Below are 71,279 nucleotides of genomic sequence, written 5' to 3' on the forward strand. Positions count from 1 at the left end.
CCACCTGGGTGGCAGTGACAATGGCAATGATGACAGAACCTCTATAGGATTTACCAGGCTGGGCTCTGTACTGAACATTTGACACCTGTTTTAACACACTCAGCCCTCACAACAACTCTTACCAGGAAGGTAAAATTACCTAGTCCCATTTAACAGAAGTAAGGCCCAGAGAGGTCAGGTAACTTGTCCAGGGTCACTCAGCAAGTCTAAGATAGAATGGAATTCAAATCCAGGCAGACTGGCTCCGAAGCCTGTTTTTATCCAGTCCTCGAAGCTGCCTCTGCAACAGTCTCGATGGGAGAGACATTCTCGGGTCATTGGTCACACTTCCAGGCCGAGATTTGTTATATCCTGGCCTGTGAGCTCCCTGGAGGCAAGAACCAGCCTTTGGCTGCTCAATAAAGACACAGCTTGTTGACCAGGGAAACCACAGATACCTCCATTTGGCCTGCCTGTCAGTTGGTGTGGTTCTGGCAGGGGGACAGACGAACAGGCCAGGGGCCAGGCGCCGGGGAGGGGTCGGCAGCGAGGCCAGAAAGGCAGAGTGGCACCGCAGCCTGAGTTCGGTCCCAGCATCCTGGACGGGAGCCACGGCTGGCTGTCATCCTCCCTCCACCCCCCACACTCTCCTGAGCACCCTGAAGATTCCAGCGTGTAATCAGGCACCTCATGTGACTAGACAAGCCCCTGCAGGTATGAAACTGGTTGTGGGGGGGGGGAAATGTGCCTGGGAACACACGCCCTCACAGGCATGAACTTCTGCCCCCTCCCCTCCCAGCCGCCCCACTCAGTTGTTGCCCAGCTGTTGTTTTCTGTCTGAGGTCAGGATCCTTTCCTCTCATGTGCTGTGGTTTGGGGCCAGGCCAGTTAGAGATGGAGAGTATGAAGCTGCTTGGGAGCAAAGGAGGTGCGGTGTGGGCAGGGCGGGCCCTCAGCCCTGCCCCGGGGCACAGCCTAAACAGGCCTCCACCCTCGAGAGGGCCCAAACCCTCAAGGGGGCTCCCAGGTCCAGCGCCTCTCTGCCCACCTGGAGCCCCCAGCAGTCAGCTCCAGAAGCTGCCATTCACCAGATGGCCAACAGCTGGCCTTGCTGAGCGGCTGCCAGAGGTGGCTGGCGAGGCTGCCGGCTGGGTCCCCTGGGCAGAGGTCGCCCCATCAGAGCGGTCTCGGGGGCTGGCGTCTGGGGAGGAGGGTCAGGCCGGGCCGGGGCATCGTGCCCCAAAAGTCGTCGTCCTCCTCCCCCTCCCCCCGCGCAGCGTTTCTTCCCTCCCCACCTCAGTGGGGTGGTGTTTTCATAACAGGAAGATAAAATCAATATGCCACAGCGTGGATGTCAGTGCGCTCCGAGCTGGCCTCCGATAGCTCCATTGTCTCGGGCCTCGGCTGGGCTCTGTGCCGGCAGCACTCCCGGTTATTAATGGGAAGCAGGGCTGAAAGGGAGTTTTGAAAATCACGGGGACAAAGGCACAGCACACCTGGAGCGCGACTGTCCGACACCACCGCCCCCTCACAATGGCTGGGGCCAGGGCTCCCCAGCTTTAACTTCTCCGGCAACTTTTATGAAAGTAGGAAAGAAAAGACTAGACGCTTGGGTGCGAGTACACACACACACACCCCCCAGCATGCACCGGCCCTGAGACAGCTCCTGGGAGGCAGCGCTGAATGGCTGGCAGAGTGGTAGAGGCAGAGGAGGCCTGCAGAGCCTCTGCTCACCCGGGAGATAGGATGGCAACGAATGGGCTTCCTGCCACCGGCCTGGGCCCCGTCCCTCATCCCCGAGGGGCTGTGAGCCGTGTGAGGGGGACCAGCCTGGCAAGAGCCTGGCGACATTTCCATTTCAGCATCGCGGCTGCTCACCCAGCCCACTTTCTGCTGTGGCTCTGAGGCTGCGCCGCCTCAGGAAGAGCAGGCGTGACCTGGACCTAATGCCCCTGAAGCCTGGGTCCCCAAGGAGGGTCCCGCCTTGGACCTGCTCCCACGGACTCGGTGTGCCTCCTCATCGTCAACTGTAAGGCGGGTGACAAAACACTGATGTCACAGGGTTGTCCGAGGCTTGGGGGAGACATGGGATGTGGGCATTCTCAGTAGTAACGCTGCTTAATCAGTAGCAGATTTATGGCCTTTTAGGACTGACTGCTGGTCAGTGTCATCTTGCAAACCCGAGTTGCCGGTGCCCCCAGGGGGACCTGCCTGATGTACAATCACCTATTGAGGGAACCTGTATTGCCAACTGGAATTTCATTGTCATTTCACTCACTAAATGCCTTTCATCAACATGGCAGAGGACAGCACGTGGCCTCAGCATCTGCTTGTCTTTCTACCCGTTAGTCTCTGAGAAAAGCTTTATGGAAAATAAAAGCATGTGAACTTTAACTTAAATAGTTGCCTGGAGCTGGCCTGGGGCTGCAGGGGCAGCAGGCCCCCTCTGCCCAGCTTCTGCTGAGAGGATGCCAGGTCTTACCTTGGTGGTGACCGCAGAGGCAGAGCTGGCCACGAGGCTGGTGATGGCCTCGCCGCTGCCGGTGGTGCAGGGCGCGGGGGCCGTGGCAGGCGTGGGCAGCCGGGAGGGTACCACGGGCAGTGGCAGGAGGCCTGGCCGGGCGCTGAGGCTGCTGGCTGTGCTGCCACCGGCCCCGGCGGTGGCACTGCAGATGCTGGTGGTCCCATGCGTCCCGTTGGCACTCCACTCGCGGCGGTCCCAGCCCACCCGGTAATCTCTTTCGAAGCGGCTGTGGTGCCTGGACATCTCGGTGGGCCGCGGCTGCTCCTCACGGGGAAACAGAGGCCGGACCTGCTGGCACAGAGCGGAGAGGAGGGATTTAGATGAACGGCAGCCCTGCTAGGATGCGGAGGGGCACAGCAATGGCCATCAGCCTCTATTAACCACCTTCTCCATGTGCAAAAAAGGGCTTTCAAACATCAGATTATTTCATAGTCACAGCAAGCCCACAAAGCATGGATCATTAGCCCCATCTCAGACAAGGAATAAATGATTTTCCCAGGATCACATGGCCAAAGTGTAGTCAACAAGATCTGAACCTGGGCAGCACCGCTTTCTGTTCCGCAGCATCACATTGCCCCGGATGATGGCATGTGTGCCTTTTAATGACCACCAGGACTGTATCCTTCCGTCCCCACCGGGAAACCTGCGGACTCCTCAGGCCATGTTAGAAGAGCCATGTCTGTCGACTCACTTTGTGGAGGACAAGGCCCTTGACACTGATCTCATTTAATCCTCGGAGCAGCCTGAGAGCTGGCAAGGTCGTCCCCACCTTACGGACCAGGAAGCTCATGGAGAATAAGTGACTCCCTCGAGGTCAGAGAACTAGAAAGTGAGAAAGTGGCCAGGCTCTCTGGCCTCCGGACCACAGCTCGATGTAGGACTCAAGTCTGAGAAGGTGTTAAGCCTCCAGGAGTGAAGCGTTCTCTTTCATAACTACGGTTCCGTGGCTGGCACCAGCGTCCGCCGTGCTCCCTGGCCTCTGTGAACCAGACCGTCTCCCACGCCAACTTGCCTGAATATCTGAACACGAGGCCCTCAGTGTTGTCATGGAGACCTAGACGCACTAGATACTCTGAGGGTCTTTCTGCATCATCATTCGCTCAGCACAACAATGACTTGCCTGGCTCCCTGCCAGCTAGCCTCAGTCAGAAAGGATGTAAGATGCAGGAGAGGGGGCCTCATTCGGGCAGGCCTCAGGCAGGCAGAGGCAGAGGGGAGGATTCAGGCCGTGCCAGGGCACTGACAGGCCGCTTGGGGTGCGGTCTGCCTGCGCCTCCCACCCCCAGCCCTGTCCCCCTGGCTCAGGTGCAGTGTGGTTCTCTTTGACTCTCTCTCATTCTTTGTCCACTTTCGGTCTGGGGAGTGACCTCCTGGGGGCAGGGATGGCTCCTGGCTCACTTTCCTATCCTGCCGGTGCTGCTCAGCCAAGTAGGGGGCCCTGGAATGGCTGGCTAGTTAGCGGACAGACCACTTTATTTTTAAAATTTCTATCAAGCATGATCCTACTCTGGACTTCGCACATCCAGACCTAGTTGCCAACTTGTAGTGCTGGAGCCTGGGCCAACCCAACCCAGGTTGTGGCTGGCGGGGGGCCCTGGCAGGCACTGTCCCCTCCCTTGGCACTGTCCCCTCTGCTGGGCATGTGGAGCAGACGTGAGCCTGAGCGCGGCCTGGGTTAAGCCTCAGGCCACCCGAGGCAGGGCTGAGTGTCTTAAGTTGGACGATGCGCTCACTGTCTATTTCATCATCATGCTTCACGGCTTACACGATGCCACAGGAATTATTTTTTAATCTATTCAATATTAATTTCATAAAAATAGAAACGAGTCCCCCTTTGATCACCCTCACCAACTCTGCCAACCGAGGTTCTCGGGAGCGTTATCTACGCTGGGCTCTGGTCGCCTCCCTTCCTGCTGCTCACGCTGTAACCTGCTCCCATGGGGCTCTTGCTCCGGCCACTCCTCGGGGGTCGTCCTCACCGAGGTCAAGGGCAAGCAGCTCCATCCAGCCAATGGGGCGTTTACGCCCCGGGGCTTCCTGGACTTCGCCCGCTTGGCGAGTCGTTCTCCGTCTGGAAAGCACGTCTCTGCCGTTTGGGGAACAGCATGCTCTCACTTTTCCTCCCCCCTCCGCTGCTCCTTCTCAGCCAGCCCTGCAGGCTCCCCTCTCTCAGCTCTTCCCTGAGGGGCACTGGGGCCTCTCTTTTCTCATGCTACCTGCTTCCTGGATGACCTCATTCAGCCTTCACCTCTTTACAGACGATGCCCAAGGCCACCTTTCCAGCTTCCTCCTTCTCCTTGCACCACACCCACCATCTTTCTGCCCAAAGGCACCTAAATGTCCTACCTCCCTAAATCAACAGGAGGTTCTTTTGCCCAAACACGCATGCTCAGGAATTCCTTCCCTCACAGAAGGCCACCCACGGGTCCCCACCTCCCGCGATCTTCCACAGTGGGGCTTGGCATCTGTGGCTCTAGCTGTTTCCCCAGTCTGCTGTCCCTCCATCTGCACGGCCACCCCAAATCTCATCTCCCATGTGGATGATCTCAACCGGGCCCGTGTCCCCAGCCTTGTCCTTCTCGTCCATCCCCTACCTGCTGCCCTTATGGCTTTTCAAAGCGCAAACCTGCTCACCCTCCTCCTCTCCTGCTTAAAACCTAACTTTCAGAATGTGGTCTGGAATCCTCAAGGTGGCCCAGAGGACACCTGAGAATCTGGACTGGCTCACTTTTCCAGCATCACCCTTCACTCTGTCCACCACAGAGGCAATGCCCGGCCCTTCCAGACACGTTGGAGTTTCTGAAGGCATCATGCCCTCTCTCAGCTTAGGGGAGAGCCCACCTTGCTTCTTTGCCAGAATTGGCTTCCCCCTTCCCTGGCCAAGGCCTGTGTGTCTATTAGGACTCAGCTCAGGCCCCGACTCTTCTAGGAGGTTGCAGTGACCACCCAGGTGGGGTGAGAGGCCCTCTTTTGTCCCCCTGAACATCGGCGCCCACCCTCACCCCAGCATCAGTGGGTGGCTGTGGTGCATTTGCTACCTTGTGAATAAACTCCAGGCTTATTGTCTCTGTAATCCCAGCACCTGGCCCAGTGTCTGGCCTGGAAGGGGATCAGGCATGGTTGTCAAATGAATAAACAAATGTTTATTTCTTCTTAAGTGCTCCATGTCTCAGGAAGGGATAAATATATTTGTGTGAAGAGAGGACCTTGGACACAAAAACTGTTGAGTCTTCCAGCTGGAAATTCCATGTAGGCACCGACCGAAAGGTCCTGTCTTCCTTGGAAATCAGACCTGGAGTCTTCGAGGACGGCTCTGAAAGGAGAGCCTGCATGTCCAGGGTCCAGGGGACCCCATAGCTTAGACTTGCCTCCTGAGATTCACCTGCCAAGCCAGGGCTCTGGCAAAGTACTAGTGCTCGGGGTGATGCTTCCCTGGGTTGGATCCTGAGTGGGGCAGAGATAAAGTTCCAAGTTCACCACACCGTGTCGTCTTTCTGTGCGCCCAGAAGGACCCTTCCAGCCTCCCTTGTAGTCAGGCAGACAGAATGAGTGGGGCGCTGAGGAAGCCCACTTCTAGAACCGGCCCTTTAAAAACATCTCACACGACCCCGTGGTTTCCTCTGCTTGCCGTGGCAACCACAGACCACATCTCCCTGCTGGTGCAGCTACATGGAAGAGGACTGCTTCCCCCCACCCTCCACCCCAGTGTTGGACTAGGCACAATTGGGACATAAAGCTTGATCGTGTTAAGGCACTGAGATTGGCAGTTTAATTGCTGCCTAAGTCTGGCTTAGCCTGATACCCTAAATCAGGCTTTACGCTCCTTCAGGACAGCACGACCTCACTACATACAAAGAATCATCTCCTTCCAGCTGGTGAGGATGGAGATGAGGAGGGCTGGCCTCCAGTGGCCAGCAGCCCTGCGCCCCTGAGAAGTGCCCAGAGGTGGCAGAGCTTGGGATCAGGTCCCAGGGGCCTCCTTGGCCCCAGCGACACCTCTGATGCCAATCACACCTCTCAGCTGGCAGCCTCGGGGGCCACCCGCTGGACCACGCGGTGGCTCCATCTTCCTCACAGCCCTGGTACACGGAAGAAAAGCTGGCGCAGCAGCTGCACCTCCGGTGGTCCCCACCCCGCTGCTCCTCTCTTCAAGTGTCCCGAAAATGCCAGAGAGGAGATGGAGACTCAGGCAGCTGGAGGCCACACGATCTGGTCTCAGCCTCATTAAATGTATTCAAAACAAAGGTCAACTATTTGCCTGCCAGGTTTGGGTCTGACTTCGTTCCTCAGTGTAATTTCCCCTTTCAACCGGAATGAAAGGAGCACGCTGCCCAGTGTACCCTGGTGAGATGGCAGAATGCCAGCGCCAGAGGTGGCAACGTCAGTATTTCCCACTGGGCTACAATCTGTGTGTCAAAAGGCCCCGTGTGCCCACCCGTGCATCCTGGGTGGTTGTGGGGGAGGCTGCAGGAAGCGCTCACTGGGGCGGGAGGAGGCCCCCAACGCACGAGGCGTCTCAGACGAGACTGGTCCAGCAATTACAGACAAAACATGCAAAATGCTTCCTTGTCAGGCGCGCACCTTTCCCTGGCAGGCTGCCGGTGAACTGGCAGAGCCTGGCAAAGGGCCCGTCACCGAGAGAAGAGGGAGTCTGGCTGCAGCCGCGCCTGAGAGGGGTGGGGGGCTTGCACCTGGCTGGGCTTAATGTGTGGCCGGCACCTTTTAAGTTACATGCACGTGTGCGGAGAAAAAGATCCAGGGTCTAGAAAATCTGATATTCATGGGTAGAGGCAGGGCAGGCTGAGGCCCAGGGTAGAGACCTTCCGGTGCAGGTCCTGGGTTCAACCGGAAAAGTCTCCCTGAGGCAGGAGTTTTACGTGTGTCTGTCCCCTTGGTTCTGCCAGCTCAGAGCCCTCCACGGCCACTCCAGGATGCAACCTGGGACCCTGGGGCAGTGGAAAGAGAGCCAGGTGGGGGTCAAGAGGGCTGAGTTTGAACCTCAGCCCCACCCCTTTCCAGCCCCAGGAGCTCAGGGATGCCTCAGGTTACTCACCTGGAAAGCAAGACTGACAGCTCTACCTATGCCCATGGCCACGGCGAAGACCAAGTGTAAAGCCCACGACCCCCTGGCTCACCGTGAAGGGCCCTATCCCCGGGCAAGGATCAGATCTGAAAGTTGCAGGGTGGAAAGGGGTGGGCCCGCAAGTCCAAGGCCAAAAGGAACCAGGCAGGTTTCTGGCATGAGGATGAAGGAGGCTGCGAGCTGTGAAGCTGGGTGGGTCCGGGTCTGACGGACTCCCTGAGACCCCCTGGACCGGGTGGCTGGGGCCTTGCAGGGTGCTCTGTCACCCAGGGCCACTGGGAGAGCCCACCTTGGGGTGGGAGGAAGGACATCCTCGGCTGAACGTCTGTGACCGAACGGATCTCCCACCACAAACCCCACAGGCTGCCCTGATGGACCGGCTCTTTCTGCAGCTCGGGGGCGCCGTAACGGACCCGGTCCAGGGCCTGAGGATGGCCTGGAGGAGGGGCACCAGTGGCCCCCAGCTCAGCCCTGCTGCCTGGGCTGTGTCTCTGTAATTCGGTCTCATATACTTGCTCGATACCAGACCAGCAGCCCTGCTCACAGACCTGCCTCAGCGCGAAGAATTCACGAGCAAACAATGAAACATTGCCAATGTCATAGTCTTTTTCTTTGTGTTGTCCCCATGGGGCTGGGGCACAGGGGCCACTGTCCAGCAGCCCACGGCACTGGCTCCTGAGAGTCCGGTGCTCTCAGACCGGCACGCTCTGCACCCCTTAACTCGTCTTAGGATGGCTGTGCTAGGGACACGCTCCGAGTCACCTGCTATTGCTACGCCTTGTGTGCACATGCTGTACCCGGGATCACAGGTGACTAACGACACTTTCCTCCGTCCTATCATTAAGGCGTGCGGAGGAGGGGGCGCTGGCTGTGAGGACCGCAGGCGTGATTAATCCACAGGTCGGTGGGGAGCCCGTGCTGCCTCCAGACAGGGGGCTGAGGAATGAGCCACGGCCCGTCCGGACCAATCGGAAAATGTATGATTGCCTCGTTTGGGGGAGACGTGCTGCCAAGTCAGTTGGAACAGCCTGTGCCCATCCTTCTTATGTTCGCTTCCCTCTCTGCATCTTCTAGCCTTTCTTTTGGAGCAAAATAATAAACAGCAGCCAGAACACCACCATCTTGGCAAATGCAACACAAAGGAATTCTCTGGGTGCTTCTGGAGGAGTTGGCTTGGCCCTGATTTGGCACAGACATCAGCAGGAGCTGGGGATGCCCCCTCGGAAATGCCTCCCTGTTTCTAGGGCTGCCTCTGCTCCCGCCGACCCCCGTCCCCACTCAGACCCCACTGACTCAGAAGACCTGATTCTGGCTGAGGCTGGGGTGCACCTGCTCCAGCCCCTCCCACGGGAGGCCTTCTCCGACCAGCCTTCTCTGCTTTGAGCTCACAGAGGCATGTCCACAACCCAGCGATGGGCTGGAATCTTCTGCCCTTCATGTGAGTGCTGCTCCTGCAAGGGTGTGCTCCCTAAAGACAGGACCCCCCCCCCATTTTCTCCTTGGAGCTGACTGAGCTCCATGGAACTCTCCAGGGTCAGGGCTGAGGAAATGCTCCCAGATCAAAGTGGCAAACCCTCTCCAGCTCACAACACACCCTGCGGTGAGAGAGGTACCCAGGGTGAAAAAAGCAAGGAAGCCACACCAGTTCTGGCCCCAAAAGCAAGGCCTCCCCTTTGCCCAGTCCGGGCCCTGCTCCCAGGGGTGAGGAGCTCCTTGGGGGAGCAGGTGTTCAGCATCTCCAAGTGGATACAAAATGTGCGGAGAGTGGGGGCCACATGTAGGTGTCCACCTGGACCCAGGGCCCAGTTTCTAATCCTTCGGATCAGCTCAGAAGCCCAGGAAGCTCTAGAATATTCGTAGACTATTGCCAGCCTCTCCCTGTTCTCTGCCAGAGGAATGGCCTAGGTGTGGTTTCATTGTTAGTTTCTTTCCTTAAATACCAAGGCCCCAGAGTACTGAACACAGCCACTGCCGTCACATTTTGCCCCTATTCTGAAAGGGCCTTCTCGTCCACCTGCCTTGTCCAGCCAAGGGGGGACCACGGTCCTCCTGCGAATACCCCCCACCCCCAGCCACCATGGGTCGCTCACTCAGCAGGGCAAGTGTGAAGACTGCCCAGCCCAGACCCCAGGCTGGGGTGGCTCATCTCAGGCCTGCTGTTTAGCTGCTGGCTGTTTCCACCAAGACCTGCTGCAGCTCCAGGGTCTAGACCTAACCAAGCAGCCTCTACCAGGCCCTCCAGGCTGGGGGGAGAGCGGAATCAGGAATGCGGCCGCTCGGGTTAGAAACCAGGGCAGTGAGGTCTGACTGCTGCTTCGGGTCCCCAGGTGGCATCCATCTCTGGAACAGAGGCCTGAGGGTGTCACCTTGACCTTTAAAGACAGGGACCCTGCTTTCTCCATTGCCAGCCAAGGCCGCATGTATTTCCCAGGTCTCGGCTCTGGCAGAACCCCTGCATTAAAGGTCCAGCAGTGGTCACGGCAACCACAGCATGGCATTCTAGGGCCACAGGCTGACCCTTCACGAGGGTCATCGGAAGCACCTCTTTTCCTTCTCACAGCATCCTGAGGGTGTAGGCAGGCATGTGTTGGCATTGGCTTTGAAAAGTGGGGAAAACGAAGAGAGGAGGACGAAGATGAGGGCTGGCACAGTGGCCTAAGCGCCCCTGACCCGAGCGCAGGCTGCGGGTTTGCAGTGTTGGCACCACCTGGGGGTTTGTTAGGATGCAGAGTCCCAGGCTCTGCCCCAGCATGACCGAGTTGGAATCTGCATTTTCACAAGACCTCCCCCCCCCCCCCGCCGCCCCGGGAGGGCTTGAATGCAGGTAGAGCCCGAGACACGCTGGTCCAAGATGCGCAGGACCAGGACCAGAGTCCGCCCTAGGACCGAGGCTGATGCTCCCCCAGGGCTCACGGCTGCACTGTGGTCCTCAGATGGTCCTGGGGGGCAGAGGTATTTACGAGAAAAGCCATATTCCATAATTACAGGCCCTAACACATGACCTAAAAAGACAAATGTTTCAAAATGCTTTTCCGATGATAGGTTTCTAGAAAAATGCCACTGATTCCTTTCCTGGGCACAATTTCTCACGCAAAAAGCAATCTCCCTGTTTCAGAAAGGTGGTATCCAGCGTCTGTGTTAGAGGAACGATATTAAAAGAACAAGCCTCCCATTTCCTTCTCATGTGCACCTTTGCTTTGAGACATTCTGGCTGTGGGTTTTGATGCAGTAATTTTTTTTTTTTTTTCCCCAAAAAGGCACACATGATGCAGAGACTTTTCTCATGGGACTAATTGACTAGGCATTTGTGCTATTGCTACTGGTGTAAATCATTATAATGGTGATAATGAAAAATAAAAAAGATATTGGAAATGACAGTTGGCAGCATAATGTCAGCATCAACTGAGGGAAAAGGGGAGGCGTGTATAAATTAGGGGCTCGTAAACATCAGGATCGATGAGGCTGTGATGGCAGGCCGGGTACGGTTTGATGGCATAGAGGACAATTATCCAGAGTTATCATTACGAGTCACCATCTTTGCTTCTTCTGACTCCTCGTTCTCGGGGGCTCCATGGAGAATGGAAACCCTGAAATCTGGAGCCTGCTTTCCCTCGGTTCTATAAACACATGGTTGCAGAACTGGGAGCTAGACTTAGCAGTTACCTCCCTTCTCGAAGCAGGCCTCCCGCTCTCACGCAGGCTGCCTCTGGCACGCCTGATTATTCCGAATGCGGCAGAATTGACTAATTCAACGAGCTCTTTCTTCACAGCGAATGGTGTTCATCAGTGACCCAAGCTGATGGATGAATCCTACTCGGTGCCTGGAGCCAGACCCCGCAGCAAGAGTTGCAAAGAAGAAAGACGAATATGGGCGCTCTATCTGGCTGCCAAAAATGCTCTTGCAATTTGCTTTCTTCTCGACAAGAGTCTATTCAAAAGTCTATTTGGAAACATTAGGGAACGGCCGTCACATGGCCAGCGGATCATACTGCCTGTGACAGGATATTATCTTCTTTGGGAGAGACTCGGCTGCTTTTTTATTTCACTGAGTAAGTAGTGTCTGGGCTGATGGCGGCAGCAGTGCTCCGAGGGCTGGGGACATTAAAATCCCTGTCCAGAGTGAATGCAGAGCCAACAGGCACTTTAGCAGCAGGGTCTGTGGAAGCAGTACCGGCGTTGGTGTGAGCCTGTTGCTCTCTTCTTTCCATCTTGGGGCTCCCGCTTACCCAGAGCTCCTCCGCAGGAAATCGGGAGCAGCCGGCTTTCCCTTCTCAGCTCCACTTTCACGAGTCAGGACCTCATACCTCCGTTTCCCTCCCCAGCAACCCCTAGGCCTGCCCCTTGATTCGTACTGACTTTGCTCTTTTCTTGTCAAATCATATCAAATCTACTGACCACCTCTTGCCCCATCAGGCCCTGCTCTTTGCAAGATCCTGGAAGCAGGCACGGAGGGGCAGGGTTCCTGCTCTGGGGGAAAGCAGAGCTTTCAAGAGGGAAGCACATAGTGAGGATGCAGAAAAGAGAGAGCATGCCTGGGCTCAGGGGAGGGAGGAGCTGGTTGGGGCTGGAGGAGGCAGGGCATGTCAGGGTGGCCCTGCTGCCTGGGGCTTCATCGATTTCAGAGAACAGACCACATTGGAGCTCAGACAGCGTGAGGGCGGGCACGTGGGAGTTGAGATAAATGTCAAGGACGGAGCCCCAGCTTTGCCTGCCACGCGTGCAGCCTGCTGAGCTCACCCTAGACACGGGCTGTGACACTCTCTCTGCAACAGAGACAGGTCCTTAAAGGGCCTTTGCTTCGGCTCCCTCGGGCTTCCTCCACCATCAGCAGGGGCGGGAAAGAGTGTCTGGGGCCACTTGGGAGAGGCTTTTGTCCCCTGGTCCTGGCCACTGACCCCTTGTTTCCGCCACTCTCCCGCTGACCTCTCTCCCAAGAGCCTAGCTTGTCTCGGACCACAGCGCCTCCTCCACCTTTGTTTTGGGAGCAGCTGCTCCATCTTGATGTACTCGCTTCAGAGTCTCACTGTCTTTCATCTACGTCTGTATTTTTAATTTAATTAAAAAACCCCCCACAACACCCAGACCAGAGGGCAGCCTGTTGCGAGGTTTTGTGTTTTATCACCACCCAAGCATGCAAACGAGGCAGCCTCTGTTGACAAGTTCACATCTCCAGTGCAGAGCTGGCTGTTTGAACAGCTTGTGCGCAGTAATTGAAACATAGATTTTTGTTGCCTTTCTGTTTATTTTTAGATTAACCAAGCAGGGACACTTGGCTTCTAGGCTGCCACTTCCACCCCGTTGGGCAGCCTGGGGGCTGCTGGCCCCAGGCCCACCAGCAGCAAGGACCACCATGTGCCCTCTGGGCTCCCCCAGGTCTTGGGTTTGTCCTTTGTCAAACTCTGGGTCTGACCTTCACTGTGACCCCAGGGCTCAAGAAGGGAGGCTGATGAATGCAGGCTGTCCGCTGGCTGTTCCCTTAACCCCCATGTCCCTGGAGACTGTACCCCCCACAATACTGGGCTCTCATAGCCACTCTGGGGTCAGTGGCCCTCTTGGACTACAGTATCACCCAAGGCACAGAGTGTCAGGGCAGAGAAGGAACTAGAATCCAGACCGGCCGTCCCCGGGCATGGGGGCTCCAACACAGGAAAGGTCACAGGACTCAAAGAAGAGTCTCTCAGGATTTGTTTTCTATTTGGGCCATTAAAAAAATTATGATAGCATCCCCCAGGATAGGTGAGCTAGCCTACGACGATAAACAGCCCCAATCTCAGTGGATTAACGACGTCGTGTGCTTTTTAGGCCACCTGCTCACTGCTGGCCATTTGGGGGCCCTACTCCAGGTCATCCTTCTTCAGAATGCAGGCTGAGAGAGTTCCCCTCCCCGGGGCTCTGCTGCCCACGTTGGCAAAGAGAAAGAGGGCTTGGGAATCACATACGCACTGGCTCTTAAAGCCATCCCCTGGAAGGGACATATGTCCTTTCTGCTCTCATGTCATCGGCCAAGGAAGCCACGTGGAACTAACTTCAGGCAGGTGGAGAGTGTGACCCTGTCACGTGCCCAGAAGAAGAAGTGGTTTTGGGGAAAAGAGAGTGAGAGAAGAGAGAGAGAGAGAGAGAGAGTGCACGCGCGTGCAGACTGTCCGGGCTGGGCTGGGCTCTCCTTGGAACCTGGCAGCATGCGTGAATTCCTGCATCTCACCATCAGCTACATTCATTTGGTGCGCAAGGATTTTTATCTCCCTGCCCCCCAAGGCACACAGAGTCTGCCCCTCCCTGTCCCAGGGCCCATCCCTGCTGGGCGTATGTAGTGCAGTGATGTCACTGGACAGAACTGTCCCAAGGGCTGCGGTGTGAGTGGAAAGGACACGACAGGTACGAGGGTCCTGGACCCCTCTCTCCTCCTGGGGGTGTACCTCCACCGCTGCATGGCTCGAGGCCTTACTCTGTGTCACCTCTTCCTGGAAGCCTTCCCAGACCGCTTAGATGGGGCATAGCTGCCCCAAGCCTCCTGTGCACTCAGCGCAGCTCTGCTTTTATTACAGATCCTATGAAATGATAGCCGCGTACCAGGTTTATGAAACAGGCTGAACTCAGTGGGATATCAGTAGCAAACAGATTTATTTTTCTCCCACGACTTCCCTTCATATCTATCCTATCTGACCCAAACAGCTTTATTTTGGGGTCACTTTTAGGCACTGCTTCTATTCTTATTCCTGTTGCTAATTAATGCTACTTCTCCTCCTGAGAGCTGACGCTTACCCAGCGTTTACAGTGTGCCTGGCACTGTCGTCAGGGCTGCCCACACGTCAGTTCTCCAAATCCTCAGAAGTACCTGTGAGAAGGTACTTTCTCTAAACCGAAGCACGGAGCGAGGGTCGAGTAATTTATACGTTCAGGTAGCCTCGGTGGTCACACACCTAGTCATTGGCGAGCACAGCTCCCAAACTATCTCATCCTCGGCGTCTCCAAAGCCAAGACCAGTCTTTGGGGGAACTTTGAGCTCCTATCCAGTTCAAAGCTTCTCCCGCCAGCCTAGCCCCTGATGATCCAGGCTCCTCATCCTATAACTGGGAGGGGGGGGGTATGTACAGGGCTGTGGGTGTGTGTGTCACACTCTCCAGGTGCTGTCTCCTTGCTACTCACTAACTGCGGCTCTGGCTTCCCCAGAGTGGTCAGGAGGGAGCCTGGGAAGACAGAGGTGTGACTGGAGCACCTCAAGCCTGCAAGGTGGCCTCTGGGTGGCAGAGACCCAGTGGGCGTTGTTGTGGGTTCTTGGCCAGAGCCACCTGGATGGCCCAGCTGTGTTCAGTGTGCCCCCCAAGGAGCTCTGAGGCTCACCCCCTGCCAGGCTGCTTCGCAGGTGGGCTCTCCTAAGGCGGTTCAATTTCCTGGTTCAGGGTCCACTCTGGCAGCAGGACCATGACGTGACCTTGACTGGCCAACTCCGGTCTCACAGAGTCAGGCCCAGTGCTGGCGTCTTGTCACATCCTCCTAAAGTTTCCCGTCTCAGGGTGGCATCGGGGCGGGGGAGGAGAGGCTTGAGTTGATAGCCGATGGGGGTGCATCCCCAGGAGGGGAGGGAGAAGCCTCTGCACTCCTTCCTAGGACAGCGCCCTTCTCAGGAAGGATCTTCCCTGTAGTCCTCGCAGGGCTGTTCTCACTGCTGGGCAGCGGGAACTGGAGCGGGGTTCTGGGGCTGCCTCGGTCTCCTTTTAGTGTGGGGACCCTGAGCACCTTCCATACTCAGCCTTGTGCCTCATCTGAGACTCCAAGACGACCGGAACCGTCAGGTCTAACATCCTTCTCCAGCTCAGCGCTCTCCAAAAGGAAGCCTTCTGTGATGACTCCAGGTTACTCCGCTGCTCACCCTTGGGCCCCACTCCTTTCTAGCTCTTGTTCTGCAGGCTCCCACGTTCCTGGCCTATAACAAGCTCTGAAAGCATTTAGCATTGGCCATTCCCCATGGGCTGCTTGGGTGGAGACCCCATATACCCTCATCGGTCACTTCCTGTGCCCCCTGTCATGTCTGTGCAGACCCCAGCTGCACAGGACTCAGTCCCAGGGTCCACCGAGGGCCAGGGAGTGGGCATCCGGAGGACAACTGGGGATGACAGGGTTGGGACCACTAAGCGGGTGCTGCAGAGCTGTCCTCGGGCCAGATCTCAGCTGCAGCCGCCCCGGGAGAGGGAGTGAGACGACCATCTGTTCTCGGCGCCGCCCAGCCCAGTCTGCAGGCACAAGCAGTCCATTTACAGGGGGCCAGCCTACAGTGGCACCCAGAGCAGGGCTGACACCCCGCTGTCTGGCGTTCAACCAAGAAGGCTGCAGAGGTCTGGGCTTGGATGAGGAGGGAGGGGGAGGAGACCCTGCCTAAGGTGGGGGGCCTCTGGTGTCAGTTACCAGCCTGGCACCATCAGGATGGACTCCTGGGGCCAGAATAGAAGCAGCTCAGAATTGCTCAAGCCAGAGAAAAGGACCGACCTGGCACCCATTCCCTGGCTCCCAGAAAATGACCTGCCCCTAGGAGCAGCGTGTTCACCCCGCAGCCTCCAGGGCTGCCTGCCTATAGGATCTCAGAGACACAGATGCCCACTCCCCTGTGCTTGCATGGGCTCCCCCACTACCCCCCTGAGCCCCCGTCCTCCCTCTTCTGGACAACGGCCTCCTCCATCTCTTGTCCTCATTCAGCAAATTGTCCACACAGCAGCCAGAGTGCTCCTGATAAAACTCAGGTCAGACCATCTTTCTCTTCTGCTCAGGCCCTGGCGATGGCCCGCATCTCACCCTGAGAAAAAGCCAAACCCTTACAAGTGCCATGGAGCCTGGGGCCCACTTTCCCTCTTACTTTATCTGCTCCTTGCTCCCCAATAGCTCTGCTCTAGCACACCAGCCTCCTGACTGCTCTTCCAGCACCTCAGGCCCCTCCTACCCTGGGGACTTGGCACAAGCACACTCGCCCCACTTTTCCCTCAGCCAGCGCTCTGCCGTCCTATGGGTCTCTTCTTAAATGGTACCTTCTCAGTGAGACTTTCTCTAACCATCTTATTTCAACACGCCAAGCTCTTTCCCTGTATTTATTTATTTATTTATTTATTAGGGATGAACCTGCAGCATATGGAAGTTCCCAGGCTAGGGGTCAAATCAAAGCTGCCACTGCTAGCCTATGCCACAGCCACGGCAATGCCAGATGCTTAACCCATGGAGGGAAGCCGGGGATTGAACCCTCATCTTCATGGATACTCCGTCAGGTTCTTAGCCTGCTGAGCCACAAAAGGAACTCTTCCCTGATTTATGTTTTGAGAGCTCTTATTGTTTTCTTTTAGCTGCGTGATTGACTTAGATTTCTGTCTCCTCCACACTGGAATGCACGTCCTACAAAGGCAATGCCTTATATCGATTCATTAGATGCACATAACAATCAGCTCTTATGATGGCTAGCTCCATTTTTCAGATGAAGAAGCAGAGGCACAGACAAGCCAAGCAACCTGCCCAACGTGACTGAGCCAGGAAGTGGCAGAGCCAGGATACAAACCCAGTCAATGCAGCTCTCAGCCACCATGCCCCCACCCCCTGCCCCCACAACTGCCAGTTCTAGTCACTGCTGGATCTTGGCTCAGACATCACCTGGCCTTTTTAGGTGCTTAGTACGGAATGAATGAGTGAATGAGTGAGTGAGTGAATGTTGCAATGCCATGTCAGTGTGGCTCCCACAGGCAGAGAGGTCCCAGAGGCAGGACCCCCACGGTCCCCTCCTGTACTGCCCCACCCACTGGGCTGCTCACACCTGATGGGGGGCTTTGTTGGTCAAGGTCAGTGTGAAGGGAATTAACTGCCCCGAGTCTTAAGGTGGTTCCGCCTGCCTGTGGGCCACGGGGAAGGGACGTGTCAGGCTGGTTGGACAAATCCTCTCCCTTAGAACACTGGGTTCGAGACCTACACGTGGCACAGCCTGGCTCCCTGCTGTCCCCTGTGCAGTGTCCTCCACAGGGCCTTGGACAGACTGCCATTCGGTGGCGGGGTGGGGGCGGTGGGGGCTGGGGGTCACATCACGAGGGCAGGGTGGGTAGACTTGATGGGCTTCTAGCCCCAGGCATCCTATTCATAACACATCAGCTCCAGGAGCACTTGGGGGGAACAGCCAGCGCTCTCCCAGGAGCAGCCACATCCATGATGCAATTCCTTCGAGGGAAATTACTCAGGCAGCCATTTATTAAAACACAACTGCTCCCGAGGAGGCCTTTCGGCGGTGGAAATACCAAATGGCTTTGAAGCTCCAGCCGTCCCTGAAACCGAGGAAGCAGGCTTCTAGGCACTATCTGACTTTTAATCTGCCTGCTCTTTCCCCATCTGGAAGGTCTAATGAAATGTTACACTGCGAGGAAACAAGGAAATAAGTAGCTTCAGAGGTGAGGGACACGTCTTTAATTTCTTGCCTTGGTCTGCTATTTGCATAAACCTCTAGGGAATAACTGGTAGAGGAAAGAAGAAAAATAACAATATCTCGGCGTCTCCAGGGCCACGGCATCTTATGTTTAACCCTCTCAGGCAGGGCAGCCCGGGGAGGAACGTCTTATTGTTTCTCTGGCAGAGGCCCTGGCACTCCCCATGTCTGTGTTCCCCTCTTTCTTGGGTTCCATGGTGGGATGACACCCCCCCCCCATGTGATTCAGTCTGGGGCCGTCGAGGGATGTGGGTTCCCCCAGCCTTGCATTGCTACGAGCCGGGCTGCCTTCTTCTTATCTCGTCCCCTTGGCCTGCATCGGGCCAAGCAGAGCTTTAACTAGGAGTGTTAACTAGACCTGGTTCCTCCTGGCAGGGGTCCCCAGATAGAGGGCCAGGCAGCGGCTCTGAGCCTACCTTCCAGGTTCAGCTCCCAATCCCGAGGCTGAGCCCTGGAGGAGCCAGGCAGGAGACTGTCCCTGCCAGATGGTTCCAAGCCTGCCTCCACCCTGGGGAGAGAAGGCAGGAAGGAAAGAGGCTGGACGCTGGCTTCCCGGGGACCGTCTTCTTCCAGATGCCCAATCAGCCCTGTGCACAGCACGCGCTTTGTAGCAAAGGTCAACTCCAGACAGCAAGACTCGGCAAATCTCCAAATAGCCAAAGCCTGGGAGCAAGCTGCCCCACCAGAGCACAGGTTCCACACAGGAACAGAACGAGATCAGGTCAGGAGGTGCTGTGTGTGTGTGTCGGGGGGGCGCCTCCCCTGCAGACCTGGTGACAGCTGATGGACCCTGTCCTCTGTGACCTGGGAGCGAGCCTGGGTGTGCGCACCTCCAGACGGGGGGCTTTACTGAGCCTGAAATATGTCCTCTGGATGCCTAGAGAATGTCTGTCACCTAATGAACACTGGTACAGACAAAGATGCTATTGAAGAAAGGACGGGAAAGGGGCTAACTAACAAGGGAAGAAAGGCGATTGCAGAATTCGGAGAGGCTATCTTAAACCAGGGATTAAAGGGATGGAAATTAAAACAGAGCAAAACCAAACACCGCCGGGCTCCTTAACGCTGCTTCCCAAAGCCACCGGCATGGCGACATTGTTGACAACGCCGGCCCACACCCCAACAACTCCCAGGAGTGCTAATTACTGCCCAGGATTAATTCTTCAGCTTACTAGACAGTTCCTGCAGCCGTGCCAGAAGCAAGGCTTCTGGATGGAAGACACACCTACTGTTTCCCGGGAGCTGGACTTTGGGCCAAAATCCACACATCCTTTTGCGCCAGAAGAAGCAGCGGCTCTGCTGTCTGCTGGGAGAACCAATTATGTGGATTTTTTGGCTTGGACTTTCTTAAAAAAACACATTGTATAGGAAAAACTCAGTTTTTTTTTTTTTTCTTTTTCCCCCTTTCCAGGTAGAAGGACATCCATTTCTTTCTCACCGTGGGTCTTTATCCTGTGAGTCTTTTACTTCTACACAGAACACTCACTCCTGATACTTCTGGCCACCAAATATGTGGTAAGCAAGCCTCCAACAGCTGCCCAGTGTCCTACAATTCAACTCGGTTCTGACACTGTCTGCCTGGAGAGAGCGTCAGGTCCCGCAGGTCAAGGGCTCAGTCCTGCAAGACTGATCCCCCCTATCCCCTGTGCAGTCACCAATTGCAAGCCTAGGTTGTCACCTGTGCTGCTGACCGACCTCCTCCCAGGTTAGATTAACTTGCCAGAGCAGCCCACACACCTCAGAGAAGCACTTACATTCACCCGTTTACTAAAGATCTGATAAAGGCTAGAGATGAACAGCCAGAGGAAGAGATACACAGGGCGAGGGTTCTGGTGGGCAGGAGTCTCTGTCCTCAAGGAGTTGGGTACATCCGCCACCTGTGTGGATGTGTTTGCCCACCTGGGAGCTCCCCAAACCCTGTATTATTGGGCTTTTAAGGAAGCTTCATCGCGTACACAAGGTCAACTACTAACTCTGTCTTCAGTCCCTTACCTTCCTCAAAAGAATAAGGGGTGGGGCTGAAAATTCCAAGCTTCTAATCAAAGCTTGGCATTTCTAGGGACCAGCCGCCCTGCCTCTCTAAAACAAAAGACACTCTGGAGTTCCCGCGTGGGACAGTGGGTTAAGGATCTGGCTTTGCCACAGCTGTGGCATAGGTTGCAGCTCTGGCTTGGATTTGATCCCTGGCCCGGGAGCTTCCATATCCTTTGGGTGAGGTTGAAGAGGCAGAAGAAAAAAAAAAAAAAGATAAAAAAAAAAAAGAATAGAAAAGAAAAAAAAAAGACACTCTTATCACCCAGGAAATTACAAGGGTTTCAGGAGCCCTGTGTCAGGAACAGAGGTCAATGACCAGTATTAGATCAAGAGATGCTTCTAGTGTTCTTATCTCTTAGGAAATTATAAGGGTTTCAGGAGCTCTGTGCCAAGAATTGGGGGGCAGAGACCAACATCTATTTTCGATTATCTCCTGTATGTTTTCAATTGTGAGGGGCTTGAGTAAGAATGGTGAATGCACAGCGTCTGAGACCAGGAATCTGGCGACAGTTGCTGTCTCAGACACGGGAAGAACTCTGCGTGGCTGGTCAGCTCCTGTCTTCCTGTCCCTCTAAATCAAAAGATGCACAGAGCTGCTGCCAGACTTACAGCTGGCCAGCCAGCCCTGGCCGGCACCCAGCATTCTCCCAGGGGCTGTGAGCGGTGCAGAGATGCCTAAAGGAGCTCCCATCTGGTGGAGCTGGACCAAGCCCCACGGGGATTTTAGACCAGGAGACGGGGAGGGATGCTTCTGCTGAGTCTGAGTGTGAACCCTTGGGTTCTGGGGCCTGGTTCTCTCCTCTTGCCTTCCCTACAGCGTTAGCTAAGCACACATGTACCCATCCTTCTGTCCATCCATGCATCCCTGCACTCATCCACCCCTCCCTCCCTTGATTCATTGATTGATCCATGAACGCATCGACCATTTGTTGAGCATTCGCCAGGCATCAGGGAGATTACCGTTGAAGGGAGAAGGTGAGAGGGTTTCTGAGCAGAGCTCATAGTGAAATCTGTTACTGTCTGATATCCATTCCTGCCTTCAGGTAATAAGAGATTTCCCACGTGGAGCCATTAGATATGGAGGGTGCTCTGACCCTCCACCAGGGCGAGCAAGTGCCCGGGGCCGGGCAAATCAGTGCATTCTCTCCCTTGGCATAACTACAGATTCAGGGTTCCTGGCCCCAACAGACCCACACCTCTTAGATCTGATATATGAAGTCAGAAATCAAGGGTCCCTCTTCCTTTGGGATCATGGACGGTAGGGACGTCGTGAGCTGGAATAGCTCCTGGTCACCGTCTCATCCTGGGGAGGAGGCAGAGCGTGGAGCCAGCCACACACAGGAGCAGAGATGGGAGGCTGACAAGAGCTCTGGTCATATATGAACTCCTGGGTCTAGCTACGGCGGAAGCTGCTGCTGCAACTTTCAGTTCTAAGAGCTGACACATTCCCTTTTTCACTTAAATGAGTTTGAGTTGGATGCCTGTCTGCTGCAGTCAAGAGTTCTAATATGTTCTTATATACTCGCAGAAGAACCAAGCTCTGTGCTGCTTATGATGAGGCCTGGGATGTAGGGAAACTTCTTTGTGACACTTGGGAGGATTCAGAGAAAAGGAGAGGGAAAGAAAGATGCTCAAGGTGGAAGAACAGTGTGGACCAGCCCTGAGAGAATTTTCTGCAATGATGGAAATGTTTACTCCCTGTGATCCAATATGGTAGTCACTAGCCACATGTGGCTGTTGAACTGAATTTGTTTTTCTTTTTGTCTTTTTGCCTTTTCTAGGGTCGCTCCCGCAGCATGTGGAGGTTCCCAGGCTAGGGGTCGAATTGGAGCTGTAGCTGCTGGCTCACACTGCAGCCACAGCAATGCAGGATTCGAGCTGCATCTGCAACCTATACCACAGCTCATGGCAACACCAGGTCCTTAACCCACTGAGCAAGGCCAGGGATCGAACCCACAACTTCATGGTTCCTAGTTAGATTCGTTTCCGCTGCGCCACGACGGGAACTCCTGTTGAACTGAATTTTAACTTTCATTTAATTTAAAGCATGTATCTGGCTAAGTGGTTACTGTACTGGGCGGTGTGGGTATGGACAAAGGCCTCCGAAGGGCAAGTGTGAGGAAGAGGGAGGCGTCTGTAGGATGGGAGGCCTGTGTGAGGGAGATGGATGGGAGGTTGGAAAACTGGACACAGGGAGGCAGCTGGTCCAGGGGAGGATGGATGAGGGGCTGAGCGGCGGCAGAGGAGACAGGAAGGAAAAGGTACAAGGGGGCAAGACACCAGGGCCAACTCCCAGGACGGGGGTGGGGGTGGGGGTGGGCGTGAGACCGTTCCCTGAAATGAGGACTGAAGAAGAGGATGGGGCTTTGGAGGGTCTGGGATCTGTGGAATCCGGAGCGGGAGGACATCGGGCCGTTTAATTGGAAGTTGGAGGCTGGTGACATGAAGTTTTTGGAGTCATGAGGGTTTAGGGAGGAATTGGTCAAACTGCAGAAAGAGAAAAGCATAGCAAGGCCAGACCTCTTAATGGAATATGCCCAATCAGAGGTCAGAAGAAAAGAGGGAAAGGAAAAGAGATACAGGAAGTAACTGGAAGGAAGTAAAATAAGAACAGAAGAGCATCATCCACATGGGCTGGGATTATTAGTGAAAGTTTCATTTTTCTTACATGCAGACTTGTTATTATTATTTTGCTTTTTAGGGCTGCAGGGGTGGCATATTGGAAGTGCCCAGGCTAGGGTCAAACTGGAGCTACAGCTGCCAGCCTACACCACAGCCACAGCAATGCTGAATCTGAACTGCATCTGTGACCTCCACCACAGCAACGCCGGATCCCCAACCCACTGAACAAGGCCAGGGACTGAAGCCCCACCCTCATGGATCCTAGCTGATTCATTACTGCTGAGCCACGATGGGAACTCCTGAAACTGAGTCCTTTAAATGTCCAAGCATGAACAAGAAAATATTTTAGCCACTGCAGGGACAAAATATTCTGAAATTCACTGCATACTTTCCAATATGCTGGACGGAACTGAATGTCACAGAGATCCTGAGCTGTTAAATAACATCACGATTAGCCTATGGGACCCAGGGTCCCTGCGCTGACCAGTCCAGATTGGGCTGCTCCCTAAGCCTGCACCTCAAGTGCCAGAGTTTCCGCAGCTGCTTCATCTTCAATTAGCTTCTAGGAAACATTTTTTGCTTCTGTTCTCTTCCCAACCCCTCTCCTTACTCTTGCCAGATTACGAGTTTGCAACTTTGCTTTGCATTTTTGAGTCCAGGCGAGCAACCTTATAGTCAGTTTGTATTTTTATTCTTTTCTTTCTACGGCCATACCCACCGCATATTGAAGTTCCCAGGCCAGGGGTCGAACTGGAGCTGCAGCTGCCAGCTTGTGCCACCGCTACAGCAACATCTGACACAAGCTGCATCTGTGACCTACACTGCACCTTGCGGGAATGCCGGATTCTTAACCCAATGAGTGAGGCCAGGGATTAAACCTGCATCCTCATGGATACTAGTTGGGTTCTTAACCCACTGAGCCACAATGAGAAGTCCTGTATTTTTTTTTTTTAAAGGACAATTCTGAATTAAAGCCCACGGGATGGATGATGAGAAAAGAAACAAGATTTAGGTGCATACACTTGGTGATTCCTATTTGTTTTATCAGACTTTCAGAGCTGCTTTCTGGTCTTTTCTTGATCTAGACTCTGGGCAGAGGAGGTTTCCAGTTAAGAGAGAATTGGTGGAAAAGCAGAGGCCCTGACAACCCTGCCACGGAGGACCTCTTATTCTGAAAGAGATCAATGGCACACGCTGTCACATCGTCACAAATGCAGAGGACAGACACTAGACACTGGAGTTAGTCGAGCTGCAGCCCAGGCAACTAACAGAGCGCCGCATCCTGCAAAGTGTCCCTCCCCATGGCCAGATCATTTCTTGCACACCCCCACAAAGCCACAGGCATGCTGCTCCCAACATCTGGGATGCACTTTTCAGCTTCCTGCAGGCCAGAGAGCACCAGGGATCTGTAGCAAGGAGCTACCAAACATATAGGGTGACATATAACCTAGTTTTGGGGGGTAGAGGCCAAAAGTGTTTAGACATCTTGGTCAAAACCAAAACCAAGACCAAAAATATAGAATAAGAAAGGAGCTCAAGTGGATATGATGGAGAATTAGGAATTCCAGCTTCGCACCCAAACCACTGGCCTCCTTGCCAGGGATGCTGACTTCAGGCGTCTTTGTTTCTCCAAGGGTGCTCCTAGGACCAGCAGCGCCGGCATCACTTGAGAGCTTGTTAGAAACGCAGAATCCACACCCCAGCCTAGTGAGTCAGAATCTGCATGTCATAAGTCCTCAGGTGTACCGAGCGCACACAGAGAACACTGCCTCATCCAGCTCACGATCCCTTTGGGTGGTCAAAGAGCTGCACTGGGAGTCAGGAGAAACCTGGGTCCCAGCTCCAGCTCTGCCCTTATTGGTAGTGTGAGGTTGCACAAGTCCTTTCTCCTTTCTGGCCTCTGTTTTACACAAGCCTACCTGGGGTCCAGCCCAATGGACCCTGTATGGCACCCACATCACAGTGAGGTCTGTATGTACCCTCGGTGCCAACAGAGTCACTTTGCCTTATAGACCAGAGCCTCTTTCTTCCTCATGGATGTGTCAGCGTGGGATTTCGGAGGTGTTTCTTGTTGCCATGAAGGTTATGGCATAAATCCTGACACCCTCTGGACATGTTCCAAAGCTTCCAGCAGCCCCAAATACCAAACCAAGCGAGCATCATTAGAGTCCACCCTGATCAGAGGCATATGAAGGTGCTGGGCTGGCCTGAGACCTTCTTCTCCAGCTTTCCCTTAGCATGCAGCTTCTTGGGGTGGCCCAGCCCTAAATGCTCAGAACCTCAGCAAAGGCTGATGGACCATCCCTTCCCAAATTCCCAGATGGAGCGTCCCGCTTCCTTTCGTCTCTGTCATTCTGTGCTCTAAATTCTGCCAAGAAATGAATCCTAGCATATTTTATAGTTAAAACAACCTTGTATTCCAAGCACTGATGCAGCTGACACAATACTGGCCTCGAGTGGTTAAAAAGGATGCCTCCTCTTGAGCTGCTGTAGGGGTGTGTGTGTGTGTGTGTTTAGTTGTGTTACATATAAAGTGTGATGGAGAACGTGCTTCTGTGCACGGCAGGAATCCACAGCTCAAAGCCAACTGTTAAGTTACTCTGACTTCCTAAAGGACTTTTAAATTTTATTTTATTTTGTCTTTTGTCTTTTTAGGGCCGCACCTGCGGCATATGGAGGTTCCCAGGCTAGGGGTCCAACTGGAGCTGTAGCCGCCGGACTATACCACAGCCAAAGCAACGCCAGATCCAAGTCGAGTCTGTGACCCACACCACAGCTCACGGCAACGTTGGATTCTGAGCCCACTGAGTAAGGCCAGGGATCGAACCCGCAACCTCAATGGTTCCTAGTCGGATTTGTTTCCATGCCACGATGGGAACTCCCCCCTCCTAAAGGACTTTAAATGCTCTCCTCTTCACAGAATCGTGACAGGGAGGTGGAGGGGGGACAACCAGGGGAGGGGGAAACAGACCCCTCCCCCCCGAGTCCACAGAGTGCCCACTGGGGCTGCCGGCTGCCCATGGGTCCAAGTGCCCATGGACGGCACCACCAAGAAACAAATGCAGAAGCAGACTGTGGGGAAGTGATAACTAGATGGAGCTGGGGTGGGGTGAGCCAGGCTCTGCAGAGAACAGGAGCAGGGCAGACAAAAGGGGATGCCACGCAGGTGCACAGCACCCTTCCCACTGTTCCTGCAGAAGGGAGGGTGTGTGTGTGTGTGTGTGTGTGTGTGTGTGTGTGTGTGTGTGTGTGTGTTTCGTGTTTTGCTTTCCACTAACTCATCAGGCAGGAGGAGCGACTACAAGTGTCTCTCAGAATGTCTCTGTCCTTATTTAGCATGTGTGGTGCGTATTCATTGCATTTGATCTGCAGGTAAACAGTATACAGTTTCTTTCTGCCCAATGGGCTCCGGCATTTTCGACGGATCCTCCCCTTGCTCCCCTCAAGGCCTGAACGCAACAACCTCTTCAGGAAAGAGATCGGGACTCAACGTCCTGGGTTTGTTTTGCCAACAAAAAGGTCAGCAGCCCTTGCAGAATGCCGCTGTGCCCGGACGGCCTCTCCTCTAAGTGTGCAAAGTGTTAGCGGGGACTTTGAGGTGGTGACGGGTGCAGCGTTGTGACATTCAAGGGATAAATCCAATCTGGCCCTCCAGGCGGAGGTGGGAGAGTCGGCCTCCTTGAGTCCCCAGCCATGTGGCTGACGGGGAGGGCCCAGCTCCCTGCTGTGACAAGCGCTGGGTGTCACTCCGCATTACAGGCCAAGAACCAACCCACCCTGACAGCCAGCATCCTTCTATAGAATGTGCTCTAATTTCTGCAGCTTGTGGCCCCCTGGGTCTTGAGGACCGGGTCACCCCAATTACGATGCTAGGAGTTTCCGGAGCGAGCAAGGAAAATTCACCCCTCAGCTGTCAGGTTGAGGCCGTGTTTTGTCTGAGAGAGTCCACAAGTTAATCCAGTGGTGTGACTGTCTGTCTGGACAAAAGGACCCGGCATTCAGGAAGGATGCTGGTCACTCTGAAAGGGCGTGTACTCGGATTTCAAGACAGGGGTGGGCATCAGAGATGGCCTCTGTTTCCTACCGCTTCATTTTCGGGACCAGACACCCCATCCTCAGCCAAGCATTGCCTCTGAAATATGAAATGCCAGAGTTTCGGGGGTCCGAAGGCAGTGAGGGCCTCGGATTTTTATTGTGGTTTTTCCTTTTCTTAAAAACATATTTTTATTGTGGTATAATACACGGAATATAAAGCCAGCCCTTTGAAGTGTGCACCTCAGCGGCGCTAACTGCATTCTGACACTGTGAAACCATCACCACCCCCATCTCCAGAATTTTTCACCTGCTCCAGATGCAACTCTGTACCTGTTAAACACTAACTCCCCTTCTCTCCTCTCTCCACCCCCTAGGAGCCACCCTTCTTTTTTTTTTTTTTTTTTTTTTGTCTTTTTTTGCCTTTTCTAGGGCCACTCCCATAGCACCTGGAGGTTCCCAGGCTAGGGGTTGAATTGGAGCTGCAGCCGCCGGCCTACACCACAGCCACAGCAACGCGGGATCCAAGCCGTGCCTGCGACCTACACCACAGCTCACGGCAACGCCAGATCCTTAACCCACTGAGCAAGGCCAGGGATGAACCTGCAACCTCAGGGTTGCTAGCCGGATTCGTTAACCACTGAGCCACAATGGGAATTCCTAGGAGCCACCCTTCTATCTTCTGCCTCTATGACTAACTAGTCCAGGTCATTTCTATATGTGGACTATTTGTCCTTTGGGGCCTGGTCTATGCCATTTAGCATAATGCCTTCCGGGTACAAATCTCCACTGTATTACACACCCATGAATGTTGCCGTTCCTCCTTGTAAGGACGGACCACTATTGCTCTGTGTGTACACACCACTTTTCTTCATCCATTCACCCATCCACAGGCACTGGGCTTGCTTCCAGCTTTTGGCCATTGGGAACATCATTGCTCCAGATACGGGTGTGCAAATACCCGCTGGAGGGGCCTTGGGGCTTTACATGAATGTTAACTCCTCTCCCATCCGGTGAGAGGTGGACCCCAGCTTGGGGCTGAGGGAGGCTGCAAAGCTGAGAGCCCCTGGGGGAGCCCCTGAGGGAGGCTGCAAAGCTGAGAGCCCCAGAGCTGCCCCTGGGCGCCAGGCTGGCGGGAGGTCTCGGGGGAGAGGATGGGAGGTGCCTGAGCACAGAGGCCGAGCTCAGGAGGACAGGACGACAATTCTATACACGCAGAGGCTGCTCGGTCCCTTTCCTCCCAGAGCGGTCCTGGGACATCCTGGCTTTAGCCACACGTCTCAAAGCCACCTCCCCCACAGTGGAAGAAGACACGAAGACCAGAAAAGGACCCTCCGCCTGGTCGGTCGGATTGGGTTGCATTTAACAAAAATTAACTAATTTGATGGAGGTATAATTTCCATCAAGTAACTGCTCAGATGTTAAGAGTACAGTCTGACAAGTTCTGACAAATACACGCATCCCCCTAACCACCACCCATCAAGACACAGACTGTTTTCATCAGCCCAGAAAGTTCCATCCTGCCAAACTGCATGTTAGCAGCTTCTTTTAGAGCCAAATTGCTGCAGCATCGACGGGGTTAGGGGACTTAGAGAAAGCTCGTGGAGTATTCTAGGCTCTGAAACCCCAGATGTCCCCTGCTCTGAACCACCACAAAAGGCACCTTTCCTCCCTTTCTAATTGTGCAGTTGAGAGCCACCCACAGCACTCTGGCAAGGGAATTTTGAATCAGCAGAGCCCAAGGCCGCCTGTGGGACCTCCATTTCACTCAACAATCCAAAACCCCTTCACCCTACAAATGCGTCCAAGCGCCCACTCTTTGCCAGGCATGGGGCTGGGTGCGGCGGAGGAGGGTCGGGGTGGGAATGGCCCCTACGTGCCGGAGGGGAGACACGGAGCAGAATGGAAAGAATGACATCCAGGCAGGAATACATGTTTGCATCTGTGACACCACCCGGGCATCCATCATTTGCCAAGGCCAACAAGGAAGGCTCTCTGGCAGCAGGAGCCTTCCGGCTATCGCCCTTTCAAGGATGCACAGCTTTTCAACAGAAGGCAAGGAAAAGAAGAAAATTCCAGGCTGAGCGGACATTGGGCGTCCATGAGAGCAATGAGACATAAAGACGTCGTTCAGGATGTGGTTTCTTACTATGTACGAGGCACTGGGCTTGGTGTTTCAGTTGGGATTTTGTTTAGCAAAGATAGAAGACGAGGAGGAGTACCTTACGAGGAACGTGCTCTCAAATGCAGTGTGGCTAAGCAATCGCCCAGCTGCACAAAGCACTGCACCCGGATTCAACCCTGGGTCTGAAAGTTTCAGAAGCTCATGTCATTCTGCTGTTTACTGCGCCGTGGGCAGAAACACAGGAAAACTGAAGCATGGCTGCTGCGGGCGCAGTGGGGAAGCAGGAAAGGAACCGATGTCGCCCTGGAGGGAGTTCCAAAGACGGGATCTGCAACCATGGTGGGGGTGGGGGTGGGGTTCCTCACCTGGTTCAAATTTCAATTGAAGTGGCAGAAGCAATACTACAGTCACAAAAAGAGCTCTGTAAACTCTGTATCATGCACACATATATTTCTGTTTTTTTTTTTTCCCCATAGGAAAATCTCATTTGCTTAAAACAATGGGGGCTAATGAGCAATATAATTTTTTTCTAAAAGCAGTCTTATTTATACAAAATGGCCCAAAGCAAATGCACGAAAGTTGCAAGCACAGTTGGCCTGTAATTAGCACGAATGTCCAGGAATGGGCTTTCTAGAGAGTGCGCTGGCAGGAGGAAATTCTGTTCTCTTCATTACTGTGGATGCCCCCATTTTTGCTTATACTGTTAGTCCCTAGAGAAGGGGGGGGTCCTCAAAGTATTACACACGTCACCTTCCATCCCTTTAGCCTAAATGCCCCAGCCCATCTGGAGCTGCCAAGGGGGCAGGTTTCCAGGAGCTTGCAGGTCTGGCTTTTATCCTGGCCCAGGTCCCGGCTCCTGAGAGGTCACACAGAAGCTGCGGCCCCTGACCTGGAGCTCTTCACATTGCATCAGATGCTGAGCTCCCGGGAGAGGGCCAAGAGTTCTCTGACACTGCATATTGCCAGTCCTGAGTCCTGCCGGGACGGGAGCCTCAAGTCTCCTTAGCGCCCAGCCCAGCCCCAACGTGGATGGAACAGCAGCCTGGGAGGTGGGGGAGGCCCAGCCTCCTTAAGTGAGCCTGTCTCACTGCCCTCCTGCCCTGAAGGCTGCTCCCAGAAACGCACGGTCCACATTAAGCCCACAGCCCTGGGGCCGCCACATCACAAGGCACAGCTTACTTAGACACACACAGATCTGTGCACACGTGCAGAGACGCACACCCTCACCCTACACACACATGTATACACACTGTTTCTCCACTGCCTCGGAATACCCAGGGCTGCTGCCATGGGTGTACACTGCCCTTCCTCCTCCCCAAATATCTCCAAACCACTTTACGTGCAGGGAGGGACTGAGGGCTGCCGTCAAAGGGAGGAGCCCCTGGTTAGTCGAAAGCCTCTAGAGCTCCCCAAAGTCCAGGTCATGCTGCCCCTTATCCTCCTCTCTGAGCTTGGGGGTCTCTGAGTTGCAGAGACACGGAGGGAGCTCTCCTCTGGGTCCCTGGGCCCCTCCACACTGCCCACGTGCACACCCAGCGGTAGGGCTGCCTCCTTCCTGGACAAAAGCCCATCTCTCCAGTTGGTAGCCCGGAGCCAGGCCAATACCCTCCTTCACCCCAAATGCTCCTCGATGTGCAGAGGCCTGCAGCCACCAATGAACAACCTCCCTGCCCTGAGCCTTCTCCCGGTGCAGAGGGTGGCACTGGGGACACACTGCCTCCTGTGCGACACTCACATTCTGACCCCCAGACCACAGGCTTCTCACCCCCTAGGCTTCCCCACATCTTGTGAGCTCATCGCTCTCAGGGTTCAATCTTGAAAGAGATGTTTTTGCCTCAAAAGGAAGCACAATGTCGGTTTTGACACAGAAGCCAAAGTCTAACCTCGACCGTGTGGATCCCATGAGGGCCTGCTGGCGGGGGCCTTGCTCTTGACCCTGGGGGCGGGAGGCCCGGCACCGTGTAGAGGCTGCATGGCCCCCAACACTTCACCAGCTCCCACCCACCTCTATTCTGCTGCAAGTGAAGCACATTGCAAATGAGAGTATTTTTTCTCCTTGCCAGTGAGCCGTTGCTGTCTGTGAATTCCAGGAGGAGGCCATTACAGGGAGTTAATAGAGTTTTAAATTTGTTTTTAAATTTTATAATGCAATTCATCAAATTCAGCATCTGAGCACAGCATTCATGTTCAGACCAGGCAGCATATGTCACACTGGCCCCAGCCTTTTCCTACCCTTTCCCCCACAGAAGCAGGAAAGGTTAACTCTTTGGGGTAAGCACCAGGCCTGGCCCCGGAGGAGGTGGGAAGAAAGGGAGCAGAGGGGGTCCTGGGCCGGGAGGGTCATTCTGGAACTGGCCCATGGAAAGGCTAGGGACTTATTTGAGGGGCTCTGGGCACCTTTCATCATCCAGGCTGATGGACGTTGCCCTGGGGTTTGGTTGCCGGGCTGAGGTGGCCGCCTGGGAGTCAGCATGACTCAGTTCTTTCAGACACACATCCGCTATGGGGCAGGGGTTGGTGAGAGTGTGGCAACACCCAGGGCATAGAGGTGGAAAGAAAACAGTGCAGTCTGCTCCTCGGGGACAGGTGGGAGCTCATTCCTGCTATTTTTACCTGGAAGGAGTTCCTGTAAGGATGTGTTATCTTGAACTTGTAACTTGGGATCTGTTGCTGCTGAGTTGGAAAGAAGCGAGATTTATGGGACCACGGTTTTGTGAAGAATGTCTTTGGTTTTAGGACTTGCAGCAGATCTTCGTGGTCCAAACTGCAGTCAATCTTGCCTTTTATTAAACGTTAATAAGTGACTTTGGTTCTAGGGAACATTCCAGAATAGACATTGCCGGCAAGTGAAATCCTAATGGTTTAGTCCCAGAGCCAGCTGCAATGAAAGAGCCTCTTCCTGGGGCCCTGACCACAGGACTTTCAGCGCATCGAGGCCACAGAGCCCTCAGAGAGAGTGGAGGGTCCCCTGGCCCAGCACAGCCGCTGGCAGGTGGTGGGGGCATAACTGTCAGAGCCCGGTCCTGGCACCGGTCTGCTTCTGAAACGTTCCTGTTTTCAGTTAGCAGAAACCCCGGGGCTGGTTGCACCCTGGCCCCAGCTGTCCAGGCACAGGTCAGGAGTGGCCACCAGGTGGCAATAACTGTGGTCACTACTGACTGGCAGCTTCGGCTGTGCTGGTGACCATGAGGCTTCAGGCAGGCTTCTGCCGAGCCCTACAAACCATCCTCCTCCACCTCTCCGAGCACTCAGGTACCCACCTGAGCTTTGTACCCCTCGAACGGAGCAGGCTGTAAATAGAAACCTGGAAGTCACAGGCCCAGGTAAACATCCTGTACTACTTCTCAACTCTTGGGCGACTTCCGCCCAATGTTTTGTGTCCCTCCAGCCGGAGCCTCACCAGTGCTCACATTCTACGTAGCTTCATCCATCCTGCTTCTCATGTCACACAGCTCAAGATGCCAAGGTGGGGTGGGGCAAGAACCCTGCATGGCCTCTGGCCTCCCGAGCAGGTTCAGAAACAGATGCTGAGCACTGGGCACAGGTGGGATGCGGGAGCTGGGGCGGAGCTGGGGGGTGGGGATTGGGATGGAGGGAAGAGCATCTTGAGGTGATGGAAGTCTTTTTGCATTCAAGGGCTTGCCGGCTTCCAACTTGCTACTTATTGCATTGAAAAATATTCCACACGATTGAAGAACTATTTTCCAAAACAAAATGCTGGTATTCATCAGGAGGCGCGGGTTGTGCAGTGTGAACAATTCACTTTCGTTAAGTACCATATGGCCGCTGGTAGGAAAACGCTAACATGTTTCAACAGTACAGCTGGGGTAGGGTTCCTTTATTCACCGTGCAGATGGCTCTAATTGACATCTCTCCTAAAACAGGTCTCCAGCATTTCTGCAGGATCATTAGAGTAATTAGTTATTAAATACCATCACCACTTTTAGAGAGAGGGTCTGATCCCTGGCCACATTCCACTGTGATGGAACTGACAGGTCCCAGTGGAAGACCAGCCCTGAGATGGTAAATGGGAAGAGCGTGCTAGCTCTTCCTCGGTGGCAAGGCCAGGGAAGGACAAAGACTTGGCTCATTCTAGAACAGTCCCCGGAGAGAACTCAGGCAACCGAAGAGCTCTGGCAAGGGGTTCTAGAGCCAGGCTCATCTCTTTCCTAGCCGTGTGACCACTCAGCACCCAATTACCCAGCCTCAGTTTGTTCTTCTGGTAAATGGGGTGCTGCATTGGGCTTCCCTGCATTGCAGGAAAGAGAGGGGTCCCAGGGATGCAGGCGTGCCTAGCAATTCTTCCAAAAAGCAAATGCACATAATCAGAGGGCAATATGGGTTTAGGAAATAGCCTTCACTCTGAGCTCTTTCCCCATTGATCGGGGGTTAATACCATGACATTATTAGTTTAATTTCACAGTCTAATCAGTTTCCTGCATCATCGATCGAAGGACTTGGAGCAATTGTAATTTTGTAACACTCTGGGTTAAAAGGAATAAGGCTCGGGTGGCTCTCAAGCTTGGGGGCCAAGGGAGGGAGGCCCTGGCCTCATCACACAGCTCACCTAACGGGCCACACGATCCACAGGTAAACTGTCCTTCTGCTGCTGAACCAGGTGAAGTGTTCAGCCCCACTCAGATGCATTCTCCGCCCGAGAGCATCTATCCAGCATTGGAAGTAGAGACGAGCCTCGGAATAAAGCCCCTCTTCCAGGCAATACTGGAGTCCAAACCCACCTCAAATGCCATTCGGGGCCCCCCACCGGCCTGGGGCTTCATTGTTAAACACCCTCTGTCAGCAGGGCCCCATCTGTGCAATGGATTTTTTTTTTTTTGTCAGTTTTTCAAATCAGAATAGAAACAATTTTTAGTCTATAATTATCATTTCTTTTCTCAACAGACAAATGTTTCCTTTTAAATTGTGGGGCGGAAAAAGCAAAGAACAACATTTTAAACCAAAAAGAAAGACTAAAATTAATTTCCTCTTTACAGAAAAATAAAATACAACAGCTCTAAGAAGCCAGGTTTTTCTTTTCCCAAAAGAGCAACAAAAGCAGCAGTGTATTCATTGCCAGCACTAATGCCCATTTGGAAAAGGCAAGTCCTTGAGGAATGGTGGTGATGGGGTCTCTGGGGTCAGGTCTTGGACCTGATCTCCTGGAGGAGGCTGGGCTGCTCCTGACACTGAGCTCACTCGGGATGAACCATCCAAAGTCCTTGGCTCAGGAAGCCAGTTTGGGATGGAAGGTCCCAGGAGGAGAGGTGAGGTCTGGGGTCTACCAATTGGCCCTCAGTCTCCTTACCTCTGAAATGGGATTTTACATCTTCCATGTGTATTTTACAAGCTTGTGGGGAGGAGCCTTAGGGCTAAGTGCTCTGTGCCTCTGAAGCACTGAACAAATCCTGCGGCTTCTCAGTGCAGTCGAGACAAACCAGACCCACTGCTGAGAAAGCAAGCCCCACTCAGATGCATTCTCCACCTGAGAGCATCTCTGCCCACTTGGAAAGGCCAGTCCCTCTGCATCCGGCTCTCACGCAGGGCCAGCATGCAGCTGGAGAACTACGGACAATTGAGGAAGTGTGAGTTTCCTCCGGGAGAGGAGGGTCCAAGTTTCCTAGTCCAGGCTACAGAGCTTGTTTTGAGAATCAGCCAACAAATGGTGACGACGGCTCAACTCCCCTGGAGGAGGCCCCCCCCGCACCCTCCAGCCTCCTCAACAAGGAAGGGGGTATCTATCACCCACGTCCACAAATGCCCTCTCCCAGTTCAGGGGGGTCACGGCTGATCCATGCTTCCTCCTCAGCCTAAACCCCTTCAGGGGCTCCACGTCACCCAGGGCTGCACTGGTAAAAGTGTAACAGCTGGCTCTGGCTGTGCTGGCGGACAAGACAAACACACAAACCCAGCCAGACCCTGATTCTCAGCATTTGCCAATCTCTGTTGTAGAAAGTATTCCCACTTCAGATTTCAAGCTACCAATAGGATGTCCCTGAACACGGGGCTGGGAACAGCCTTCAACACTGGGATCTTGGGAGCCACTGAGCCAGCCCCAGCTCACCCCACCTGCGGGACTTGTGCATGGGGTGGGGCCACGAAGATGCTGCCCCAAGGCGGTGGCTGCTGCTGCTCTATGCCTGGGAGGACCCCACGTCATCCCAGAGGCAGGGCGCAGAGCTGGCCAGCACACTGGCATGCCCGCCTGTCTCTCCCTCCTCTGACCCTCAGTTGCTTTGCTCCATCAGATCAGGTCCAAACACCTCACCTGGCATTCCAAGCTTTTCGCACCTGGCACCAGCTCGCACTCTCTCCAGGCTCTTGTCCCTCTGCCCCTGCAGAGGTCCCTGCGCCAGCCTCATTGTCGCAGCTTGGATTATCCGGCTCATGAGCTTCCCCCTGCCTATGACATGTCCCTTCCTGCCTTCCCCAGTCCAGCCCCGCCTGTCCTTCATTCAGAGGCCCTTCCTCTGAATGCCCCCGGCTCCCTGCATCTGTTGGCAAGGAAGCCCATGGTGCACAGGGCTTGCCCCTGCTTCACTGCACTCACTGGGCACCTTCCTGGTAGAACAGGGATGCTGGGCCTGCTGCTCAATCCACCACCACTCCTCAGGGTGGGATCCCAATTCGAGAGTCTTCCTGACCTGACTGCCCTTTCTGACCTTTGAAAATTCCCTCTCAAGGAAGCAGAGGAGGCCAGGCACTAATGTCTAGCATCTCTGCTTCCCATGACAAGATGACCAGGGGCCCAAAGACTCACTTGCCTCGGCCGGGCAAGGCCGGAGAGATGGCTGGGTTACATCAGGAAGGAGCTCAGTGGCTGCCCCGGCCGCAGTGAGACTGTCACGGCAGAAGAGCGAGGGCCTGTGGCAAAGACACAGGATCCCTATAATGACCCCAAACAGGTGGAAAAAAAGCAACTGGGTGTCCTGCACACCTGATAGCTTTCTAAAAATAGCCGGTGGGCCCTGGCTCTGCAGGCCTGCCTCTCGGTAGGGGCAGGGGCCGGGGCTCGGGGCTGTTTGATCGCTAAGTTTCGGAGGAGTGAGGCAAGCTGGTTCTGACCCTGACTTGCCCCGACCAGGCTGCCGAGGCTGAGCCAGACACGGCAGCTTAGGACTGGGGTCCGGGGCCTGGCCCATTGCCTGGGAGAAGGAACTGTTGTTTCTTGTCTGCTGGTCATGCGGGGGAGGCAGGGAGACAGGCCAGAGCAGATGCCAGCAGGCTCTGGGCACCATTTCTTCTTGGCCAAGGGACCTGGGTACAGAGACATTCTCCTCAAACCAAGGCGCTGACAGCATCGAACAGAAATGTCATGAGCTGAAGCCACGAGGCGGAGGAGGAAGCGAGAGAAGAAGAGAGGAATTCTCCGGGCCGAGCCCCAGAGGTCTCCTCTGCCCTCCTGCAGGGCCAGGCTCTGGGACAAGTGGGCAGCAGAACAAAGGCAGAGCTTTTTTCTTTGGGGTGCAGGCTGGGCCTTCAGCAGTTCCCTGAGCCCGGACTCCTCTGGCCCTCAACCCCTCCTCTGTGTCTAGACGGAATATTTAGCTCCTGACACCCTTAAGCCACGTGTTCGGCCTCCTGTCCCCAGGCCCAGCAACGTGGCTGCACCTGGGCACTCCGCTGGTTCCGGGAAATCTTTTAAAAACAAATCCCACTCATTAAAAGTAATGGTATGTATTCTTATGGGCCAGAATGTCAGCACATTTTGGAGATCACTAACTCGCCCAGCTGAGAACCAGTCTGAGAGGGTTTGAGTAAAAAATTATAGGGAGTAAAATTGCTTCCAAATAAGATCTCTAGTGAATATAAATTGCCTGCTTCCCACCCCTGACTCCCCATCTTGGAAAATGCGTAATTCTTTTGCCGAGAGGCAAGGAAACTGGGAGGCCTCTCTTCTCCCAGAATGTTTTCATCCCAAGTGTGCTTCTCTCCCTGAGAAGCCCTTTTAGATGCTAGATGCTCTGACTTTTAAGGAGGGTTTTTTTTTTTTTTTTAACTGGGTCTTGGGAGGGACACACAGTATTGCCTGTTCTGGAAAAGTTGGTAAGGCCAACAAAGCAACGGAACAGACAGAATCGGAGAGATTCCCCATACCGCCTGGCCCCCGCTGGCCCCCAGCCACTCTGCCAGCTGAAGACCACAAACGCCCGGCGGGTGTGTTTCCCCTCATTCCTGTGCTGAGATCAAGTTGCTGAAATGTGATGCTTGGCCCACTGACCTGCCAGCCGCGTGGCCGCCCTGGCACCGGGGCCCCACGAGCTCCTACCCGTGAGCCGCGAACATCTATCACCGTGACTCGGCAGCTGTGGCCCTGCCGTGTCCCTGGGAGCCTCTTACGCGTCCAGGGCAGTGTAGCATCTCCTGCTTCCTCAGCCCCTCTGAGCCCTGGCTTCCACACAGAGCCCAGGCAGGCCGGGTGGCTCCTGCACCACTGCAGTGTCCTCTGCCCTCCTGGCCGGCTTGGGGTGCGATGGAGTTGGAAGAGATGCAGACAAGGAGCCCGGCACACGGTTTGGGTGGGCTCTGCCATGCCCTCTCGCACGGCACGGGACGTGAGGAGCAGTTCCCAAGTCACCTGCCCTCTCTGGCATCAGCTTCTCTGTCTTTGAAGTGGGAGTGCTCAGGACAGCTCCACCCGCCTCACGGAGGTGTCACCGGGAGGAAAAGAAATGCAGGTGGGGAAGGAAATTGGAGGAGTGAAACGTGCTGGTACAAAGGGTCCTTATCAGCCCAGAGCAGGGCTAAGGCCTCCAGGCAAACCTCTGAGGGAGGCACATGCCCTCCTGGGAGAGGCGTCTCTTGACGCGATGACTGCTTACTTCAAGGTTCCTGTTCTGTCTTTGCTAACAAGACTCGTGGCATCGTTGCCAAGTCCAAGGGTACAAACGGCAAATAATCACTTGGACCAGAAGCCTGTTGAAACGAGTCTTTCTGGCGACAAGGTCGGCCGGCGGCTTGGCCCGCACATCAGCGCTCCCTCCTCAGCGCGTTGGGCCTCGCAAGGAGATGGAATCTGCTCCACTCTGACATTTCGTGGCTCCTACCACTGCTCCCTGCACACAGTAGGGATTCAGAGGACGTTTGCTGAATGGAGGACTGCAGCGGCAGCTGGAAGCGTGAGAGGGCAGAGTCCTGTCCACTCAAAACGAGACTCACTTCATAACGCGAGGCAAGGGGACACAGCTGAATCACATGGGACTTGAAGTTGCGGCCGGCTGGGCAGTTCCATCTGCCAGCTTAGCCGAAAGGGGCTTCGGGGGTGGCTGAGGGAGCCGAGGGAGGCTGGAATTAACATACTTAACTGTATTGTGTTGAACTCATGTGATAAAACTAAAATTTTAGGGTTTTTTAAAATGAGACTCCTGCATTCACTGGTTTTTCTTATCAGCACCGGCAAGACCCATAGTTTAGCATTTATGTCCTGGGCTTTAGAATAGAGGAAAGATCATAGACAGGATTTGAAAACTCCCTTGAGAATAACTGGATGCATTCTTTTGCTCTCCCTGCGAAACGTGGGTCCTGTGCCCCCGGCCCTGCCCCCGATGCGTTGTGCTGTTGTTACCCATTGGCATCCAGGTGGCAGTTTGGAGTCTGCTGAGCAAAATGCAAAATGGGGCTGGGGAGGGCGGGACCAGCGGAAGTTAGAATGTCAGGCAGTTTGAAGTGCCTCTGCCCTCTGTCTCCTGCTCCAGGCTCTGGAAACCATTCTCCTTCCCTAACAAATGTCCAAACCACCCACAAGGGACAGGCACACAGGTTTTAACATTAGGCTCTGCAGAGACAGCTCTAACACCTGCCATGGGCTCAGCTCTTTAAGGACTGGGAACAAGGCAATGGCAAAGTCAAGGCCATACCACAAGTCCCTACATCTGCATGGCACGTGCAGCCTCCGTGGGGCTGGGTTTACTCTCTGTGCAAACTCTGTGGGGACCAGGGGGCACACCCAGCCACATACCCATGATACAGATGGGCCCTTAGAGATGGTGGATGACTTGGCACCACCTACAGAGGGCTGACACTGAGGTCAAGAATAGAAGCAGGAGGTCTGGTCTTAGGCCTGGGGTTGGAGAAGACCAAACCTTCTCCCCAGAGCCTGGGTGTCCGGTTCCTTCTCTTACATTCCATATCCCTGTGTCCCCCTGGGGACAACCAGCCCACCCTGGGGAGAGAGCCTGAAAGGCCTGCCTCACCTTCCCGCCCCACCCACTTGGATGACTACCCAACTCTGCAAAATGGCATTTTTTTTTCCCCCTGCTCGGACTTCAAAAAGGTGCAAGTTCTCTAGTCTGCTCAGAAATAAGAAAGAGATGTCCTTCCTTTATCCCAAATATAGCCACAAGTCAAGAAGCAATCAGAACCTCGGAACAAGCAAACCAGATGGCACAGAGTGCAGACGCTCCCGAGCCACAGGAAAGTCCCCGCATCCTTGTTTGTAGCTTATGAATGCTTCCTCTGCACACAATTCTAGCAAGCGGGTCCACAGCAGCTGCTGCTGCTTCAGGCAAGACAAGGACCAGGCAAGTTTAATGGACGAGAAGGAGCGGCAGCAAGAGCGTGGAAAGAAGGCGCACAGCCTCAGCAAGCGCCGCAGCCCGGGATCGCTTTGTTCAAGTGCTTCGGGGACAGGGTCTGAGTTGTGCAGAGCGTGCTCTTGTATCCAACGTGCTGTGGAAGTGGGAGTGCGTCAACCGTCCCGGCAGAAGGATTCACCCAACGTGGTTAAGATAAAAGGAAGTTAGTGCTTTACTGGGGGTACGAGTGGCAGAGAGGAGAGCCGGAGGAAGCGAGGGTGGGCATGAAGACAGACCCCGCCCGCCCCCGCCCCCAGCACCTGCAGAACATGCAGGGCGCCGGGCACTGGCTGAGGTGCTTGACCTATTTGCTCTCATTCTATTCTCCCAACTGGCTTGTAGTTCTTACAAAACTCCATTTGGCAGATGAAGGATCTTACACAGGAGTGAAGATGCATTCCTAGGGTTACACAGCTCCTCGTGAGACACCCGTGCATAGTTTTCTGAGTCCGAAGCCAGTCTCTTAACCCCCACACGGCACACGGAGGAAGTGAGGGAGGCTCCGCAGAAAATCCACGGAGGGAGAGGCATTTGCAGACGCCAAGGAGGAGGCGGAGACAGAGAGGAGCCGCCGCTGGGCCTGAGCAGACCTGGGGAACTCAGCTCTCACGGCCCTGATGCCAGCAGCCCGGCCACAAGGGCAGGTCCCGCCGACGACCTCAGGGTACCAGGGAGAAGGGCTGACCCCGGGCTCCCCGTGACGTCTGAGCGTCAGTCCTGCCCGCGGTCTGTGACGAATCTTAGGGGAAGCAAGTCTGGAAGTGTCTGCCGCACGAACCTCACTTCCAAGGCTGCTGCGGAGGAGGCCCTGCCCTTCCTCCCGTGGGGAGGAGGGCAGAGGACACTGGAACCTTCCATCACAAACTCTCCTTTTCTTTTTTTTTTTTTTTTTCTTTTTTTCTATTTCTTGGGCCGCCCTTGCGGCACATGGAGGTTCCCAGGCTAGGGGTCAAATCGGAGCCATAGCCACCGGCCTACGCCAGAGCCACAGCAACTCGGGATCCGAGCCGCGTCTGCAACCTACACCACAGCTCACGGCAACGCAAGGGCAGGGACCGAACCTGCAACCTCACGGTTCCTAGACGGATTCGTTAACCACTGCGCCACGACGGGAACTCCACAAACTCTCCTAATGCTCCTCATCCAGACTGTCTCTAGCCAAGAAACCTACCTACAAAGAAAACGCCAGCGGGAGGGCGAGGGGTCTTTGTAAAATGTGGGCCGTAGTGAGAATCTGTATGCAGAGAAAAATGGCAATTGTGAAAACCCTATCTGCAGCCTGAACTCTGGCTTATGATCCTGTAACATTTCCAGCAATAATGTTGGGGGAGGAAAGAGAGATGAAAATGAACTGAACTTTATCGGGGGATCGCATTGCTATGAGTACGGCTCCTTTTGCTAAAATACAGAAAAATCTATAATAAGGATTTGTGTTGTCCTAAGGGGAAAAAAATGTGCGAAAAAGGAAACTTAAAACATGGGAAAACTTTTAGATGCTCTAAGACAGAGTTTGTTTCCCCCGAAAGAGTCGGGGTGTGTAAATAGCTCTCTGAAAGAAAAGACTTGTGTCATTAATCAGAGCTTCCCAGCGTGCTCTGGAGGCCTCACGGCCTTGGGACCGGGAACAGGAGGCGAGGCGGGGAAGTGGCCTGGCCTTGACCTCCAGCAGGGGTGGCGGTATGGCAGTGAGTGCACTCCTTGGAATCCTGCACAAGCAAACAGGCCTCCTTTGTCCTCCCTCTCCCCCGACCCACATCCAAGGCTTTGTTTTTGTTTTACGTGGTCAGTGCCTCAGAGACGGGCAGACGGAGCGGCTCCTGCAGGCGCCTTTCCCTCCAGCCCTCCCATTGCACCGACTAGGACACTGAAGTTCAGGGAGCCACAGGTATTTGCCCTGGATGCCACGAAGCTGCAGAGGCCAAGCTTGAGAAAATGACCACAGTGCACACCCCTACGCTGGCCCCCATTTCATGGGGATTTGCTTCCGCCTGGACTGCAGTTTGTTTGACCGAGAACTTCACCCTCCCCTGGAGTGGCCGCTGACCCCCTTTAATGAGACACAGAGGTGCTCAGCTCCATACTGCTCTCCCTGCGTCAACCCTACCTGGCTTCTCTCCCAGGTGGGTGACACTGAGAGGTGGTTTATGCTGACACCCTCTCTGCTGACAGCCCTCAGGCTGGGTGACACCCTGGTCCTGGGCCCGAGCCCAATCCTGCTGGGGGCTGGCCTGGGCTGGCTGGGTGGTGTAGCAGCTGTCCACAGGCCATGGCACACTGGCCATCAGGGAGTTAACAGATAGCACAGAAAGCATTTTTCTCGGGCCAAGCTAGCAGGTGAGAATGCCTGGGGGTGGGGTTGGAGGAGGAGGAGGGAGAGGAGAGGACACAGGGCAGGGGTGGGGGTGGGGGGGGAAAGAGGGCAAGAGTCAGGGGTCAGGAACCAGGGGCCCTGGGGATCTCAGAGACTGAGGAAGTGAAAGCAGGAGCTGGCTGCAAAATGTGTCCTGGATGGAGGGCTGGGGAGTGGGCGGCCCAGGTCCGACAGCAGTGGAGGAGCAGGGCATGAGGTCCGCTGACTGCAGAGGCCCAGCCCTGCCCAGTGACTGCAGCTTCCCCAAGAGCCTCTGAGCACAGGCGCCACAGAGCCACTAACTGCCTGGGCCTGGAAGGCGGATCTCAGGCACTGTGTGCAGGACCCTGAGATGAGCCCCTTGTCCATGCGTTGTCCATAGCGGCCCTCGCTGGTCTCACAGACCAGGCTTTTCTCTGCGCCCAGGAAGCATTAATAAAAAGAAATCACTGCGGAGTTCCCATTGTGGCTCAGTGGGTTAAGAACACATCTGGTATCCATGAGGATCCAGGTTCGATCCCTTGCCTCGGTTAGCTTAAGCTGGGTTAAGGCTCCAGCATTGCTGCAAGCTGTGGTGTAGGTCGCAGATGCAGCTCAGATCCTGCATTGCTGTGGCTGGGGCTGTGGTGTCGGCTGGCAGCTGCAGCTCTGATTTGACCCCCAGCCTGGAAACCTCCCTATGCCGCGACTGCAGCCCTAAAAAGGGGGAAAAGAAAGAAAGAAAGAAAAGAAAACATTGCTTTGGTTGCTTTGGGAGCTCAAAGGGGAGGGAACCCTTTGCTTCCTGACCTGCTCTTAGAGTTACAGCTCCACAAACCATCCAGAGTCTCCCTTGGGGGATGGTCACTGGATTCATGATCTGGGGGCAGGAGAAGGAAGAGCTGTGGGTGGGCTGGGCCAAAGCTAGGTGACCGTGGAGGGCAGACTGAGCCCAGGGCCCAGGGCCAAGGACATGGGTTGGGTGGGCAGCTCTGGGCTGGGAGTGAGAGTCGGGCACAGACTATGCCTAGTTGGGGGCTAAGAGGTGTCCCAGGCTCTGGTCCAGGCCAGAGTGTGCCAGCAGTGGGACACAGCACTGCAGGAGGGCTGCATCGAGGTCTGGGCCTGGGGGAGCCCACACCGGGGTGGAGGAGACGCAGAGACGCAGTGGAATCCCGTTAGGAGATGAGAGCCAGGTATCCACTCTGTGTCTGCATGTGGAAAGGACGCAAGAAGAACTTGGAAAGGCTGAAATTTCAGATTTTTACATACATTGAATTCTTTTAAAATCTTCTGTCCATTTGGTCATATTGCCAAGTTTGAAGAAAAAAGTCTGCCCTGGCAGGACCCTGGGCCAGAAGAAATGGTGCTACTCACAGTGGCCCTTGGACACAGGGCTACTGGAAGTGTGCCCAGCACACCCTGCAGCCATCCTCCCTGGGGCCCTTGTTGCCTCAGCTCCACGAGGCAGTGGGAATGGAGCCGGCCCCGCACTCTCTGTGGGACAAGCAGAGGTACGGCCATCACTAGCCGGCCCCAGCCCACTCTGCCAGGTGCTCCCTAAAGCCCTTCTGCCCACTGTCCCCAGCACCATAGGTGTGGATGCTCATGGGCCCGGGGACTTCCTTCCCCGCCAGAGACCTGCTCCCCCACCCTCCCACCCCCAACCAGAACACGAGGGCCTGGGAAGCAGGGGTTCTGTGTGCAAACTCCTCCTTGGCTGCCCCAGGGTCCAGACCAGGCTCAGACCAGGGCCTTGGTGGATTCGCTGATTGTCCAAGTGGCCCCAGGGTCCATTTCTCAGGCCCTGACTTGTAAGATGCTCGAATTCCAGAAAGTCTGCCGGGGAGTCAGCTGTTCGTAGCTCAGATTGTACAGCTCTTTCCTGCAGAGCCAAAGCCATCAGTGGTCATGGGCCTGTCTGGTTCTACCTCGGAGGCTGCTATCATAGTCTAGCTTTTGCTGAGCCATGGCACCAAAGCCCAAACCTGCGCCTGGGGGGTGTGGAGCGTGAGTGGGATAAGGGAGACAGGACTGCAGTGGGTCCACTTTGTTTTTTGGTGCTGGAAGGGAGTTTGGCCAATTTAGCTCTCATGTGTGTGTCTAAGGGAAGGGGAAATTTGTTGAAATCAACAAATCTGGAAACTGTGACACTTGGCTTCGCTAAGTGCAACTGCTGGGCTGCATGCAGCGTGCCGTGTGACCAGCTGCTCCTAGGTGGCCAGCAGGTGCCCACGGCCCCAGAGCGAGGGTTTCCTGGAGGTTGGCCCTGCCTCGGCGTCTCTTCCCACACCGTCTACTGTTCTGTTGGCCAGGCTGGATGGGGCAGGAAGGATTCATATGTTACCCTGAAGCTCAGGTCCAGGGTCCTCAGAGATATGCTAAGTGAAATAAGTCAGAAAGAGAAAGATAAGTACTGTATGCTATCACTTATATGTGGAATCTAAGAAATGCAACAAACTAGTGGAAATAACAAAAAAGAAGCAGACTCACAGATACAGAGAATACACTAGAGGTTACCATTGGGGGAGAGGTGGGGGGAGGGGCAACATAGGGGAGGGGAATAAGAGGTATAAACTATTAGGTATCAAATAAGCTGCAAGAATGTATTGTACAACACGGGAAATACAGCCAATGTTTTATCATAACTATAAATGGCATATAACCTTTAAAAACTGGGAGTCACTATACGGTACACCTGTAACTTTTATAATATTGTACAGCAGCTCTACTTCAATAACAATTTAGCAAATAAAGGCACTAGGGTGATGGGGACCCTGTTGTCCATCTCTGCGTCTGTCGAGACCAGGGCTGGGCAATCAGACCAGAGCTCATAGCTGGAGGATGGAACGGGTCATTTACCTCTTTAAGAAAGCGCGCTTGGCTAGTTGTACCCTTTGTGGGGGATAAATACCAATCCCCACGTGAGGCCAGGCCTATCCTGAGCTCACACGCCAGCTCACTCTCAGAAGCTCCATGAGAAACACCTGCTCTGTGCTCCGATACCGTGGGGCTGGGACTCCCCAGGCCCCCAGGGGAGACAGGCTGGACTGGCGCCTGACCCATGGGCTGTGTGAGGACCTGGTCCCTGACTGGGCAGGAGGGTGGTTTTGTTGGGAGACTGTTTTTGGACTTGCTCTAATGAGCAGTTGTGTACAATCAGGACTTAACTGAGTGCTCTGCCGGCCACATGCTCTTTGAGCTTTAGCGCAAGTCTGGTCCATGTTCACGGAACCCCTTCTATGGGACAGACGTTGTGCTGGGCTCTGGGAATGTTAGAACGGATGGCACAGCATTTCTGCCTTTAGGGGGAGACATCCATTGGAACTGTGATAAGAGTTATCGCAGAGGAAAACATGGGGAGTTGTGGGAGCCCCCAAGGCCCACAGGCATGGCTACAAAAGGCTTCCCAGAGGAGATAGTGGCTGAACTGGGTCCAAAGAGGGGAAGCCAGGTAAAGAACAGGAGAGGGAGCGTTTTAGGCAGAGAAAACCGTCTTAGTCATGAAAACAGAGGCAGGAAGCTGTGTGGTGAGTTGAGGATTGAAAGGGGCTTGGGGTACATGGAGCCAGACAGGGGGAGGGGGAGATGAGGCTGGGGGGGCAGAGACCAGGACCGGGCCCCGAACACTAACTTGATCCTGGAGTGCGGGGGACCGACAGGGAGAGGACAGCTAAGAGCCACCCGAGGGCAGTGGTGGTCAAGGTGGGCAAGAGGGACGATGGAGAAATCATCAGAGGGGCGATCTTGGCTGGACTTGGAGTCTGACCTGCTCCAAGTTCATTAACGAGAGCCCTCTGTGCTGAGCTATCTGTGGGGTGGAGGCAGGAGGGGTGTCTGGGATGAATCTCGGGTTTTAGGTTTGAGAGACTGGGGGATGGTGGTGAAATTCTCCAGGGATGGGAAACCCTGGAGAAGCAACCAGTTCAGGGCCGTGGCGGCACTTTAAGGCTGGGTGGGTTCCACCCGGGTGAGTGGGCAGGAAGGAGCCTTCCAGGTGGGGGAGCTGACAGATCAAACACGGTGAGGACCGGTCTCACCTGGTCTATTGCAATGAAGGAGGGACTCAACCCTCTTCCCGGAGTCCAGATGTTTGGGTTTATGAGAAAAGGAGCCCACCCACCACGCCCCAGACACGGTGCCTCGGAGAAATCAAGCAACATCGGTAATTCACTGGCTAATGGTGGCTGCGTAGCTCATGTGTCAAAATCCTGGTTCCGAGGCCAAGTAGCTGCGTTTCTAATTTTGCAGACAGAGGTGCCAGGAATTCTGCCATCGGCTGTCCTTGGGCCCCCGCTGTCAGCCCTCGCTGACGAGGCTGAGTGGGCACTTGTCAGGACGGGCGAGGCTGAGGGAGGGAGGAAGCCTGCAGGGGTGTCTGAGGCAATTTCCAGGGAAAACCATCTGCCCACCTTCCTGCAGGGCCGTGGCCACCTACCCACCCCTTGCTCCACTGGAGGCCACTTGAGGGCTCTCTGAGCTGGGGCACTGCAGCTGTGGGTCCCCTGCTGCTTGTCGCCCCCCTCTGCTCAAGTCTCTGAAGGACCCTGGAGGGTTCCAAGAACGGGCAGAGTGGGAAGGCCGGTGCACCCAGAGCTTCTCAGATGAAAATCCGGCGATTGCATTTCACGCTCCTCCGAGGCTCCCCAGCCCCACTCCCTGGCAGCATAATTACAGATGCCGCCCTCCTTACGAAGCCTTCCTACGCGCTGCATAAAGGAATACAATTTCTGGCTGTCCAAATTACAAGAGACCGTAATGCACAAAAGCAATAAACACAGGTTCTAACGGCAATCAGATACCACTTATCGTAAACAATGGTTTTTGTGATTTATTGCGTTTGAAGCAGGTTCAGCATTACTCCTCAGAAGATTTGGTTATTCTTGTTTTCAAGCAGAGTTGCCAGCAGCCAGCTGACGTCAGAAAAAAAATTGCCCAAGCGCAGCAGATTTTAAAAATAGGGCCAATGTGGTGTGAAAATAATAATAATAGACAAATCGGGGTGGCTGTAGGCTGATGCGAAAGTCTAAAGACAGCCATTTGGGGTTTGCCGGCTCCCCCGCCAAAGCCTGTGCCTCCTCAGTGAGTCCTGCCTTCTCACTTCCGGATGCCCAGCACTTCCGATCCCTCCCGCTGTCCTCCTGCCCCCTGAGTGACGCAGGAGGGAGGAGGAGACTAGTAACCAGAGTGCAACAAGGGACAGTCTGGATGAACACATCAAGCTGTTCATCGTCCCTGCTCAGGCTGGGAGTCAGGGAGCGGGAGAGTGCAGCAAAGTCAGGTTCCATCTGTGCATCGGAACCAAGAGGTCTGCAGTGATTATCCAAAAGGACCCTGGCCCTGTTTCGGCAGGAGTGGTCCCTTCTCTCCTGAACCCTGTCCTGTCCACTCTGCTGGGAAGATGCTGTGGACACTGTCGGGAACAGAGGCCAGCTGCAAGGGACGGGGTTAGGAAGCAAGGAGGGGACCCAGACCGGAGCAGGAGTTTTCCCGTCTGGGTTCAGAGACATCCTAGGGTTCCAGGTTCAATTTTCAGGGGCTCTGGAAGGAGGGCACCCCCATTCTAACCAGGGAGCTCTTTTTTGTTGTTTTTTGTTTGTTTGTTTATTTGTTTGTTTGTTTTTAGGGCCACACCTGCAGTATATGGAAGTTCCCAGGCTAGGCATTAAATTGGAGCTGCAGCTACTGGCCTATGCCACAGCCACAGCAATGCAGGATCCAAGCTACATCTGTGACCTACACCACAGCTCATGGCAACGCCGGATCCTTAGCCCGCTGAGCGAGGCCAGGGATTAAACCTACATCCTCATGGATACTAGTCAGGTTTGTTACTGCTGAGCCACAATGGGAACTCCAACTCTGCTTTTATTAATCATCTCTAGTGGATTTCCATAATATTGCTGGCAAAAAAAAAAAAAAAAAACTGGATTAGAGAATTAATCCACAAATAGGAGTCAATGATTCTGCCTCTTTGACCCCCACCTGCCGCACTCCTCATATTCGACATTTCGTCATATTTTAAAGCACGGGCACAGGGACGAGTTGGCTCCAGACATTGTCACCTTGGAGAGCCAGGAGCCCTCTGTTCTCACGGTCGAGGGTGAGTGACAGCGGAGTGAGGAGCCATCCTGGCCTGTGGCGGGGAGGGGCATGGTTCTAAGGGAAACCAAGGCAGAGCGAATAGTGTGCATGAGGAGTGCTGCCAAGCAGGACGCAGAGCCCCTACCACACAGACTGAAAAGCCATTGGAGCTGGCTGCTCATTCCACGGATCTCCAGGAACTGGGAGGTTAACCAACACGCAGCTACCTTGGGATTGGAGCAGTATGTGCAGACAAGTGTAGACACACACACACACACACACACACACGGCCCATGGCCCGTCCCTCGCAGGAAGGCTGAGACCTGCACTCGCTGATGCTTCCTTGCAGTCCGGGGGGCGGGAGTGGTGGTGGAGAGAAGCTCTCTTGCCTTAGCTTGGAGCAGAAAGCAGAAAAATCACTGAGCTATATAGATCATGATAAGGAAATGGATTTGTTAGTGACTAGCCAGTCCCTAGAGAACGACCATGATATCTTGTTTGAAGTAAATCTCAGAACATCACTCACCCAGGTGGAAAAAAATATATTGATTGCTAACATCTACTGCACACTTATATTCCAGGCACTATTCTAAACCCCTTTCATAATTAACCCACTTAATGCTCACCGCAGAACAATGCCCGAGGTAGTAAGAGTCTCCCTAAGCTGCAGACGAGGAACCCAGGGCACGGGGAGGAGGGTGACTTGCCAGGGGACCCAGCCAGTAGGCACGAACACGAGTCCAAGTCCCCAGGACTCACTGTGCGTCCTGTCACTTCCAGGCCTGACGTATTTCTCTGCCTGTGGTCTCCTGTCAAGTGTTCATTGGCCGGGATCAGTTCAAGCACAAGAAGATAGGTGGGATGAATGTCACTTAAAGCAACAACATCAACAGCCACCTGCTGGAGTCAGAGGCACCAAACTCAGTCTGTCTGTTGTTCCCTGCCAGCCACACACCACCCTCCAGAGACATGATGGCACCCCAGCCACAAACCACACAGAATGCCCCAAACCTTGAAGTTGACAGGCCTCTGCTGAGGGTTGATGTGTCAGGCAAGGGTATCACAAGCCAAGAGAGCAAACAGGAATTCCAGAAAACCAAACCAAACCAAACCAAATTTCTTTTTGATAAAGACAAGGCGATACACGGCTCAAACATATGCTTGACAGTGAGGTGAGTCTTTATACAGATCCTCACCCCCCCAGCATCCCTGTCCTTTCATACTTCTAGTCCTTGGCCGTGAACTCTTTCTGTGCAGAGGCAGATGGGAGCCACGTCGCCCGCCGGGACCACATCCCCGACACGCCCCACTTCAGGGACAGCCCCTTCCGTCTCCAAGTCACCACGGCGGCACTCTGATCTGCACGGTTCAGTTGGTCACTTGATTGTAACTACACCACACTACGTTTTCTCTGATTACTGCATTTAGGTCTTGTTTCTCTGACGAGGGAGCTCCTCGAAGGTGGAGCTGTGTCTTCTTCATGGTCCCCCTGCCCTCCCTGCAACCCCACGGGCACACAGACACAGCTCAACTTCAGAGGGGACCAGAACCACTGGGGGGCGGAGGGCTCAGTCAGTTTATGTTAATGCTGCATCCTGAGCCACACCCCTAGAGATTTTGATTCAGGGGGTCTGGCGTGAGGCTGGGGAACTCACATTTTTATCAAATGCCCTAGAAGCCTCTGATGCTTCCCAGGACAGCCTCTGTGTGGGCTGAACTGTGTCCCTCAGTGGCTCAGAATGCGACCCTCTATAGAGACGGGTCATTACCAAGGTAATTCAGTGGAAGTGAGGTCATCAGGGTGGGCTCTAATCCCCCACAACTGCTGTCCTCCCAAGAAGGGCAAGTCTGGATGCAGTCACAGCGGGAAGACGGGTGAGGCACAGGGAGCAGGTGGCCATCTCTAAGCTGAGGAGAAAGCCCTGGAACAGAACCTTCCCTTCACAGGCCTCAGAAGGCACCGGTCCTAAAGGCCCTTTGATCCAGGACTCCGAGCCTCCAGACCTGGGAGAAAATCAAACCCCGTTGTGTGAGGCACCCAATCTGAGCCACTGTGTCAGGGCAGCCCTAGCAAACTAATAGAGTATCCATAGAGATACTCTGTAAATACCCTTTTTATTTATTTATTTATTTATCTATTTATTTATTTATTTATTTATCTATTTTGGTCCAAACTCATCTTTGCCAAACGTTTGAACTACCCTGAATTCGTTATTGGATATTCCTACCCCAGGGCCACGACCTGTTGTCACCTGACAGTCAGCCAGGCCCCACTCAGCAGCCTGGCACGGGGCAGAAAATGGCTCAAAGGCATCTCTCACCGGACCGCCCCACACCTGCCCGGCTTTGGGACTCGGCCACACACCTCTCCCAGAACCACCCTCCCCCTGGAGCTCCTCCTGTCACCGTCACACCAGATGCTCGCTAAACTCTGCTCTCCGGGACCAGATGCCACCTACCTCGCGCCACTTCCTCTTTGAGGGTGTGGCTGCCCTGCCTGCCTCCTACATAAGCCCAGCATTATCACCTGGAAAGGCTGGCTGGTGACAAACTAGGGCCGGGTGGGCGGACCCTCGGGCAGGTGGCGCCTCTGCTTGTGCCTGCCTCTGGGAGAAGGGCAGACCAGCAGCCAAGCCCGTGGAAGCTCCGCTCATGGGGATGCTCACAGTCACCCCCTACCCCCCACCCCCGGGGTGGCCCCTCAGAGGCTCACAGGTGGGGCTGAGCTAAGGGGTGGGTGTGGGGTGCCCGGAACACCAGCCCCAGGAAGAAGGGTAAACTCTGCGGGCCAGAAAAGGGGGTGGCTTCCCCAAACGTCAGCAGCCACCGTGGCCACCCGTCACGCTTCTTGGTAAAAACTCCTCCCCCTTCCGGACATCTCGTGTGCTTCTCAATTCATCTCTCGCCGCACCGACTAGAAATAAGCTTTTCTGCAGGCAAGATTTAAACGAGCTCTCCTGTCGCGGAGCACACGGCCTCACACTGAATAAAGGGTCTTTAGGATGCTCTCAGATCCACCCTCTTCTCATTTCCTTCTCTTCTTGATCCAGTTTTCTCCCTGGGGTATGGGTGACTGTGCAGCCAGTGTGATTAACTCAGCCGGGACTATAATCTCGGGAAGGAATGGAATGGAAATCATTTTTGGAATATAAATCAAATAGGATTTCAGTCGAAGTTATTTAAAAGAAATTAATTGACTTGTACTCGCCACAATACACTGATAAGAGTTCATTGCCAGGCCCATCAGGAGTAATGAAAAAACAGTTAATAAAATTCAGCTGTCAAAAGCAGCCTGCGCTGGGCTCTCGGGGGACGTTCCACAGCCCCCCGGGGGGCAGCGGGTGGAGCACACCGGTTTGCAGGGGCCCAGTGCAGGCTTTGCTGTATTTTTCTCTTGTGTGGGATTACTCGGGTTTTAATACTCTAAGATTCTCGGGGCTGAGACTTTTTCCCAGGCTGCTTTGTATTTCTATACAGCACTGTGCACGCACGAAGTCACAAGCCAAGGAAGGATGTGGGCTAGATAAGAATATTTTTGCATTCGGTCATTCATTTTTTTTTTTTTTTCATTTGCAAGGCCTTTCAAAGAGATATTTCTCCTCCTCCTTATTGACTGTAAATGACCTTAAGGAGGAGGGAGTGGCAATATTTAATTAAAGACATCTTCAGCTCCTCTCCCCTATGCTCCCCAAACCATGGGCGAGAATAAGTTATGAGCTTAAAACACACACACACACACACACACACACACACACACACAAGCAAAGATAAAGGAAGGTGAACTCTCCATACTGCAGTTCAAGGCAAGACCTTGGACTTGGCGGCTGGCCCATCACCCCACGCGGCACTTCCCAGACCACACGGATGGAATTTGTCTTTCTCGTAAAAGATGTGAGTCCTTGCTAGGCAGTGGCAGAAATTACCCCTGGTTGCTAGGACTCTGCAAGACACAGTCCTCCGACACCCAGAGCAGCCGCTTCCTGCCCTGAACTCTCCTCTTGATTTTTTCATTTGAACGTATAGTGATCACCACAGGCCAAGCACCATGCCAGACGCGTCCTGCATAGTGACTCACTCAGCCCTCGTGGAAGCCCTACAAAGAGATGGTTCTAGTGCCCTGAACTGGGTTCCCCTCAAATTCATGCATGGAAGCTCCAACCTCCAATGTGATCGCTTGGAGGTGGGGCCTTGGGGATTGACTAGGTTTAGATGAGGTCGGGAGGTTAGAGCCTCAGGGCATGAGATGATGGGCTTAGTGTCCTTAGAAGACCATGTGAGGCTGCCACAGGAGGACGAAGGGAGAAGGTGGCCATCTTTGAGCCAAGCAGAGAGATCTCACCAGAAACTGACCAGGTTGGCACCTTGATCTTGGACTTGCAGCCTCTGGAACTGTGAGATAATCAGTTTCTCTTGTATGACCACCCAGTCTATGGTATTTTGTTACAACAGCCTGAGGAGGTATCATTTTTATCACCCCTAATTTACTGATGAGGGAACAAAGGCACAGAGAGCTTAAGTAATTTGTACAAGGTCACACATAAGTGACAGAGCCAGCCCTGGAACCAGCGGTCTAGTTTGAGTCTCTGCTTTCACCACTATGTGGAAGGTGCCTTTTCCTGTCCTAGGCTGTGCTTTATGGTAAACAGTTCCACAGAAAGTCACTGTCACTAGGAATCGGTTTGCAAGGTTGACTGTGTTGAGTTACAGGCCCCAGGAGCCCAGTGTGGGAATCTCAAATGCGGCCAACCTCGCGGAATCCGCTCAGAACAGACTCACGAGCACCCTGTCCAGGCTGTGGGGTTTTACCTGCAAAATGCAGGGACCTGCAACTGGGGTGCTGTGGCAGACAGCAATCTCATGCCCTTCTAGAACCTCTAGCCTCCTCCACTGGGAGGTGGAATCCAATTTCCCTGCTCTGGAATCCAGGAGGATGCGTGATTCCTTTGTAACCAATCAAATGGAGCAAAAGTGACAAGGCGTGCCTTCTGGAGCTGTCATCAAAGGATACCCCTGCTTCCCCCCAGCCCAGACCTTCCATGTAAGAAATCCACCCCACCTCCTCCCTGGGGCCACCACACCACGAGGAAGCCCAGACCAAGAGGAGAAGTCATACACAGATGTTTCAGCAGACACGGCCCCAGCACAGCCCGTGGGCAGCCAGCCTCCATGCCCATCAAAGGAGAGATGTCTCTGGATGGTTCCAGGGCCTGCAGTGGAATGGCCCAGCCTGTGAGTGTTCCCAGCCAAGGTCCTAGGGAATGCAGAGACAAACTCTGTGCCCCGCCCTGTCTGAAGTCCTGACCCACAGAATCTGTGAGCATGACAAAATGCTTGTTTATACCTCGAGGGCTGGGGGTGGTTTGCTACACAGCAACCGTGGCCCGAACAGATGCCAGGTCACAGCGCGTTCCAGTCCCTGCCACTCCCTGCTCCTTCCTGTGCTCAGCGTCAGGCCACAGGGGTCGGTCCTGACCCCTGCTGGGGAGCTGACAGTAGGAGCTTGATGGACTGGTGGACAGATGGATAGATGGACATGTCGCTCTGGTGAATTTCCAAAGGCAGCCTGCCTGAGGCTGGCTTTTCTGAACCGCTTGCAGTGATGCATATCCTGGACCCTCTGTCTGGGCTTTTAAAATCGAGAGCTGGGTGGAGTCACATTCAGAGCAAATACTCAACATTTAGGCTTAAAAAGGCAACCTCTGCCCAGAAGCCCTACAGAGTCAGAAAGCAGAGTCCCTGGTGATATCAGATCCCCCAAAGTGAGTTGTTCCTGTGGGTGTTGTTGGGGGGCGAGGGGCAGCAAAGGAAGGACGTATGTCTTGCTGTCACACTGCTGCTGACCAGGCGGGTATGGAGCCAGCTGGGGCGGAGCTAAGGAATGTGCAATCCGATTTTCCGCAGGTCAGAATATACACACAGGCTCTGAAAGGCACACTTCTCCCTCCTGGGTTATTTCTTCCCCATTGCAAGCATTGTTCTGCGAGTCTTGCTATTTTCCCAGTCCTTACATTGTAGGATCCGGATGTTCCTGGAGCTCACAGGCCTGGATCCTGAGCCAAGAAGGCTGGGACCATGTGCAGAGAGAGCTCGTGTGTGCAAGACAGGCAGGCCCACCCGTGCAGCCTCACCCAGAGAAGCCACCTTCACAACTTGGCTCAGAACTCAGGGGTGGCCCCATTCTGGCTCCGGTCATGGCTCTTCTGTGTTGCCTTAAAAGAATCTAAAGCATTTGAGTGGGGAAGCTTCTCGGCCATAAACTCGCCATCCTCCCTTCCCTGGCCCCTGCTCTGGAGCTCCCACGCAGTTCTTGAAAAGAGACTTCCACCTGCTCCCCGCAGGTACAGGGCGTATGGGGCATGTGGGGGCCAGACACAGAGGGTGGGCCTCCAGGGAGCTCTGTCTGCACCTCACCTGCTCCTGAGGGCCCTTTGAGGAGGGGGCTACTCAGATTCGAGCTCCCCACGGATGACAGTGTCCACCTCGGCTGGATCCAGGAAGGGAGTTTCTGGTGGTTCTTGGAGAGGCAGGTGCTGGTCTAGCAAGGAGATCCTCTTCCTCTTTCCTCTCATGGCCCCTGGTGAAGCCCCTGTAACTGTGCCAGCAGCATCGCAGCAGCCACAGAGAAGAGGGCCTGGCCCTGGATACCCACCCTTAGGCCAGGGTGGAGTCCTTGTCCCACAAGGGGTGGGGCAGCAAACATTCATCAGAGATGCTCGCAGGACAGGTGACTCGGGACAAGGGTGGGCTGAATTCAGCGTCCTATTGTGCCTCTCCCGCAGGGACTCTCTGTCTAGGGCTAAGCTGGAGGGTCTGTGGCTAATTTCACTCCAGGGGGCAGAATCTCGTGACAAAGGCACCCAGGACGATGCGTCCACGTTGCACATGTGGCCTCAAAAGGTCAGGACTCGAGCCTGCCCATTCCTTCATGTGCACGACAAGCAGCTCCTTCTTCTAACGAACGACCTGTCAACCAGGCCAGCTGCCCAGCCTGTTGGAAATGAACCACCAGAGGCAGGCAAAGACTCCAAATCGTGCCCATTTGGAACACACCTGGACGATGCCCACCACTCCCAGGGAGATGTGCCTATTTTCTCATCATTTTCTTGAAAGAGGAGATGAAAGGCCAGGGGTTGGGGGGTGGGCTTCACTACACTGAGAGCTCCCATCACTTTAGAGGCCAGTCCTCATACCTGAGAGAAGCCCCTGAAGTGGCTGCCCAGCTGGGCTGCATGATTGGGCGGGGGGAAGTGACCTAGTTAGCTCGGCTGGGAGCTGCCTGGTATTGGCGGTAACAGACAGGACACCCTCTTCGGAGACCCCCAGGGCTGAGAGGCTGTTCCCAAACTGGGTCAGGAGTCCTGGGATGCCGGCCCTCCCGGGAAAGGCTAGGAAGGTGCTTAGGATGCAGACGCAGCAGCACACCCCAGCCCTGCGTTGGCCTTTCCTCTGAGCATCACTCGGTGCCTGTGCTCACAGCTCTGCAGATGCCAAGGGGCACGTGGGCTGCCCTTAAAGACGCTTCTTCCCATCACTCGAGATGGACCAGTGGGAGCTTCCACCTGCTCTCCGCATGTGTTTGCAGGAGGTTTGGGGGCGGGGGGCGGTTTGGAGGGAGGGTAAAGACTCAGGCTGGGTCTACAGCCTCTTTGTTGTGCAGGGTGGGACAGGACAGGTAAAGTGGCACCGAAGCCAGAGTCTGTTGTCTCAAAAGTCATCCAGACAACCTGACTGAACGCCCACAGTAAGGCACAAAGGGATGAAACTATGTCTGGACAAGGAAGGCCAGGAGGGTGGGTTCCCAATAGAGGGGAGACACTCATCCCGGCCTCATGCCTCTTCTCATCCACCCGGGACAGAGCCTCCCCAGCACACAGCACAGGCCTGCGGGGAGGGGAAGTGGTCACTGGGGCAGGGGGACCCTCGGGGACCCTCCTGCAGGACAAGGCTAGTGTCCTCTGATACCCTGAATCAGCCCTCAGCCCAGCTCTCTCCCCCAACCCCCTCCACCCCGTGCCGGGGTCTCAGTTTCTCCACCTGCAAACAATGGCCAACAACACATGGCGAAGGGCCAGACGTGCTCAAGGGCAGTGCCTGAAAGGCCAGCAGGGCGGAAGAGGAAGCAATCTGGCTGAAGGGAGGAGCACCTTTAAGGATGTTTGTTTCCCTGTGGGAAGATGAAAGGCAGAAGAACCTTCTGAAAATGCCTGCCTCTTAGGGCAGCCGGCAGATCAAAGCCACCGAGTGCCCCTGGAGGTCTGAGTTGCCGCCTACAGAGACGAGGTCATGGAGACCATGGGGAAAGTGGGGGTGAGGGGGCGGGGGGAGGTTGGGGGGAAGGGTGGCACATCCACGGGCCAGGGCTTCAGGCCACAGCCGGGATCCTTTGGGACACAGCCCAGCCTGTCCTAGGACCGGATGAAACTCACAGCTCAGCCCCTTCTTAGGCCCATCTAAAGCCTGTCCCCCTCCAGTTCCAGTTGCAACAAGAGTGGTGACTCCCTCTCAGGAAGGTCCTTGAGCCAAGCTCAGGGAAGCCTGGGCTCCTGCCCCCCAGTCCTCTCCTCTCCACCCCCCGGTCCCCAGATGGAGACCCTAGGAATTACCCCGGGGGCTCCAAAGGGCATGGCTGGCCAGGCTTGCCTTTGATGCCCAGTGGAACAGAGGTGAGTCCTTGCCTGTGGCCACAGGCCTCTCACTGCTGGGGGTGGACCAGGAGGACGAGGACTGAAGCAGCCCCAGCCCCAGTGTGGACGCCCCATGCCCTCTGTTTCATTCACCAGCAGCTCCGCCAGTGCCTGACAGAGGTCCCTGCTCCGGGAAACTCAGGCTGGTGGGCTGTCGAAGCACTGCCTCTCTGAACTTCTTCCAAATGAGTGACTTTTCCAGGGAAATGACATTTGTCACTTTAAGCACCAAATATTAATGTAGGAAAAAAAGGATTAAAAAAAAAAAAACCAAAAACCCATTTCTGACATGTATCATGACCTTGTCTGGCCCTGAGCAGAGCACATGGGACATGCCATTCTCTTTGCCCTGCTACCTGGGGTCCTTCTCAGGAAGATGCATTACCGGCCTGAGCTGTTGCCCAGGGACTCTCGCAGGGTCTCGAGAGGCCGCCTCTGGCCCTAAGGCCCCAAGCAATGGTCCAGAAGAATACGGCTCGATCCTGCTCTTGGAGGCCTCCCTGGTTGGTTCAGAGAGTGCTCTTCTGATATGCTCCTAGCCCAGTGGACCCCCGGGGACTGGAGCAGGAGCTTCTCAGCAGAGGAGGGGGATGCATGCAGGCACAGAAGCATTTTATCATTTTTTATGGCCTCGAAGGCTGGCCCCTTCTTCTTTTAAACAAAGAAAGCAGCATGTGCAGGACTCAGGCTGTGGTGCTGCACTCCGAGATCTCCTGTCAGCTTCCTCTTCCTTCTTCACCGGCTGCTGCTGCCTCTGGGGGTCAAGGCCCTGACTTCTCCCCCGTGGCCTTGCATGGATGGGGGCAGCTCCTACAAAATGAAGTGAAGGGGCCTCGCGGCCATGGGCCTCCCAAGCCCCTGGGCTGCCTGCATTATGGATAACAAAGGCTGCACCATCTGAGGGTGGTTGGCGGGCCAGCGGGCGGAGGGCTGGGTCAGTGATGTACGAGGGGTCCACAATGGGCCAGCGCTAACTTCTATGGCCTCCTCCGTATTTTTTGGTCTGAGTCCCCTGGACCCGCTGAACAGCCCCCAGTCTAATTGGCAGTAATCATGGCAAACACGTAAGTGACCAGTGATTTCAAGAGAATTATGGAGCCACAGAGGGTCCAGCTGGAAGTGCCCTTCTGGTCCAACTCTCACTTGAATGGGGCAACTAGGCACAGGCCAGGGCATGACTGGTCAGCGGTCAGAGTGACAACAGAAGCTGAGCGAAGATCAGGCTGGAGCCCTTGCATCCTAGCCCAGGGCTGTGCCCTGCAGTCCCCCTCAACGGAGCACCTCCAGTTCTGCTTTGCCTTCACCTGCAGTGGTCCCATGCACTTTAATTATTCACAGCTCTACTTCTCATGCCTTGGGGTAATTTTACAAAGGGCACGGCTGCGACATTCAAACAAAGCACACACATTCTCAGGTTAGCTTTCCTGATTTAAGTCCTTAATGATTAAAGAGGAGAAGACGGTGATAGGGAAGAGAAAGAAAAAAAGAAAATAGGTAAGAAAGAATTTTTTTCCAAGCTTGGTCATCCCCCCAAAAGACCTGAATCCTGACGGTTTTAGGGTATTAAGCCAATAGGGTCCACGGCAGAGGATCCCAGGGGAGCGACCTGAGCTAGAGGGCATCTGAGCCGCACTGCAGCCTGGCTATTTGCTCACTTCTGTCTCGGGAGCCGGCAGCCTGGCTGCTTCTCTCTGGAAGTGTCCATGGTCGGGCTGAGGCTGATGACTCACTGGAAGAAGGACAGAGTAGGGGGTTAGTTGGGAACCCAGAAAAGCCTTTGTAAGGATGCGGAGTGGCCTTCGGCATTATGGGAATAAGACACACACTGCATCTAAAAAGGCAGCAAAGTCGCCAGAATGGGGTAACCAACCAAGGGCTCCCCTGGAGCCAGAAGGGATGAGCACAGATGAGAAACCCACTGGGCAGGCAGGTGGGTTTGCAGGAATTTTATTTGGTGAGGGTCAGAGCGATGAAAGGGCACAGAGCCAGAGTCACTTTTATTCTCTGCCAGATCCCACGGGAGTCATCCCCCCTCCTCAGAAGCCAGTCTGGGGCAAAAAAAAAAGGGGGAGGGGTGGGTGTAGGAGGAGCTGCTGAAACACCCAACTCCCTCCCAGGAGAGCCGCCCACCAGCGAGCCTTGAGCTGCACGGCAGCGTCTCAGGAACACACTGTTCTCTTTGTTGGGGCAGAAATATGTTCACAGCTGATTATGCAGCCCGATGAGCAGTCCTCTCTCTCTCTCTCTCCCTCTAATCTAGAGTCTTCCTGCTCAGCAGGCACAATTGCATGCAAGCGATCCTGGAAAAAGCACAGAATGAATTTTCTTGCCATCCATTGTTCTTCAGGTATTGCGAATGTCTGAGATTCCAGGTGTGGAGTTGGGGAGGGACTGCAGGCAGCTCCAAGTCTGAGCCAGGGGGCACTGCCACTCGAAGATTGTCCCCCTGGGCCTGGGCACTATGTGCCCAGGAGCCAGCAAAACACCTTCCTGGGAGGCAGGAGTCATTTTCAGTTTCAAAATGCAGGAGACATTTTGAGTTAAAACATCAAATGCAAGTGCATGCTAAAAACAAACCATTCAGTGGCTGCTTCTGGAGGAAGGACGTTGACTGGGAAAGGCCACAGGAACTTTCTGGAACTTTCTGATGGGCATGGGGCTTACACGGACATCTGCATTTGTCCATCAGTGCATAACCCATTGAGCCGTCCACCCCGGCATTTCCTTGCAGAGAGTCACATTAAACCATTATTTAGAGAGGAATGTCTTGGGGGTAGCGGTGGTGGTAAGGCGTTCTGGATCAATGAGTTTTCCAGATTAAAATGGTAACGGTGGCAATAGTTGAAAAATCAAAACCATTTTTAGTTTTGAAATTTTGAAAGAAAATGAACATGCTGCAAAGCTCTAAAACTTAGAAAACAAAGACCACCCCATTTAAGCTCTTGCTGATACAAGCTCTTCAATCTGAATGGCAGTGACAGGGCTGAGTGAAGATGGAACTCAGGAGCTGGACCTCTGTCCACACTGCAGTGTCATTTCCGCTGCATCTGACCTCTGCCTCCCGCACCTGTACCACCTCTTTCCCCACAACCAGCGGTCACTATGGTGCCTCGCAAGCGATTCAATTCAACTTGTATCAGCCCTGTCCTGGAGACGCTCATAGCCTAGCAAAGAGTGGACCTCAGGATCCCAACCCACATGGGAAGGGAGGCTGGCTGTGCTGGGAAGAGCCAGGGATTCTGGACCTGACTCTGGTCCGTCAGCAACTCCTGCATCCTGGATCCCTGAGATGACCCGGTTCATCACAACACTGACGCCCCCAAACTATTGCAGGAAGCAATTTCAGCTAATCAAGACGCTCATCAGCTCTCCAGACTGGGCCACCACTTTTCCAGACAGCACACACAGGCCGGGAGGCGCTCTGCGGCAGACAAGCAGATGCTATTTCCACTTTTGTTCTCATTAAACAGTAGCATAATCATGATTTATAAAAATATTCAAATCTTGAAAAGCATGTCAAAGTGCAACCTCGTCAACTGAACTCGAAAAAGCGACTCATTCCATGCGCATGATTTGAAATCTGATATGTATATTTTTTATAGCCTCAAGGAGATGTGGAGCTGGGGAAAGTAATCAGGTTTTAAAACTCTTTTCTAGGAAATAGTTAATTATGTTTCCAAACTCAAAATAGATTAGTTATTTTATAAACCTAGAAATCAACTTCCAAAGCTCCAAACAGGTTTTTAAATCAGAGGAAATGTGTTAAAAGTGGCTTCAGAGTCACAGCTGACTGACCATCACATAAAAATCATGCCACCGCTATCAGAATCCTGTCTCTACACCTTTCTGGCCTGGTTGGGGGAGTGAGGGGAAACAGGTGATGGTCAGGGGCGTTTCTAGGAAATAAGGGCAGAGTTTTTCCCCAACTTTGGTCCTGATTTGCTAGAATCACAAGCCTGGATCTAATAAAGAGATACCAGGTGATTTGTAAATTCATAAGGCTTAAATGTAGCAAGTATATAGCCAAAGAACTGGAAATTGTAATGATACACTTTCTTTGAGGCTTCCCATCACTTCTCTGTTTCTCTTTCCATCACCACATCTTCGTTCTATTGACGAGCCCCTGGCACACTTCCCAGACATCTGATGTCCGCTACTCATTTCGAGGCTTAGTTCAAATTTCTCCCTCTGCCATGCAGCCCTCCTGGACTCAATGACTTCTGCATACCAGTGTCTGGCATGACCACACCACCCTGTGTCCTTCCTAGTACTTCCGGGATACCTTGCTCCTCCCCTCAAGGCCATGCTGGAAAGAGTCTCTCCTTCAGATCCCATTCACTGCTCCCTTGCTGGGGGACAGCACAGGGCCTGCCGTCCATCAATACATGTTTGTGGGTTAAAGGAGAGTCCCATATAAGGGAATTACTCTCCCAATGCTAGACCCGCAGCAAATGCATTTCAACAATGGAGGGTTTGACCTGGGGAAAAGCAATCATCTCTTCCCACCCTTCTCAGCCAGTGGATCAGGCTCTATTTCTAGCAAATAAGCCTCAAAAAGGAAGGTTTTAGAATCCTAAGCAGCCCAGGGAGAAAAGATGTGTCAAAAACACCATGCAATTCAGAGCTATTTCCCTCATCCCTTCACTCCCTCCTGAGAGCACACCAGGGGTCTGGGAGGTTCTGGATTTCCTGGTCCTGTTTCACTTGACCCCCTCCTTCCCCATGATTTACTTCCTCTGAGGAGGGCTAGGCACAGACCTGGGGCTGTCTTGACCCGGGGCTGTCCTGACCCGGGGCTCTGCCGTGCTCCAGCTGTCCCTTTTCTCCTCAGTATCCTTGTCCGACTCTGGAAAGGGAGGTTGCTAAAATCGGGCAGGGATTCTGAAGACTCCATCAGTTACCCCAAAGCCAGGGCACTTCACCAAAGCACTGAAAAATCCAGCCACCATTTGGGCCTGACAGTTCTGGAGCAAGAAAATAAATATCTATCTAGGCCTTGCTAACTCATACCCAAAGCAAGCAAGGCATTTTCAGTGGAATGTTTATCAACTTGCTGCCATCTGCCCATTTTCTATAAGTGGTGGGGGCCAGCTGCCTGATTTCCTCTCTAATCACCCCAGCCCCCAAAGAAGGGAGAGATGGGGGCAACTCCAACTGGTCTCCATCACCCCGGCAGGAGGGATGCCCAACAGCTTGAAATCAAATGGTAAGTGGGAACCCAGGTACAACTTCAGGGACTAGGCCCCCAATCCAAAAATAATGAAGCCTTGCAAAACCTCTTCCTTAGACACAGGAGACTCCATGCAGCAAGAAAGAAAGGGCTTTTGCAAAAACCTGTAGGATCTTCTCCTGGGCCTAATGCAATTTTAACCACAAAAGGAAACTTCGGTGTCAGGGACCTTGGTTAGCATTCAGCCCGTTCAGATGTTCAGGGCCATTTCTCTCCGCGAGCTCTGTTTGCGCTGCCACTTTGAGGCATAGAAAGGGACAAAATCAAAGATCTCCTGGAGTCTTGGGAGGCACGGGGCTACCTCACCCAGGCTTTGCCTGGGGTCTTCTAGGTTGTGCTGCTAAGACTGTGGCTATCAGCCAGTGTAGCTATTTCAATTCAAGTAAATTTTACTTAAATAGATGAAAACATTCAGTCCTCCGGTCACATGAACCACATGCTAAGTGCTCAGTGGCACTGGACAGCACAGTGTAGATGGCCTCCAGGATTGCTGAAAGTTCTGGGCAGCAGGCAGTACATCCCTGACCTTTCTGAAGGTTCTATTGGAGATGCTGAGCGAGCAGTGGTGAGGCTGGGTGATGGCTACAGCTGATCGAGTTCTCCTTCTAGGATGCTTGCTTTCCTTCCCCCCAGCCCTTCCTGACCCCACCCAGAGGGGCCTCTCTCCACCCAGAGGCCTGGAAGCTCCCTGCTTGGTAGGGCACCTGGAGGCCCCGAGCAGCAGCTTCCTGCCTGGCTGGGCATTTGCTCTGATTTGCCACATCCACCAGATGTCAAGGGACCTCACTGGCACTGCAGCCCCCAGACCACTTGGCATCGAGGCCAAAGTGGAGATGGGAGAACTGAGTCTACATGGGGATCTCAGAGGAAGGAGACACACTGCTGCCCAAACCCCAGACTTCCTGAGTGTCGGCGGATCCTTGCCCCGCATGCCAGAGGATGACTTTTACATGAAAACAAGCAAACAACCACCACTAACTCTCGTGCCCAGCATTTCAGTCTGAGAGCTCATAGGATCTTGCTTTTACTGCCAGGGTATACAATCTTAGGATTCTGGCCTGAAATCCCAGTCAACCTTTCCGGCAGTCCATCTCTGTCTCCCGGGCATTCTCTGCTCAGCGCTCACGTAACACACCTTTTCAGAATGGCATCCATGTGGCTGGCTTCCCAGGACTCCAGCGCTGAGGAAACGGCCCCTGGCCTGCACTCCTGACCACAGTCAAGCTCAGGTCAAGTGCACACTCATACCAGCCTAGCCCGGCCTTCTCTCCCTGGCTGCTTTGCCTTTTCACTCTACTCCATGGACCTCAAGGCTGTACTGTTTTAGGATCCCGTGGAAGATACTGGCGGCTAGCGAGCCTTCCCTGGCTGTCTGCTTCCCTTCTCTGTGATCCCCATGGTACCATCCAGCCTGGCCCTATCTCTCCGGGCAGTTGTGAGTTCTGATCTGTTTGTCACCTCTGCTCATCCTGGCTGAGTCACTGTGGCACCATCCCCACTGCAGACCTGTGTAACTAAAATGTTTTCAGGGGGAGACGTGCACATGTACGGTGCCTGAGGTGCTGCGCATGGCTCTATCCCAGGAAACCATCTGAAGAAATGATGGAGAGAAAATAGGAAGGAGAGATGCAAATGGACAGCAGCTGCCAGAGAGACAACAGCATGGAGAGACTGCTAAAGAGGAAAAAGGAGTGATTTGCTTTAGTCAAGTGAATTCCAGTTGCCAAAGAAAAAAACCAACCCTCCCCAAATAGGTGAGGACAGCAGAGAGTCAGAAATTTCATACCAAGAGAAACGGCACGGACGGGCAGAGGTGGCTATGATTGGACATGAAGTCATTCTAAAAGGGCTCATGGTTTTGTTTTGTTTTGTTTTGTTTCCTCCCCTCGGAGAAACTCGTGATTCTTATATGGTGGCAGAACAAATAGAACCATGACTTGTGTTTCCCAATTTACAGAGCTGATTTCATGGGCTTTCGACAGGAATATGGTATTTCCAACAATCGCAATTCTTCTTGATGCTGGAGTGTTTGGAGGGCAAGTGTCCCATATGCCACACTCTCTGATTTGTTTCTAGGGCCTTCCAGGTATGTGAGAAACTCAGAGAAATGCAGATTGGTGGCATCTATGGTTGAGGAAGTCTGAGCTCCTGTATCCCCCTGATGTAAATAACCTTCCTCTGATGTGGCCATGGATGTCATTGGAAGAAGAGGAGATGCCACAGGAATTGGCAGGGCAGAGCAAGCTCCTGCCTTGTCACCCTCCCTGCATTCCAGAGGACAGTTCTGGCCACTCCTGCTGGACTGGAAGCCACAGAGTCCTCCCTTCTAGCCAGGTTCTTGCTGAAGGATGGAGATGCTGTTGGTGACTCTGGGGGGAGGTCCTTGTCCTCCAGATGGTGACAAGGTATGGCAGGGAGGAGGGAGGTGCTCTCCCTGCAGATACCTTCCCAAATTTAAGGGGTGTTGGGAAGACTTGCACAAGAAAACAGGTCATTGCAATGGAGCGGCACTATCCTCCTTCTTAAGTTCAGAGGCAGGATCACGTGTGTTCACTTTAGTGTCAAGTTATAAAACATCTAAATGCTGCATGTACTATATTGGATCTGTCTTATCACATCAAACATTGGAGGTGGCATCCAGGGATGTCTAAAGTCTCCGGATGTGCAATGAAATCTCTGAGGCGAGTCTGGCTCTGGGAGCTGCTGCTATCAAACCATCTTAGCAGGTCAGGCAAAGGCCTTTCTGGGACCGAGCGTGGTCCTCTCTCTGCCCCCTGAGACCTGGCAGTGCCACCCAGGCTATGTGAAGGACACAGGCAGCCAGGCAGAAAAGTAACTCACTTGAGGTCCTGCCACATGTGACCAGCTGCAGCTCAGGCTGAGGCAGGAGCAGGGCCAGCCGATGAGGCAGCGGCTCCAGGATTTGGTTTATAAGTAAAAACAAGCAGTGGGGGAAGAACAGCTGGTGTTGAGTCTGGTGCTAGGATTAGTCTGCAACGCTAATCACAAGAAGTGGAAAAAATTAGGAGGTCCTGCCTGCCAAGGAGGTTTTCAAACACACGCCTGTGCTGCAGTTGAGGCTGGATTAGACTCTTCCAGCGTCAGAGAGGCAGGCACCCACGGCCAGGACCAGAGCCCATTCTCGGGTGCCACCCTGGAGCTGGGCTCTGACGGGACTTGAGAAGGGCCAGTTCCCTTGCTGAGGCTGTGAGCACAGAGGGGAGACCGTGGGGCAGGCTGGCCCACCACAGCTCCTCTGTGATGTCCCGGAGAGAGGCGGGGACCAAGGGGCAGTGGGAGAGAATGTCCCCGATCCCCGTGGATGTGGCAGGGTTGGCCATTATCACGAAAAGGATGATGAGCATCCTATAGGCTGCGGGGGGATGATGTTCAGGACATACACGGAAACCAGGGAAAGCCCAGACGACGGAAGACACGGCCTCAAACACCTCCAGGGCCATAGTATCATGTGCCCCAGGCCAGGTGGTACAATGATCTGGACACAACTCAGCAGCAGCATCAGAAGGGGATGGGGGAAGGACAAAATAGGGGGCGGGGCTTAAGAGGTACAAACTGTTAGGTGTACCATAAGCTACAAGGATACAGTGTATATAATACAGGGAATATAGCCAATATTTTATAGTAACTGTAAATGGAGTGTAACCTTTAAACACTGTGACTCACTCACTATATTGTACACCTGCAACTGATAGAATGTTACAGTACATCAACTATACTTCAGTTAAAAAATATGGTGAGGGGTAACGGGGGGGGTACCACATGAGCCCCCTGCCATCTCCTAGAATGCCACTCCCCACAGGGATGCTTCCCGCAGCCCCTCACATCCTGGTACCGCTTCCTTTAAGAATGGGTTTTCCTTCTGACAGAGAACTGAGGCGGCGCTAGAGCCCCAGGTACTTGGGGCTGGAGGTGAGTGGAGAGGGAGCGATTAGCCCAACAAGATGAAAGGAGGACTCTAAAACTGTATGGACAGATGTGTGTCCCTCCCAAGTTCACGTATTTAGGAAAGTCCTAAGCCCTAATGTGACTGTGTTTGGAAAGAAAGGCTTTAGGGAATTAAGGTTACATGAAGTCATAAGGGTGGATTATGTTTGATCCAATAGGATTAGGGTCCTTGTGAGAAGAGACACCAGAGAAAGCTGGAGTGTCCCCACCCCACCCCGCCCGTAAGAAAGTAGCCGTCTGCATGCCAGGAAGAGAGACCTCCCCCACCAGAACCTGACTATGCTGGCACTCTGATCTTGAACATCCAGCCTCCAGAACAGTGAGAAATAAAGTTTCTATGGGTTAAGTCACCCGTCTGTGGGATCGTGTTAGGGCCCCAGCAGACTAATGCCGCAACTAACTTCAGACAAAGCAAGGCCTGTGTGAGATGCAGGGCAGGTACCCTGAGGGCAAGAGGGTGTGGACAGAAGGACCATGAAGCAGAAGAGAGAGGACCAAGAAGCAGAAGAGAGAGTAGGTGACAGGTCCCAAGAGTCCATCCTGATGGCTACTGAGGGGTCTTCAGTGGTCCTGAGCTTCAGCGTCATGCTGCGGAGTCACTCACACCATTGCTGGGCCCTTAGGCAGAAACAAACCCTGTTCTCAGAACTCCCTGGAGAAGACTCGGCACCTTCAGCCTCTCCTATTATCTTGGAAGGGTGCTGTGTCTTTACAGCAGCGTGGACTGGTTTCATTTCAATTTGAACTGCACGGAGCTGAAAAAGATGCTCGGGCCAGTGGCGTGTGCCTGTTCCCGAGGAATTTCTTGTTATGATCGCAGGAAAGCATTTCGATTTTCAGGGGAAGCTGCTGGTCCCCAACGTCCTTCCCAGCGGCCCCAAACCTTCACTCTGGTGTTGCTATTTGCTTCTACAAAATGTGGAGCTTTTCAAAAGACATTCAATTTCCTTTGTTGCTATTCAGTTGCCATAGTCAATTAAAATCTATCAATGCCCCTGAATAAATTTGTGCTGGGTGAAGAAAGAGCCTCAGTGCAATCTCCCGACATGATCTCCATTACCTTATGTTACTTTAATAGCTAGAGTAATAGTTTGTTATTAATGGAATTAAGCAATTTAGCTCAAGCTTCCCAGAGGTCTTATAAGACAACTATTATAATTTGTATTCTCAGATTTTCCATTGAGTAGATGCCATGTGTTTTACATTACTTGCTAATGTTTCGGGAGATAGCAGTAGTATATTTAATATCTGGCTTTGTTTAATGATTCTAAGCCTCTTTCAATGTAGGTAAGTGCTGCTGGAATTCTGAGCAGTTGAAAAGTCTACCTTGTACAAATAATTATCTCGAATATTATTCAGCCCCATTTCAATTTGTATGTTCGCTTTGCCATCCATCCATCCTAAAGATTTGATCCAAACGTGTTTTTCCATTTTTCTCACTGAAAACAGTCTCCGGTCCCTACGGAGAAAACCAGGAAACATGCTTCTAATGAGCACAGGCCTCAGACATGCACGTGCGGGCAGCCACACACACGTATGCCCCCCCCCACCAATTTAGCATATTTATTCACATCAATATGAATAGAGTCATATTTAATCAAAGACTTGAAAACTTTTTTTTTGATGGTTGCAAACCCTGTTTTTAGAAGAAATAAATGTATTCACTGCATTATGAAACAGCTTGAGAAAACAAGATCTTACAATGTACACCATCTCTGTATTTAAATAGTTTCATTTCTATTCATGAGCTCCCTGATTAGATACATGGAAAATATCATCAGCAAAATATGAATAATTCTGACAAATTAATAGCCGATTTTTTTTTTAAGAATGAAAATATGTGTAAGCATCCTCATTAGATAAAGCTGCTATCAGGGGCGCATGAAAATCACGGCCCGCTTGGCCGCAGCACAAATCCCTCGCAAACAGCAGGCAATGAAAGAAAAGGCGAGAGAGCCTCCAGGGAACTGAGCGGAAAAGGCCAGCGCTATTTGCAAGAACAGGTTGGGGCAAACACCCAGCTGGCCGGGCAAGTGGAGCGCTCGGCTTTACGTCATTCCCGTGAGGTAGGCAGGCCAGCGGTGACAAGCCACGGGATTCTAGAGCCGGCAAGGCGCGCAGATGGCATCTCGCCCAAGTGCCCATTACAGAAATACCTTGGCGCTCTTTCGGGTTTGGTTCCAGACCCAAGGCGATAAAGTGAGGATCTCAATAAGGCGAGTCACACATGTTTTTCGGTTTCCCAGCGCACATCAAAATTATGTTTACACTATACTATAGCCTGTGAGACAGCCTCTTGTCTAAAAAACCCACCGTGCGTACCTTAATACATAATACTTTATTGCTGAAAAATGCAAACCATCATCTGAACCCTCAACGAGACGCAATCTTTTTGCAACAGTCACATCGAAGCTCTCTGATGACAGGTCACCATCACACATCCAAAAATGAAGTTTGAAGTCTTGAGAGAATGACCTCAATGTGACACAGAGACAGGAAGTGAGCAAGTGCTGTTGGGAAAATGGTGCCGACAGACTTGCTTGACGCAGGACGACGGCCACAAACCTTCAATTTGCAAAAAATGCAGTGTCTGTGAAGCTCGCTAAAGCCAAGTGCAACAGCAGGAGGTCCGCCTGTACACCTCAGACTCTTGCCACTGTGCAGGCAGTGAGGGGAGGAATGCGATCTGCCCAAGACAACACCACCATGGAGAGGGGCAGGACTTGAATTCTAGCTTTTGGGCTCAGAGTTCAATGCTTCTGCCGGTGGGCCATATGGAAATTAAACTATAGGAGTTCTCTTCGTGGCCCAGCGGTTAATGAGCCCAACTAGAATCCATGAGGATGCGAGTTCAATCCCTGGCCTCCCTCAGTGGGTTAAGGATCTGGCGTTGCTGTGAGCTGTGGTGTAGGTCACAGACGTGGCTCGAGTTGCTGTGGCCGTGGTGTAGGCTGGCAGCTGCAGCTCTGATTTGACCCCTAGCCTGGGAACCTCCATATGCCACAGGTGTGGCTCTAAAAGAAAACACAAATGAAGAAAAAAAAAGAAATTAAACTATACTCATCAGACACTTGATGCCTGTGTGGTGCTACAGCCCATGCTGGGCAGTGGGGGTGAATGAGACAGCCCTGTCTTCCAGGAGCTGACGGCCCCGTGGGAGACAGGGCATGGTGAACACCCTGCCAGGAGGTGGCCGGTGCTGAGGAAGGGGTGCTGCTCTACGTGAGAAAGACTGGCCCACATCGTGGCTTGTTGCTTCCTCGCCCGGTGCTCCTAAGCATGTTATCTAATGTGTTTGAGCCTCAGTAGACTCATGTGCAAAAATGGCAATAATAATAATGATAATAATAATACCTAGTTGCAGGATTACTGCAAGGCACTTAAAAGCAGCTATTGTAGGGCCAAAGAGAACTATCCCCACCAGCTCATGTGAAAGGGTAGGACTCAGGAGATTATGGTGAGGTTTCAAAAGCAGCCAGCAAGCTGGCAGAACGGGGATAGCTTCAAGGACCAGCCACCACGAGCTGTCTCTTGCTCAAGGTTCTGCTTCTCCTGGGCCATCATCTCCCTTTTCCTTTTCCTCCCAATCACTGTCTTTGAGACTCGACTTTGTGCTGCACAGAGCTCCAGAATCATTCCTCATCTTGCATCTATATTGCCAATTGGCCAAGGTGCCCAGACCCAGCAGAATGCTCTCTGGTTCTCTGCAGAGAGATCCTATTGGTCTAGCTAACTTTTAAAAGTCAACAGCGATCAGTCTCACGTTGCTGGCCAGTGGACAGAAGGGCACCCTTGACATCAGGAATCTGCCCCTTGTCTGTGAACTGAGGCTAGAGGGGTGGGGGGCAGGTGACCTGCTCTCAGCAGCAGGGGTTGTGGGAGGGTACAGATGTTTCCAGAAGGTGGTGTGGGCAAGGCAGGCGGCCCCTAACATGCCTGATAGGAAGGCCATCAGAGGTTCATTTCCTTCCTGCCCTCAAGGCATGAACAGCATATCATAGGAACAGGAGAGAATGGCTGATTCTGCTTTGGGAGGAGGCTGAAGTGGGCAAGCCCAGAGAGGGTGATGGGAATGGCACTGCAGGTGGAGGAAACGGCATGGAGAAGGCCTCAGGTGTCGAGTAGTGTAAAGCATGTGATCACGGGCGGCGCTGTCAGCACGGGGGAGGGGCTTCCAAAGGCAGATGTCCGGACTTTATCCTGCAGATTCCAGGGAGACTGGCAGTGTGGTTGCTCCCTTGAGGGATCACTGGTGTGACCCCTGGAGGCCAGTGGGCGGGAACTGGAAGGGACACGGAGGGAGGGAGAGAAGGAGAAGAATGAGGGGGAGACCACGGCAGGGTCACGAGGTTAGAAGGGGCGAGTACCTGTGGAACCAAGTCGAGAGCAGCGGGGATGGAGGGGGAGGATGCGGAGAGGTTAGGAGGCCGAGCGGAGCCCCTGGAGGGGGGCACTGGAGAGTGACAGAGAGAGGGCTGGGGGCACTCTCACGCTTCTGACCCGGGGACTGGGTAGATGGCGCGGCCCTTCTCAGAGGTGGGGAGCATGGGGAGAGGAGGAAAGATGGTGAATTCTGTGAGGACTTGTGGCACCTGGGGGTCATCCCGGGAGGGCAGGGGGACATGGCGGATGGACCCTGGGGACACGTCTGGGAGTTGCCGGGTTATAGCTGAGGGACAGGAGATCAATAGCACCCAGAGGGCTGGAGGACAGTGACAAGGGTTTCAAAGGGCTTGGATGGGGATGAACGAGGCAGCTGCCTGAGAGTGGAGGGTTAGGAGCAGGGCTGATGGCCAGGCTGGGCGGGACGCTGGCCTGAGTGGGAGGTATCAGCACCAGGACGGGAATGACCCCCTCCCCGCCCCGTTCCCTCTATCACCGATTGGCCCTTTGGAAGAAGAGCCCTAGGCCACGTAGGGCCCGGCCACCGCTTTCCTGGAGGACCTGGGGCTCACCTCCACCCTTTCCTGAGCAGAAGTAAAGAATCACTGGAGAAACTCCTTCTGAAACCCCCAGCCCACAGGTCCCTGCGCTAAAGGTCTGCTCATCAGAGCTCTGGGTAGAAGAATAGCAGAGCCACAGGCGGCAGTGGCTGGAACAGCCACCCGCCACCCACCGGCAGAGGGGCAGGGAACAGGCCCCCAGAGGATGGGAGCTCTTAGGCCGGGTGCCAGGAGAGGGAGGGACGATCTGGGCCATCAGGGGGAGCAGAGGCTTTTCCAGGAGAGGGGAAAGCGGCTGGGCTCACCCACAGCAGAATCCAGTGTGAAGGCAGGAGGGACAGGGTGCAGCCTGGCTTGCTAGACTGGCAGAGTGGGTACCTGGACTAGGCCCTGGTTGCCTTCCCCACCCTCCAGAGGCCCCGTGACCCAGCCCCTGGCATGGGATGGGGGGTGTTTGGCTGGGAGCCCATCCATTTAACCAGCCTCGAGGAGGAGGGGTGCATTAATATTGAACAACTACCACTCTGATTACTTTTACAAGCCCTAACTTCCCATAAATCCAAGTCAGAATCAATCATCTTTTATGGAAGTTATTAATGGCAATTCCATTATTTAAATCCAATCAATGCATT

This window comes from Sus scrofa, chromosome 3, assembly GCF_000003025.6.
Source record: "Sus scrofa isolate TJ Tabasco breed Duroc chromosome 3, Sscrofa11.1, whole genome shotgun sequence".
NCBI lineage: Eukaryota > Metazoa > Chordata > Mammalia > Artiodactyla > Suidae > Sus > Sus scrofa.